The sequence below is a fragment of the Phoenix dactylifera genome, chromosome 8 (genome assembly GCF_051530095.1).
Source record: "Phoenix dactylifera cultivar Ajwa chromosome 8, Ajwa_hap1_PhDact_Kaust_v1.1, whole genome shotgun sequence".
Taxonomy (NCBI): Eukaryota; Viridiplantae; Streptophyta; class Magnoliopsida; order Arecales; family Arecaceae; genus Phoenix; species Phoenix dactylifera.
Window position 1 is genome coordinate 8708687 of NC_143197.1, and position 72089 is coordinate 8780775.

Here is a 72089-nt window from a genome sequence, read left to right on the forward strand (position 1 = left end):
AGGTGCCATGCAGGGGATGCTTGTATAGCAGTGACATGGTCATCGGTCAATATGAGTATAGCTTTTACTTTGAAGCTCAATGCAATCGGGTGTTTCAATGTGGTAGATATGTTGTAGAATCAAAATAATGAGACATGCATAATGCCAATAATTTGCATTCTATGGACATGTAGGGAAAAAATGGGCAAAACTGTTAGAACTATTTATAGATTTGATAGTCTAAACCTGACCCCTTCAAGTTTACAGAAGTGGTTGGGGTTTTACATTTTTTTAACCATTATTGACCCACTAAGTTTGCTGAGTCGCTTCTCTGGTTGATACCCAACTTAGATGAGTAATCCTTGAATACTCATTCCTTGGACTAGGGATGCTATTATATGTTGACACCTAGCCATATCACATAGATGTGAGGTGTTATTGGCCCTTGGTACTTTTGTCATCTAACTTGGCTGAGCAGTGTGTTTAGGTCATGGCACTTGATTAACTTGCTTAATAAAATTACAGATCATTCTCATCTGCCTGTGCTGTGTCTATTTCTTTTTGCTGTTGAGTTAATGATTTTTGGATTCGTTTTCTAAGGGAGGGGTTGCCAAGGACTGTCATGGTTGAAGGATCGAATATTACATATCTTGACCATGTCGAGTAGGGGCTGGTACAATACATGTATGGAACCTCTGTGCCAATGGCACATTGGGTTGTTCTAGGTAAACCTGTTCTTCTGGAAACTAGTTTTCTTTTAATTAGTTTATTGTGGGAAGTAGACATGTCTTGTTTCAAATGTTTGCATACATTTTAGCTAACATAAACTAGCATATTATGTGATTAAGGATCCAGAATAAAGAGAAGGCCGTCAAATGCCAAAGTACTATTTACATATTTCACCTATTTTATGTAAATGATTAACAAGTTGAGGAGCCCTAGTATAACGAAGTCTTTGAATCTGTGTTGAACGGTCTAGATCATGGTCGGCAGAACCGTCCCGAACCGTCCGATTTGGGGCATCTCGAGCCGTACCGGCGGCGGACTGATAGTTCTGTCATCGAAACCGAGACCCTATCACCAAAGGGCGAGAAGGAGAAGAAAAAGAGGAAAAGAGAGAGCGGGGAAGGGAGGGAGAGGGAGAGGAAGGAAGTGAGAGACTGGCCAGTGGAGGCTAGAGAGCCTCCATGCAGAGGAGGTGGAGCGTCGCCTCTGCGTCTCCCCGGCCTCCGCCTCCTCCATGCGGAGTTCAAAATAGGAGACCGAAAGCGAAGCCCCGCCTCCACGTCTCCCCTGCCTCCACCTCCTCCACGCGGAGGCTCGCCGGCCGGCCTCTCTCTTCTTTCCTCTTCCTCTCCCTCCCTCCCCCCTCCCTCTCTTTTTTCCTCTCTCCCATTCTCCCTCTTCTCTGCCTCTACTGTGTTGGTATTGGGCCGGCACGACACGGCACGGGATCGTGCCGACCCGTGCTGCTGGGCAACTGGTACGGAGCCCGGTGCCGGCACAACAGACATTGGTCTAGGTGAATAGAGGAAGACCTAAGTTAACATGTGAGGATATATGAAACGAATCCCAAGTAACTAGGACAAGGCTTCATATTATTGTTATGATTGCCATTTTTAAAAAATTTAAAACAAATTTTTGTAGTTGCTATTATATGTGGATTTGAACATGTATGATTCATCAATATAAGTCTAAATGGACTATATTGGTGTGTTTAGTAGATCAATATTCAGCAACATGGTGGTACTTGATGCCTATGTACCATGTCAGTATTTGGTATTTGGCAATCTTGTGGCACAATATATCTCTCGTGGCATGGCACAGTATGGATTGGCCCTAAGTTTTTGCATAAAATTTTGTGTCATGCTTAGATTTCTGTCACTAATAAATATCAAACCATATACGAAAGAAATTTAGTTTCATAATGATTTGAGGCACTAGCAGAAATATTAATGAGGAAACGCATGAGATTTATATTGTTTGGCTTTTAAGCATGTATTGTAGAACTGTTACCTTGGGAAGAGTAGAATGGAAGAGTGTGTGTGTGTGTATTTTCTTTGGTTGCAAGCTAGTTTGCATCTTATTCTTCCATCTAGGGCATTTCCAAGGTCGCCCATAAAGTTGATTTGATGAGGATTCTTGGATCCGTAGGACTTGTTGAAGAAGAGCTAGAAGGGTGCCAAACAAGTAGGTAGTCCTTCAAATGCTAAGAGGCAGGTCCAAAGTTTAAAAAAAGCGTGAGGATGGGATGATCAATTATTTTAGTCAGATAATCTTCACATATCAAATCATGTTCATGGTAGTGATGAAAAATAAATCAAGAGATCAAAACAAAAAATAACAAATCAATTATTATTTTTGATAATGAGCAATGAATGTAATCATTATTTTTCAAGTGTTTCTACATAGAAGTAGGGCAGGAAAGTTTTAATCCAAAATAAAATACTTAGAGAGGTTCCTATACTGAATATAAAATTTCCTTACCGGGTCCTCTGCTATCATGTTGTGCAAGTTATTCATTTTGTTCCAGATTTGTATTGGTCATCATAGAAAAGGGGGTTTCATGCCTCATTTTTTATCATATTTTTTAATACTTTTGGACTGCTGCAGACTCCATTGTTAGATACTTCTTCAGGTGTAATTATTATTCCTTGGACCTTGGTTGCTTCCGCTCTTTGCAAGTAATGCATTCTTCTAGACTTATAAAAAGCGGTTTCATTGTCGTGTAAGAAAATATTATTTCAGTAAATCGTTGTGGATTCGTTGGTTGTATACTTTCAAGTGATTTTCTCAATTGGGTTCCTTTGTTTGTTTCAATGTTTTGCTATTAATTTTTTTTATGAAAAAAATTTGGATCGGTCTCCGTGCATGCGGAGCCAGCAACAGCACAAGAATAATGGCTTTGCCAACTTGCCTTTGGTTTGCTGTTGCCCATAAAATGGCCATGAAAATAACAAGCCTAATCCTAAAACAAATAAAGCCATACCTTTGTTTGAGGATGCTGGAATTTGACACGGCATTGAATTACTGCAAAAACGTCACAATTCTCTTGTGTATGCCATGAGTTTGTTCCATTTCCTTTCTTAACCATCCAAACATTTATCATAACATCACTGGAGAACGTACAACCTATTTGTCAAGAGTTACCAGAAGCATTAGCACCCGTAGATCGAAGTATATATATTAGCATTAATATGAATATCCATCCTCCAGTTATATTAAAGTATGTCTGAAAGCTAGCATCAATATATATATCCATCTTGCACTTACTTGAGATCCTTTTGCTAGGATTGGTTGTTGATATCCATAATGCAGTTGTGTGCAGGGAAACAGACCATCCTCTCCACACCTCAAACCTCAATGAAGGGCAGGGGCCCTTAAAGGTTGAGACTTTCAGAGAGGTTAGTTTTTTCAGAATTTAGATTGGGGTTAGGTTCAAGAAGTTAACAGATAACCTCAAAAACTTGACTTCCAAAAGAGAGAGGATTGTTAAAAAAATTTAAACGAGTTCCTAGTAAAGTGGAACTGGAATTTACTTTTTGTGACTCCCCTGTTTAAAAACTTTACTTCCCTCACCCCATGAATTTTGTTTTCTCAACAACCAAACACCTTTCCCTAAAAAATTTCCATCTTAAAACTTTAGAAGCTTTTAAAATCAGAGGAAGCTCAAAGTCCACCAAGTAGTTTGTGCTTCGTGGCTTTCTCATCCAAAAGATCTCTCAGAATTCCTAGCAAAAAAAACAAAATATCTCTCAGAATCCAAACAACTGACAACTCCACCGGCTTTAAACTGCCTCCATTGTTAGCCCAATACAAAAGAGTCCTAGCACCTTGAGACTCTCTTTGTTTTCTTTCTCCCTCCCATTTCAAAAGGCAACGGGAGATGTTCGACTCCCTCTTAGGCTCTCCACCTCTTACTACATCGCGGGTCTCAACGTCCCGCGTAGGAGAGGACGCCTCCCCAACCTCCAATGCTCCTCTCTATGCCTTCCCCAAGCCCACATTTAAGTTTTTCAGATCGCCAAGCCATGGAACCAAAGATGGCAATGCAAAGAAGGTAGTGGTCTCACCGAACTGGCCATTCTTCAGAGTAGTCAAATTCCAAAGGATCGGAGACCTGCTCTCCCTCGCCAAGCCAAGATAGTTTGAGCAGCAGCGGCGTCAACCATGAAGGAGATGGCGTGGAATCATTTGCAAGCCAGAAGAGCTCTCCTGAGAAGTCCTCGCCGGCGTCGTCCATCTCGCCGTCGTCGGTGCTCGGCAAGCATCTGTTCATCGAAAAAGAGGCTGGCATGATGGAGAAGAGTAATGAAAATGGTGGCGAGAACTCTCTCGAATCTTTTATGAGTTCCAATGAAGGTGAGAAGGAGATGAAATGGGACATTCTCGAATCGTTTGCAAGATACGATCACAAGTTGTCGAGGTCTACTCCTTGCGGTGTTCTCAAGGAAGGAGGAGGAGCCGACGCAGCGAAAGATATGATCGACGAAGATGGTGACGAGTTGTTCGAATCGGGGATCGCCAAGTCTGAGTCTTCTTCTGCTTGCGGTGATCCATCGACGAGCTTGAGAAGATCCATTGGCAGCGACATCCTCAAGGCAGAGGCGAGCAATGCAATGGACAATAGCAGTGAAATCAGCGAAGAGGAGATCCAGGGGGGTGGCGGAGACGCAGGAAAGGCGTCGGAGGTTGCACCAAGCTTGCCGGACAGCGAGAAGGCGATAACATGCAGAGGGGATGATGCTTGCTTTGTTCTCAGGTTATTTGAGAGATTCTCAGCGTCTAGACCCTTGGTTCTTTTCATGGGAAAAATGTTAGGTGCCATCGGCTTCTCGCAAGGCTCGCATTCGACGATGCTGGGGATGGATTCGAAGAAAAGAATTGTGCTCTTGGCTGCGTCAGAGATGCGGAGGGCAGGGAAGATTATGAAGCACATGCAGAAGAGTAGGTGGAGGTGAAGTCGAGCTGTGGAAGAAGAATATCCCAATGGGGAAGCGGTGTCGGGTGCTGGAACTTGAAGACTCTTCTTATGAGAACGGGGGAAGGCAGCTGAGAGCAGCGGCAGCAAAGGATGCAGCAGAAGTTCATATCAATTCCGAAGGAGAGAAGGCGATGGCTGAGGGGTTATTCTCTCCGTGAATTCATGGAAGCAGCGGCCGAAGCTCCAGTATTCAGTTGGACTTCAAAAGAAGCAAGGTCATTTTGGTAGTGTTTATCTGCAAGAATATTTGTTGATTGTGTTGGTTCTCTAATCTTATTTTTCGTAGCTGGTTGGTCCCAGAATTCATTCTGGTCTTCGAATAAGTAACTGCTTGTTGCTTAATTGACTGGTAATTTGGTTGTTGATGCTTTATTTTGGTTGTGATTTGAGTTTGGAATTTTGCGTTTGTGATATATATTTCGAGTCCAAGTGGATGTTGGTCATAGTATATTTACTTTTGGAGCTTCATTTGGGGCCTATGGAGCAGCCGTTGGGACCTCCAAATGGAGTGGCCAACAATAGGCAAACCCCGGTGCTCCATAACTTTGTTAGGGTTTAAATTACCAGAGTAGATTTCTCAAAAAATTACAAAAAATTAGTGCTAGACCTAGATCCATTGAAGAGGGCTACGAATGGGACAGATTTAGGTTGGATTTATATTGTATCCACATTCAAACTCGATAAAAAAAATCATGTTCTAATTCGGTTCGAATCCATAAAATGAGTATACTCCATAACTCCCATCTAAATTCAACATTTGAATTAGGGTTTGAGTTTTTTTTTCGGGTACAATTCAACGCATAATTTTAATAGGCTAACTAGCTACGTGTTAATAATTTTCAAAACTGAAGAAAAGAAAAGATTCCTACCACAATAATCCTCTATATGTGGCAAATTGCACTGGAAAAGAAGCATGGCATAGGAAATGCATGATTATTTTGGACAAAATCAAATCACTTTGGAAACATTTTTAAGTTTATTATTATTTTAAATTTTTAATTAAAATAGAATAGAAATATAAGTGTCAGTTGGAAATTTGGAATGGAAATAACAGTAGGGGAGAATTAAGGAGAATGCATTAAGAAAAAAAAAATTAAAATTTAACTATAAATAAAACAAATTAACCCAAATCGTAGCTTATATCTACATATTTACTATATACTCGGTATATAGTATTCGGATTATCGAATTTTAGCTCAATCCAAGTCCAATCAAATATTAGATCCTGCATATAGAATCCAAGACTGATCTGATACTATTATCAAAAATTTAACTGGATTATTATTATTATAAAATAATCAGCTTGAGTTATGGTTTGGAGTATCATTTACACCCCTAACCAAGCGGCCAAGCACCCTTAAACCTAGCTTAATCGACACTTTGTGCATGTTCTCAAAGGTGAACCTAGATTTTTAACCAATGTGATCAACAATAATCGCCTTGGCAACTTTGTCTCTGTTTATTGATGCACGTCTTTGGATGGAATCTGCTGTTCATAAGCTATTTTCTTGCCTTTTTTTTTGAAGCAATAAAGCTCATGGAGAAGACCATGACAATACTAGCAAAAAAATTCATCTAGTTGAACCACCTCCGAGGCATCCATTAATATCCACTCTGCCGGTAATCATTCACCCTGTCTATTTTAAAACTCGACTAAATTTCTCTTTCCAGGAGTCTTCGCAAGGCCACTTTTTCAGCATTTAGTTAAACCTTTCCTCTGATTTTAGGTGGAACAAATGGACGAATTCTGAAGCACAGATTAAGATAGTCTTCAGATTATCTATTACCATAAAGCTCTTGAAAATCCCCATCCAATCGACCAGAGCAGGTATAAAAAAGGGCGACTGACGATGATGCATGTCATTCTTCAATGGTTTCCAATCCATCAATGGAGACGTCAAAACGCAACCATGACAGACATTTGTAAAATGAGCCGAGATGAGAACCACAGGAAAATCAAACCAGATTTCATTACATCAAAGCAGCATACAATTCCTCTTTTTTTTCTTCTTCTCGCTATATTTTTAATCTAAAGAGGAGGAAACCATCGTGCAGTTGTGCTGTTAAAACACTCGAGTCATTCTCCACAAGATTGTACGCAATGCTAATTTGCTCACAGCTTCAGGGGTGCCAGTCCAAGCGAGGCACGAAGTCTGTTAGCCTCTGCAATCTCTGGATCTGGGTGATCAGTTCCATCACTCTTTTTCTCTTTCTTTTCCTTCTTCCTCCTGGGCTCCTCCCGAGCACCACCATCCTCCTCAGGCCGCCTCCGAGGGCTTACACTGCCACGAGCACGCCTCTTACGGTAATCACCATCTTCACGGTCTCGTTCACGGCGATCTCTACTCCTGCTCCTTGAACGACTCCTACGCCGTCCACGGTCTCGGTCTCTTCTCTCCCGCTCTCTACCATCCCTATCCCTTTCTCGTTCCCTCTCTCGACCATAATCTTTCTCATCTCTAGCACGATGGCGGTCTCTATCTCTGTCCCTATCTCTTTCTCTATCTCTATCTCTATCACGTTCTCTATCCCGATCTCGATCTCTTTCGCGTCCTCTTCCATAGTCTCGATCATAGTCTCTGTCCCTGTCAAAGAAAAGCCGAAGGTTAACTTCTCTTCTTTTCCCCCAAAAAAAAATCCTGTAACTTACAGTGGTCACCATAGTCAGGAAAACTACCATTGAGAGTTTTGGCACCTTAGAAAGAACAATATGCTATTAAGAGAAGTATAGTCACATTTAAGAAGTACAATGCTTCAACTACTAATACAATCCTTTATAGAAGCCAAGCCAAATTCTTCACAAAGTAGTTTGCAGACAGCTTGCACTTGATCAAGTTGCAAGAGAATTAACAAGAACCAGTAAAGTGTCATTCTGAAGTAATGCAATACCACTTACGAAATTTTCGCCATCTCCTATACATAAACTTGAAAAACACGAGCATAAACATATGCAATACATAGAAGTCTTATTACCTTTGGACTTGCAATGGTAATATCTCCATCTAACTTATGAATATAATCCTCTATAATGAACCTAAAGTTAGTTACAGCTATCCTAACACTACATAATAACGGCTATATTTCCCAACTTTTCAATTCCATAATAACCCTAATGGATTCCAAAAGAAGTTAGGCTATCCTAACACTACATAAAACAGCCCTAATAGATTTCTCCCTTAACAATTCAAACTATGCTAAACTTATGTAAAAGAGGAGATTCTAACACTGCAGGACACTGATGAGTCCAAGTGTGAAATTCTCCTCAGGTTGGGATTTCCATGATTCTATGAATCAAACATCCACCAATGTCCAAATTTATAGTGATTTGTTGGTCATACCAAAACCTAAGTATCTAGATTAAGAATGTAACTTAAACCGCAATTTCATGAAGAGGCATATTATCATCTAATCCATGCTCAAATCTTTTAAAAGTTATCCTATACCTAAAATCTTTAGCAGCCACATGCTAGTCCAGCTAAAAATTTGAACAGAATGAATGCCACTTTCCCATTTCTTGATTCCACTACCGTCCTCCCATACTAGCAATAGACTAGGAAGATGAATGGATTTGTGCATGTGCTTATGCATGCTTTATGTCTGTAAAGAGTATTATTGCTCAGGACAAATGCATCCTGTGTATTGATCAATGCATTTGCAAGCAACTTTTCATGAAGACTGAGTAGCAATAAATAGTTGACTCCAACTAGATTTCCCTATACACAGAAACAATAACAAAATATGTGAACTTGGACAGCATGACAATCATAACAGGACATAGTCAAGACCGACTAATAGTACAGATTTGAGTTGAGCTTCAATTGTGATTTTGTTACACTTCAAAGAATATTAACAAAATGTATACACTTGGATAGATAATTTTTCTGAAGCCATGCACTTTTCAAGCATAATCAGCAATGAGAAACTATTAAAGTCATGGCTTTTAAAATTTACAATTCTCAGAGTGGGATTGAACATAACAAGCTAAATGAAAAGCTTTTTCCACATTATTTAGAAGATAAAAATGGAAGAGATGACATTTCACTGTGAGTTAGGGATTAGATAATGGAAATTGTTAAGGTGATTCAACATTATGGCAAGGTAACCAGCTCAAGAAGAGGGACACTGTGAAATACCTGCATCTTAATCATTAGAATGATCGCACTCATTGTACAACAGAGATCTCAATAAGAAATCTATCTACACATAAATCTGTAAGATTGAAAGCAAAGACCCCCTTGATTCCGGAAATGAGTTCCACATGCATTTAAGATAGAAACTAACAAGCATTTAGAGATTACTTCAGAATCCAATCCTAAGAAAAATGAAAGTCAGGGAAAAAATTCAAGAGAAAAAAGATTTGGAAGTTATGTTACTGCTTAAGAAGCTAAATCTAACAGGAGAAAAAACATCATAAGTTTTCTCCTAATGAAACTTAATGCATACTCTTATGTTACTTGTTCAACCCATCATACTTCTCACTGCACACTATCAGTGCAGAGAAACCTGGCAGAGTTGTCATGAATCACCGTAGGAAGCAGTTCAATCTACCAATGGCCCTTCAAGTATGACAGTAATTAGTTTTGTATTACAAATTAAGTGTTACAACAAATGCTTCCAGTATGTTTAATGAAACAAACTAGGGAAACAAAATTCTGGTAATTTTTCCTAATAAAAATATGCGACCTTAGGCAGCAAGAAATATCATAACAGAATTTAGTCAAGACTGACTATCAATATAGTTGAGTTAAGCATCAGGTGAGATTTCAGTACAATTAGAGATAATAACAAAATACCTGCGCTTAAATGAACGGCCTTTCTGAAGCCATGCACTTTTCAAGCATGATCAGCAATGACAAACTACTAAGGGTCGCGACTTCTAAACTTTACAATTCTTTGAGTGAGGATAGAATATAAAAAGATAAATGAAAAGCTTTATTCACATTGTTTAGAAGATAAAAATGGAAGGGAAGACATTTCACTGCCAGTTAAGGATTAGATATTGGAAATTGTTAAGTTGATTCAACATTATGGCAAGGTAGCCAACTCAAAAAGGGGCAGTTTGAAGTACCTGCATCTTGATCACTCAAATGATTACACTCATTGTACAACACAGATCTCAATAAGATAGCTACTTACACATAAATCTAAAACATTAAAGGCAGAAACCCCCTTGTATCTGGAAATGAATTTCAGACATGCTTGTGATAGAAAACAAGAAGCATTTAGAGATTACTCGAGAATCCAATACTAATAAAACTGAAAGTCGGGGAAAATTTCAAGAAAAAAGGATTCGGAAATTCTGCTGCTGCTTATGATGCTCGATCTAACAGAAGGAAATCCTTTCTGTAAGGTCAGACTTTTAAGAACCTGCTTGGACATTTCTACAGGATTAGGCTAAAAATCCCATAGGAATCGGGCCTATTGGCCCATCATCTTGCATTTTCTAGGAGCCCGTCCAAACCTAGCCCAGATCCTAGCCTTTGGACTGTAGGAAGAAACTATGGGGTCTTTTTTTTCTTCCCACATGATTTGGGCTAGGTGGCATTTGATTGATATTGGGCAATACTTAAATGGACAGCCCAATCCACAAATCCTACAGGATTTTCAGCCCAATCCTATAGGAATACCCAAGCCCTAAGTCATCTACAAAGAGAACTTGATGCATACTCTTATGTTACTTGTTCAACCCATCATACTTCTCACTGCACACTATCAGTGCAGAGAAACCTGGCAGAGTTGTCATGAATCATTGTAGGAAGCAGTTCAATCTACCAATGGCTCTTGAAGATGAAATGCCATGGCAGTAATTAGTACTGTATTATAAATAAAGTGTTACAATAAATGCTTCCAGTATGTTTATGGAACAAATTACAGAAACAAAACTATTAAGAGCTGACTGGTAAATTTTTCCTAATAACAAATAAAAGATTTCAATAAGCTGCTGACTGAAATATCAGTATGCTTGTCAATTGTCAGCATAAAATTGAAAACAGAAACTCAGGCACAAGTCTAGTTAGATTATCAGATGTAAAAGAAATGCAGATGCACAGAATACACCTTTCAAGTTTCTTATGGTCAGACCTACAGGTTTTGAATTCAAAAGCTTACTCCTCTCGTCTACAATGCCAATATGCTTGTCTTACTATGGCCAGAAATCAAAAGCCTTTTTTTTTTTGCAATTAAAATTTCACAAGATGGACACACATTAGGACATTGTGTACATGTTTATAACCAGAACAATTTTAAGGAACTGAGAATTAGAGTCACATGCAGTCGCACAGGCGTGCTTGTAACATCCAATTTCTGGTAAGAAGACATGTTTTGATAGAACAATGCAGTGAATTACGTCAAGGTAATATGCTAGGAAAAGAAGACAAAATAAAGAAGCCATAGCTCACGGCAAAGGAACACGACCACCAGCAACAGACAAAAATATAATAAAGGACAAGTCTCTAATGCACGTACATTGTATACTGACTTCCACACGCATATCATCATTACAGAGGCTCGGATACCAACAGCAAATACACCAACATCCTCTGAGTGACCTTGCATTCTTTCTAATCATACACTTCCATTAATAGACTATTCTTTTATCACAACCATAATCATCTAGCCTTTTTCCAAATATTTGGGGATGGCTACTAGGGTATTGTTTCCCACTTTTAAAAATTATCACAAGATAACAGAGTGACATTGCCAATATAAGTATTATACAAACCCAAGATTTCACTGCTAGGTTTTTTTTTATAAGCGAACGAGAAATCACAGATTTTCGGGATGTCCAAAAGGAAAAAAAAATCAATTACCCTTAACATAATGCATCTGTAATTCAACCATGCATAGCTACAAAACTATTGCTCAGAACTAATGCATCTCTAATACTTATGCACTTCCATTCACTTTGGTAAAAAGAAGGGTATCCACAATGCACTTCATTTAAGTCTTTATGTGTAATCCATGCATCGTAGTCTCTGGGATTATGGGTTCAAGTGATATTTACTTGAGACATCAGCCTAGTTTAACCCGGGTTGAGGTTTTCTAAATCAATAACAACTAAAGTCTCACAAACCACAGTCCAAAAACACAAAAAGACAGCTGAGATGGTAGCACTTGAGTTAAATCTACACAACTTGTACAACTTGCTCTAACATTTAGCAATCGATTTTCCAAAAGGATAATAAATGTGCAGCTAAATAAAACCAGTTACTACTAGTTAAGTGCTAAATGCAGACAACCACAACTGGTAATGCTCTCATCTTGCAGACTTAAAGAATATTATGAGGATATTGACCAGGTAAAAGATCATGACACTGCATAGTGAAAACTGGAAAATGACAAAATGAGAATGACTATGCACAAACTTTGGAATTTCATAAATGATGGCATTTGCAAAAACAAAGTAATACATCTCTAACAATCTTCTAGGCTAGGAAGTAAAGCATATATATTCTAAAAAAAAGAATGGACAACGAATGGAGATGATGCACTGAAAGTAAACAGATTCAGTTGGTATAAATACCTGTGATATCGATAGCTGTCCCGCTTTCTGTTCCTATCTCTTTCCCTAGTGGGACTTCGTCCATGATAATAATCCTAGAAGAAGAGATCACATGTAATTTTAAATAATGGATTGTCCTCAAAACAAAATAGACCGCTTAATGAAAAAGACTGAAATGTTAACCTTTTCATGAGTGTCAGCTTCATAGGCATCCATAGCTTGCTCATCCTCTTCTTTTTCTTCTTCCTCTTCAAAATCTTCTTCTAAAGCACTTCTTCTGGGTTCTAATATCCCAGAAGCTTCAAGAGTCCACCTGTATATATAAAATTAGAATATAAAGTTCATATTCTACACTGCAGGCGACTGAAGAGCAACACCACATAACTAAAAATACCCATCCAAGATAATGCATCATTTCTTATAATCAATGTTGTTTTTTAATAATGAAAACATAGAATCCATCTATCAAGGCTGAATGGTCAATATTCAGCCAGCTGATTTGATGGTGAGCAATATATGGGAACAGAAAGCAGCTCATACCTCAGCACTTGACACCAGTCGTCAAGGTAAATTAAGAAAAAAAAAGAAATGAACACAGAAAATCCTGGATAAATTCATGAGGACGATCACATTCTCTGATAAGTTTTGAGACCACTGCATTAATTCTCAAATATAATGGGAACAGTCTTCTGCAATTATCTTATGAATGAGAGAACATTCATGTCCATCATATACACAGATAAAAAGTAAATCAGCCAAGTTCCTCAAGTAATATACCATAATGGAATTTATGTACACAAGTTATCAGCAACTTGGATAGCATATTAACAATTAAATTCAACATGAAACTGGAGAAATATTCCATCATATATATACCACCAAATTCGCTATGTAAGACAGTCTCACATGTTGGACAACACAAGCCCAAAAGAGAACCTCAGTTTGCTACGAAGGATGCAGTGGGCTAGATAATACAGGTCCAAGGGGTACAAATTGCATGTTAACCTAATTAACTCATGATTTAAGTCCAGGGCATCTTCATGGAAAGAGTAATTAGACATATTCATGCTCGCTTCCATCAAATGGCACATACCTTAATAACTTGTAATAAAATCGTAAACAATAAGCAAGAGATGAAAAGCAATATAAATCTCATAAATCCAGGTCAGAAAATGGTTACCTCTTCTGAACCCGTGGAAGAGCAACATCACAGGAGTAATCTCTTGTGAGGAGCTCGTCAATGAGTTCATCCACATGAATCAAGCAAAACTCTGAAAACCAAAATCCAATCGATATGTCAAAATATACAAGAAAAAAACGTTAAAAAGGAAACAGACTCGTAACTTTCGCATGCCATTCTTCGCCATATCTCCTATTTTTTTCTAAATTTAAACCAAAACAATTTTAGTTTGCGTCTTACTTCCATCAGGTAGCTTCCGGCGAAGCTTGCGGTAATCGTTGTAGAGCGGCTCCAGATACTGATACACATCGGTGACCGACCCGGTGAGACGCATGTAAAAAGCCCCGAGAACTCGAACATACCTGCAATGAATCGATTAAAAATCGAATGTTTCGGAAGTTTTCGAAGGAGAAAAGCCGAAAAGAAAACGAAAAAGTAGAGGAAACGCGGTACTTGTAGTCTTCGTTCTTGATGAACTCGACGACGATGTCTTTCTCGGGCTGGATCTGAAGCATCTTCATGACGAGGCACATGAAGGGGGTGGGCTTGCGGTTGCCGCCGTAGGTGCCGCCAAGATGGTCGAGCTCCATGGCCTTGTCCACCAGCGTCTCCGCGGTGAGACCGAAGCACTGCTCCTTCCAATAGGTGTTCTGGTAAATCTTCGACCGCAGGATCTTCTCCACCAGGTTCTGCGGGTTCGTCCCGTGGATGCTCTTCGCCGCCGGATCCGTCCGGTTCGCCATCTCCTCCTCCTCCTCCTTCGACGTCGATCCGAAGCTAGGGTTCCGGAGAGGGCGGGTGGGGCGTTTAGGGTTTTCCTTGATAAGGGAAGAAGAGTAAAGGGGGGAAAAGGCCGAAGCGCCGCTCGAAGGAAGTGATATTGGCCCAAATTATATAATTTTTAAAATATTTTATATAATGTTTTGATATCAATTAAAAGGGCGACATCTCTAACCCGAGGGCAAGGGCTCGAATCTAAGTCAGCTCGAGGTTGAGTCGGGTTTGAGTTCAAGTCCAAGGCCAACTTGGTTTGTTTTTTTTTTATTATTATTTTCTTTTTCGTTTCTTTTGAGAGAAAGACGTTTTAAGTTTTAGATGGCTCTTGGCTAAGTTGGGCCTGAAGCTTGAATTAAGTTTAAGCCCAAGACGACCTTGGCCCAAAGAATTCACTTATCTTTTGAAAGAAAAGGAGAGAAGCCGGCATCGCACTGTACTCTAATTACCTGTCCCAAAATTCAGAAAAATACCATCTTGAAGCTAGAAAACTGGTTGTTGGATATAGGAGCATGGTAAAAAAACCCAAATTAAATTAAAGTCAAAATGGGCCGATGGGCCAGGTCGCCGATGTTAAGCAATAGGAACAGATAAAACCACACTCAATCTTAACCAAAAGACCGAAAAGGTATTCTTAGGCCCTCTGTCCCACACCCACTTTATGCTAGCTTGTGTCCCCCCACCTTTGTTGTGTTCCGATGTGGGACTAAATTATAGTATAACTTAACATGCATGATGGCTCTCCCTGCAATAAAATTTATTGATGGTGACTAAACCTAAATTTTTTTGTGTTTTGTAGTTGTCCTGTTCTTGCTCATGTACCCCTGAGGCAGGATGGTTGGTTGCAGGATAATTTTGGGTTGGCTGCCCATATATCGAATGGGATTTAGTTGGAAGGATTGCAACAAAATTTCCTTTCAAGGGGCTCAGACTCCTGTGCCTCAAACTATGTCCAGGGCTCCACCAATGGCCAATGGCTCAGTCCTTCCACCAGCAACATAAAAGCATAAATGGCCTTCACTCAGAACCACCAGTATATCCTTCTGCTAGATGCAACGCCGATAAATTAGCAGGTATTCGAGTGGTTGCTAGGAGTCGAAGTAATGCACTTATCCTTGTGAAGGTGAAGGCTACCTTGATCCTCTTCCCTATCCATGTAGAAGCTTTGGCCATTCACAGGATCCTTGTGCCGGCTCAGTCCTTGGGGCATTTCTCATGTCATTTTAAGTGATTGTGTGACCCTACTTCACATATTACAATGAAAACAAGCTGCTCCAATGGCATTTGAAAACTCCTGTGGTTGACAGTTTCCATCTGGTGAAGGAGAGTCCTAGCAAGTGTGGTTCCTAAAACGTCCTTAGGGAAGCCAATTACCCAACACTGCGGCTGATGCTGCTACTCCCATGCGACGGAGACTTGAAGGCTACTATTAGAGAATGGCTTCTCTTAATGCATCGTGACCATCAATATACCGAAAAAAAGAAAACAAAAGGTCATATTCGCATTCTCTCTGACTTCCATGTTGTGCACTCGATGTAATATCTAATGTACAAGACCTAGTAAAACAGAAGAAAAAAAAAGAGAGGAAAAAACTGTCGCAAGATGCCATTTTGACAGTTTGGAAGACCTGTAATCTGCTACAGACATTATTTGTGTACAGATGGGGTTATAATGTAGACTATGTAGTTGCTAATTCATTTTTATGATGATCATGCAACAAGAACTGTCTTTATTTTTCATTATAAAACTCAACCTACCCATTTTGTAAAACATTTGGAACAGGCTTAGCCAATCTGCTAAGATGACTTCACAAACTTAACCCCATGCTAATGTGATTGATAACCAAAGTTAATTCATTAATTTCACATGTAATTAACTTATAGCTCTGCAGTAGATTTATAAGTATATCAGCATATAATCATATTCATATTGCGTTAGCTGATTTTATAATAAATCACTTTCAGATTCAGATCTAACCATGTGGATCCAGTCTGATATTATATAGTTAAAATCAAGTCAAACCTCTAAACTAAACCTGACCAGTTTGAAATTAGTCATGTTAATCCTTTCATAATTCACACCCAATTTTGTTCAACCCGAATCAACATACTTAATTAGCTTTGTATAGATTTCATAGGCCATGACTCCTAACCTTAGGGATGATGAGTCGGAAACCTATACAGTGTGTACTTTACACCACGTAGGACTGTACAATCCTAAATAGCCACTAATTCTTCCATCTTAGAGAGAGATGGCTACCGTTATCTCGAAATGCACTTTGCAATCAAGTACAATTCTGTTTAGATTCCAAAGGTCCATAAAGTTGTACAGTCCTCTGCGATGCAAAACATACACAGCAGAGGACCTGAACTCTAGAGGTGGCTTAGATGCAAGTAATTTTTTTTAGATGGATAATTAATGAAATATAATTTTATAAAACAAGTTTTATAAAAAGGAAGATATTTTTTATAATATTTACTTTTCAAGCTTTCTGGCTCCTCAATTTTGACAAAACGAGTTCTATGAAACAAAGATGCCTGGATGATTTAGAAACATCAAAGGACCTCAAGTAAGGAAACAACAGTATCTTGATCCTGGATCCCAACGTAAGCCAAGACTATTTACCACATTATTTCATGATATTGCCCAGTGACTGTCATTTGGGCAGATCATGCAGTAGGAGTATTATAGATGGCAAACAAAACCAGTCCGTTTCTATTAAAGCTGGATTAGGCCAATAACAACCAGCACTGCCAAGTGGCAAGCATGGAGCGAAAATTTTGCCCCCACCTATGCTCAACAACCACAATTTAGATGAGGTATTAACCCTAGCACTAGAATCACAATGACACGGAGAAAATAATGCAGCATCGTAATTAAAACAGTTCTCACAAAAGGTTTCCCTCATAAGCCATCACAAGGAACCATACTCGAGGCAAGAAACATAGGGAAATTCTTCTATATTCCTCCCTGAACGAACTAGTTTGTAGGTTGCCAAAAACTTTTCACACGTATGAAAAGAGAGATGATTGCTGAAAATTCATAGGAAGGCAGAAAAATATTGCCAAAAGAGACCAACAGCCAGCCAAAGTTTATCATTAGCACACTTTCTGAATTTGGCTTCTCCACAACATTGATGAGAATGAAATTTGGAAATTGGAACTTTTTGATGGCATATATATGTGGTTCGTCACTAGCATAGTCATTTTAGCTTGATCAGGAAGAACCTGATACCTCGAGTGATCTCCGATGACTCATGAAATGGTACAAGAAAAGAAAACTGGCTGCAAAAATTTCAAGAAGCCATGATCTCGAAAAGATATATTTCGACAAGGATGTAAATATCCGATCAGAATTCACCACTTATAACATGCACAAGCTTACATTGTTCTTATTATTTTTTTTATGCTCACCTTTGAAGAGGCACATATAATGGTATAGAAAGTTATCTTGAGATAAATAAAGTCAAGCCTACAAATCGATACGACATAAATACAGATAGGTCAATATCAGATTAGAACATTTACAAACATGGAGCCATTATTGTCACCTTTGGAGCTGGTCTGCAGCTGGATTGCTTGTAGCTGATGATGCTGGTGTCCTACCGTTGGGTACGCCATTTTCAACAGGTACTGGTGCTCCCCACTTACCCTCGGACTCCAAGGGCTCTATCACTTTAACTGCTCCATCTGTCAACCCAACTGCCAATTGATTCGGCTCTTGCGGGTGTGCAGCAATAACAAGAGGATACACTGGCAGGTTGCTGCAGAAATAGAAAGTAAGATGCCTGGTTAATGGAAGTTGAGTTCAATTAAAAAATTGAACTGTTCTAGGAGAGGCATTAGTAGCTTGAAAATGGAGCGCCATAAAAAAAATATAGAACGTAGAACAATAACTAATAAATAACTGCTACAGGGGAGAACATGTAAGTGTAATAGTTACTTGTAAAATCCCCTTTTCTTAAAGACATGAGAACATTGACAATTTTGAAAATGAAAGGAAAACAATTAATTCTTAAAATAGTAACAAATGCCATGGAATTGGGTTCGAAGATAAAGCCACATAATTATTTTACATAGCATTCACAAGGAATGAAGAAATTGATGAAATGATGGAAGACTTAACAAAGAATGTAGTCGAATTGAGAACAAGAAAACGGTTTTGGCCAATGTCGCAAGGAAGCAAAATGTGACAATATGAGTGGCACTGCCGAACTTTAAAATGCAACCTAATATTATACTAGATAAAGTTTTAAAAGATCATAGGTGTTCCTGCAGAAAGGTTGAATAAAACTTGACAGAAAACACGACTACCTGTTTGCAGTTGCCGGAGACATGTATGCCGATGGGGCAATTCGACATCTTAATCTCAAGTTATCAGCATCAAAAACACCGATGTTACCATCGCAAAAAGTAGCATAGACCAGCTGGCTGTTGCATGCATAGGATGCATATGATATTGGGGCAGAAAGACTTTCCTGGGGAACCCACTGAAATGGAGATATATTTCATGAGATTCAGAACTCATCATGGAGCCATCGGTCTCAAAGACAATATGTTACCTGATGAACACGCTCAATTTTGGATGCGTCATATATTGCTAGATGTGTTTCATGGACTACCAATAGTCGACTCTGGTCAGAATTGAACTGGACACGTGTATCACCAGCGGGTGCCTTCCCAGCAGGAAGTTGGATGGCCACAGATTTCTTTTTCTCCCATGTCTCAGTGTTCCACACAAAAAGCTGCATAGGTAAATTGTATTTGCAATGGCAAAACCAAAACATCCAAATGCAAAGTCAGTTTCATTGACTATCCCAAACAGCTACTTTAACTCAAACAAAAACCAAGAGAAAAAAAGAAAGAAAGAAGAAAAGATTAAATTGCTCAAACAGTTATAAAATGAAGGAAATGAAAATTGTACTCAAAACCAAAATTGATTCCAACAAAGTAAAAGAGAGTATCAAAATGCCAGAGCAAGCATCTTGCTGCTACCAGGCTAGGTCATAATGTAGTCTGCTGGGAATGATGGAAAGGCAGTGGTAGCAGCTAAATGGAGACATGGTTGAAGGGTTCAAGCCATCATTAAAGCATGCATGAGATGCACGTAATAAATGCTTGAAATCCCTAAGCAAGCACAGAGTCCTGAGTCTAGCACCAGAGATATGGACATAATGATAGAACAAATTAGCAATAAACATAACTGTGGCACAAAGGAAATTGAAATCAAAAGGTTGAAACTCTGCTACCAAGATTACTTAACCCCGAAGTGACCTGTCTCAACTTTAAAAAAGACTGGCGATCTAGCATAAAAATAAGAAGAAAATAACAATATGGAACTGCAATTAATTAATCATCTTATAAAAGCCAATTAAAGGATATGACTGAAATATAATAATCATTTGATAAGATAGGGCTAACCAACCATAAAGGGTAATGCATCTGGAATTAAGACTAGTAAGTCGTATGGATGATAAAGCAAACAGAAATGTAATAAATTATTTAGATATCTAAAACTCATACATTGGATAAATAATTAAGAGTGCACAAAGGCAATCAGAACTAGAGGAGCAAGTGTTAGAGCAAGTAAGACGGATGTTTTATACCACCAGGTGGCAGCAATAGTCCAATCTGCATGCTTATAACCATAATCATAACCATTAAGCCTTGTCCAACTATTTGGGGTCAGATTTGAATCTTAACATGTCATGCTTTCCTATTTGGTGCTACCTCTGACTTTATCTTAAGCTTTTCCTTGTCCTTACAGCTACCATCTATGTTACTTGATGTACTTACTCTTCCTGTGTCCTTCAACAAAGATATGAAGACCCCTCCTTACCAGAGCCAAAATTTCCTACATCCATTCTATACATTTGTAATCAACTAAATGTCTTACTGAAAACGCCTATATATTAACATAGGAGGCTATGGTGAAAATACATGCAATATACTTTACACATATTAATATGTCTTAGGATCCCACAAAATAAGAATATGGTGAGATATGGGATGATGTTGGAGCAAGAAAACATCACAGTTCAGTCTCTCAAAAGATAAAGAAATCTGGAAAGCTTTAAAAGCCAGTATTAAGATTAGAAATACTGAAGCACACCAGTGTACAACATATTATAATGTAAATGCTATTAAATCATGAACCCATAGCCAAGTGTTATGCAAGAGGGCATAATTAGCACTTTAAAGCCCTTTACCACAATAGCAGGAGAAGCAAGAATACCATAGAAAGACAGTGCAAATGAAAATTAAGTTTCATTTGCTCCCCACCACTCAGCTTTTCCCTTGTCCCCAGACCTCATTTTAATAGACCATATAAAGGATCACTTCCTGTAGTGATCCATCCTTACTAGACACAACCTCGGTGTAGGATGTACATCCTTAAATGCAGGCTAGATGTGTAGCCCCCCCAAAACAAAAAAAGAAAACGAAAAAAAGGAAATTTCACAAAGTTAGATTCTCTCACTGCTAAATCCACAGCATAGTCTAGTTCATGAATTTATAAACAAGAGGTTTTATCGTTCCTTCATACCACAATTTAAGTTAAGATATTGTTGCATGAATATATACATAGTACGTACACATCTGTCTGTGCATGTCTGTGTTTTTGATGCATTGCTGTACATAGAACATGAAATTTGTCCAGATTTTCAGAAATTTAAGGCCATGTTTCAAGATAGACAAAATGCAAGAAACCATTATTGTCACTCACCTGTGCATCAGCACCTGATGATACGAGTACATTAAGATTGTTGGAGAATGCTAAACCAGTTATGCATTTCTGATGACCTTTCAGCTTTGTTTTAACCTGACAGAAGTAGGGGGAAAAAAAATTACCAGCCGATAGTAATAGGAACAACAGCAACATTGTCACTGGTCAAAGAAAATTACCTCATCCACTCTCACATTGTATATATGGATGGTTGAATCTTCCATTCCAATTGCTATAATGTTATTGTCCTGTGGATGGAATGCTAAATATGTTGATGCTGGTGGGGGTGGCATGAATGTTGTCATTACCTGCAAGAGTATAAATACACTGCCTAGTCACAACATGCTTAGCCTTAACTATGTTTGCACATAATCCACAACATAGACGTTGCCAGTTTACCTTAAATGTCATCATGTTAAATAACGAAACCTTCCCACCGCATGCAGACATTACATATGAATCATTCTTTGAGAGTGCAATACAAGGTACTGCTTCTTCAGGGTTTGTATCTGACACATCATTAGTCATAAGAAGACCACTGCTTGGTTGCCAATGCTGTGGCACAACACTGGCCGTGGCCTATAGCCCACAATAAACTTAGTACCCTTCTTTATATAAATATTCAACATACATATAAAGAACAGAGAAAAATGCTAGCCAATTACCTTGCCACTTGGATTCTGTTCACTACGGCTCCACTTCCACAATCTCTGAACAGCGTTGGACCCTAATGCTAACAAGCCACCCCCAGAGTTTGTGTAAAGTAGTCTTGCAACCTATGCATGAGAAAGTGAGATTGTTAAACCAATAGAAACTCAAGATTTAAAATTCTGTGAGCATTAGATATAAATCAACATTGATTAGCTAGCACCTTGCTGGCAGAATCTGTGCTCTCTGGCATGGTAACAACTCGACATTGTTTTGGATTCAGAATTTCAGCCAATTCCCAGGGCTTAGTCTTATCAGGCAATTCTTCCGAAATTCTTGGCTTATCTATACTCCTAGATGATGGATCACCTCCATTCTACAAAAAATCATGAAACCATAAGTAAGACATTCCATATCATTACCCTTCCCCCCTCTCCCGAAAGGGGGAAAGCATATATTAGGCCAATGGAAAGCATCCCCTTGATGGATTTAATAAAATTTGATTGCAATACTTATGAAACAGATATTGCACATGAATCTGCATGTTCCCATAAATGGTTGCAGTAGCATAGGCCAGCGTTTTCCCTACCAAGGAGGCTTACTATGGAGAACACAGGGTCCTGGACATGAAGGTATTTTCCCATTCAGAGTGTTGTGCCAGGCAGAAATTGAAGGAGATGTACAGAATGCAGCTCCTTGAATTTGTTTGTGTGTTCATTTTAGAGAATTTTTATATATGTACATACATGTCTATAAGGACCAGAATTATAAACAAATACATATAAAATAGGCAAAACCTTAGATGTAATCTAAAAGCCTTTTATATGAGAGATCCACATCATACCAATGTTGCATCTTGCATGTGATGTGTATTATTTAAAGCTGGGTGTCATCAACAAGGGAAAGGATCCAGTCCAACATGTAGAGACTTAAGTGACAAAAAAACACACCACTAGGATCCCAAACAAACTAAGCTTAGGGTTGTTTGGCATTGGCTTTGCTATGTAAAGAATGTTTTTCAGCTGAACTAGGGTTTCAAATGAACCTAAGCCTATATGTTCAAGCTCTGGTTTAACAAGCCTGAGCATATATGTATTTTTGCAAATCAGAATGTACTTAGAACCAGCTTGTATAAAACTGTGCCCCAAAGTGCAGCTTGAGTTTCACACACTGTTTGAATGAATGAGCTTGACAGGCTGATTAATAAGCGAGCCTAAGATGTTCATACGCAGCTAACTGTACAAACTGTAGCCCCACAGATCATTACAATTCAGTGCACAACGTATAATGGGCAAGGAATAGAAACATTTGAGTTAAAAAATAAAGGAAATGTAAATGAGTGCGTGAAAAGTGAAATGACAACATATGCAAATAAGAGGATCCTTTATGCTTGTCATGTGAAAGATATGCCTGGCCAAGAAAGCAAGAGGAATAATCTCAGAAGGCCTTAAATTTCACTCTCTTATTAAACATACAAGGATAGGAGATGGCCTTGCAGGAGAGTTTCTGTCTACGCGATCGACTCTGCTGATGTTCGGAGAGATGCTCGCAACCACAGGGGTGCCTGAAACCTGATTAAGAAATTTTGAAGGTCAGGAAGTCATTGTAGATCTCATATTATAAGTTTAGTTGTAAGTTGTAACCTTGATAGAAGTTGCTTCATATTGAGCTCTAAATGATTCAAAAGGTCGGCTTCCAAAAGCTCGCAGGGATTTAAGGCCATCCGCATTAGCAAGTATCTTAAAACCATTATCAGCTGTATTAACAGCAAGAAGATTTCCTTCCTTGTTGAATCTCAGACGTGGAACACTCTGAAGTAATTGATGCACCAATGTTAAAAGGATTGATTAAAACAAAATTCAACTCTACTATGGAAATATATATATACATATGTATATATATATGTACATGTATATGTATATAGATATATGTATATGTTATACATATATGTATTTGTTATACATATATGTATTTGTTATACATATATGTATATGTATATATCTGTAAATATATACATATATCTGTACGTATGTGTGTATGTATACTGACCGGGAGTCCACCCTCAGCATCTGTGCTTGTAAGCATGTTAACATTGTCCACATCCCAAAATTTTATCTGGTTATCTTCACCAGCAGCCAAAAAGTGATTCTGGGAAGTATCAAACTGCACAACACCTGTTGATTTTTTCTGGAACCCAGAATATGTCCTCTTTATTGCCCCTTCACTTTCATTCCACTCAACCAGGTAAGAATCCCCATCTTTACTAGTTCCACATGAGAATAATCTATACAGTGAAGAGAAACAGATGGGAAATGTATTAATTATTGAATTAAAACAACAATCATATTTACAAGGAATGGACACATCACCAAATTTGAATACAGATCTCTAAATATTGCTTCTCTTACCTACTCCCATCAGCACTATAGAGCATTGTAGTACACCAGCGCCCAGGAGCATCATAATCAACTCTAGAGCCCATGTTATCATATAGCCATGCCTTTATTTTCCCATCTAAGGAAGTTGAGAAGATGAACTACAAAGTCAAACAGAACAGGTTGTCAGAAAGGCATGTATCCAGATTGAAAAAAGAGACCTATTGTATATGATGGCATGCCAGGAGAAAGCTTCCAAGTACACTGATAAATCTAAAGAAAGAACTCAGAAATGTTCAGTTCAGACATAATTCTAACCTAGTCATGCATCCAGAAATCAATCTTTAATTTAACCAAGGATACCTGCTGAGGTTTAACTGCTAGTCCAATATGACCTAACATATCTAATTAATTTTGATTATTCGCCGATGCAATCAAAATGAATAAAAAAATGCAGAATTCACTTACCAAATAAGCAAAAGATGCATTTTAGAAAGCCAAAAAAGGGGGAAAAATAACTGCAAAAAAAGATCATCTGAACATCATACTTCCATGTCTATACTTCATATATCTCATGAAATGTAACTGGATAAGTAAGAAGATTCTCGTGATGTTTATTTGTTGTGGTATTTACAATAGATCCAGATGAGTTAAATCATCAGACTTGCTACTCTAGATGCAGCAGGACCTAGCTATTATCACAAGACCACTTCTGTGCTTGTCTTATTTCTACTATTTGTTTCAATTAAATTGAGTTCTCTTCCCTTCTCTGTTGGTATGGTTTTACTTGATTGGCAAAAAGATACTTCTATGAGCTAAATATAGAGATGTAGGAACTGAAGCAAGCTCGAGAAGCTCAAATTGGAAAGGATGAAAAAACAAATCAGAAATCAAAGGTCACCACTATGAAAGCCTTTCTTTCCAGGTAAAATTCACCATCACAATAGCCCCTCTTGAATAATTATACATGATCTGAAGTTCCTAGGATATTGTAATTTGCAGAGACAAAGTACACAGACACACACAAAGTGAGAGAGAGAGAGAGAGAGAAAGAGAGAGAGAGAGAGAGAGAGAGAGAGAGAGAGAGGGTTAGGCTTTCATGACAAACAGTTGCCAAGAGGTGTTGGAAATAGAGAAGGTTTTGCCAAAAAAAGGAAACAGCTCATAATTCAAGAGCTAGTGTTCCATAAATTTTGACAGTAATACCATATTAAACATTTAAATTTCCAGCTAAATATTCTAGCCAATGCATATATTTCATCATCTTTATTAATTACATTAAAATTTTTTAGATGAAAAATGCAGCTTTTATGTAAAATGAAGATTAAGTGCCATCATCATTTATTCAAATCATAATTTCTAACATTCTACTTGAAAATTCAGGTAGATGTTGTTAAGAACAAGATACCTGAATGTTCTCCTTGTGGTGGGGGCATACAGAATATACAGGTGCCTCATGCCCCTCAAAGACATAAAGCCTTTGTCCATTCAGATCCCAGACCTATAATGCATAAAATCTCAATTGGAGAAGGTAAGATAAGCATTAAAACCAACAGAAACAAAGAGAGGTTCTGCCAGCTCGAACCTTTATCAGCTTATCATCTCCACAAGTCACCACACATAGTTGTTTGCTTGGATGAGAAAATGCAATGTCATTGACTCCACCAACATGCGCATCAAGCTGCTAACAAAAGGGACTGTAAATACCACTTCCATCCTATACCTAGGCAGACAACGAGAACTTGCAACTGACCTCTAAAACTTGGTGTAGATCATTAGGTGCTTGATATGCATGGAGGTGAACCAAGTGTTTTGAAAACGCAACCCCTGAAGCCACAAAATCAAGATTAAAGCAAATGATAATACTAAAATAACTTGATGCTCACCAAGGGAGACTTGCCTATCAAACTTCCATCTGGACTCCAAGCAACTCGATTAATGGATATAGAAGACTCTTTCACAATAGCATTCTGTTCAAAAATAAATGAGAAAAGACAAGGATCGAGCAAAAGATTAACATCAGCTAGCTGAACTATATCAACAGAAAAACATAAATATTCATAGAAGTTTCCACTTCATTTACTAGCACAAACTACAAAAGAAGCTCAACGATTTACTATCTCATATAAAGTTTGAATTAATCCAGCATATGGAAGTGCCTTGTGCACCCGTATGAACAGCTGAAAGAGGCATTCTTTAGATAATAAAAGCAGAAAATAGATGATAATTAATTTTATCTTGTTAACCACATGGATGGTAAGCAAGATAACAACCTTAGAGATAACATGATGCAATGTACTTCATCTGATCATTTCATTACTGGACAAAATCAGCAGGTTAACAAGTACACATAGAATGCTTGAAATTACGATAGGATTTGTTTGGTGGTCATAGTAGACCAGTCAAACTCCAGCCTAGATCATTTTAAAATCTCTAGAAACTTCATTATTGTTCTATTAAGGTTTTTTTTTTTTTTGGTACACTGGTTCCTCACACCAAATGTAGATGAGTACAACCAAGAAAATCAGAAAGCAAGAGTTGGCTAAGCGAGTAGGGCATGCCCGCCTGGTTTCGCCAAAAAAAGTCCTTTGAGTATTGCGCCGCGTAGGAGGCCACCCAGTCAGCAACTGTGTTGGCCTCCCAAGACACATGCGTGGCCCTGAAGGAGCCACCGTCCCGTGCCATCCTCCGTATGTCATGCAGCAAGAATTGTCCATCTAACTCAGAGAGTCGCCCGCAGATCCCCTTGATCACTGTAGCCGAGTCACCCTCCAAGTGGATGTACTCCGCACCCAGCGTGCGCCTCGCGAAGGAGAACCCCTCCCACACCGCCCGCAGCTCCGCTTCAGTGATAAAGGTGTCGAAGATCCGTCGACCGCCAGCCGCCACAAACCTGGAATGATGATCTCTAATGATAAAGCCCATACCCCCCCTCTCGCCTCGCTTATCAGCACTGCCATCAAAATTCACTTTGAGAAAGCAAGGAAGTGGGGGCTCCCAGAAAACATAGACAAATCTGGTCACTGACTCAGCTGGATGAAAGACCTAGATGTCCCTATAGGTGCCAGTTTTAATGTATGAAAACCCCATTCTTTTTATTATATTTACATTCTATTATTTTCTATATAATAGTTACTTGTTACCACCACTATTATACATGTTGTAGAGCTATTGCCCATTTAGTTGCATAATGCAATTTGTGCTCTCTCCCAAATAAGGACTGCCGAACTGGGCCGAATCGACCCGGTGTGAAACCGGATTGGCTCGCCTATTACTTTCGATTCCAGCCCTATACCGGCCAGAACCCATACAGAACCGACCAAAACTGGTCCCTTACCGACCGGAACTGGCCAGTAAGTGCCCGAACCGGTCGGTTCGGTGCAAACTTGGTGCGAACTGACCGATTCGCACCAAGTCAACCCAGTTCCAAATCGAGTTGACACTGTAGACTGCACTTGATGCTTTTAAAAGCATCAGGTTCTCAACAGCATTTTGAAAGCTATTTTGCTCTCTCGGTTGCTTCCTCTTTCCAAATACTCCAAAAATAACACCGATTCAGGCTATCAGAAGAAAGAACCAAGGCTAAATAAGGTGTGCTTTTTAAGCAGCTAGCCATTCAGATCCTCTTTCAGATGGTCTCCTCCAGTGGCTGTGAGCGCATCTGGTCCACTTTCACCCTCATCCACAGCTAGTAGAGAAACCGTTTGACACAAAAGCGCCTCAATAACCTTGTATATATTTACTACAATTTAAGGCTGAGATTGAAATGGATTCAAGAGGAAGTGAAGCTCAAGCATATAGATCCGATCCATAGTAATTCATTAATGATGAGGATGATCCTATGATCGGATGGCTTGTGGGCCAACAGCAGGAGCCGGAGTTTGATGAGCGAGAATTGCCTCTACGACTAGCCAGTTTCATAGCCAGTGAGGCTGGGGTTGATGCAGGCCAATAGGCCGAGCATAATATTCCATGCGTTCTTCCAACGGATTAGCCACAACCACAGAGGAGCCAGCCACCACATGACTCCTTGTCCGAGACATCCTCTCAGAGATCTGATCAAGAGATGCTTAGCTAAGGCCACTACACTATCCGGTTGACTCGGTCAGGAGGGTGACATACATCCTCCCAGCATAGCCAAGCAGAGAGGGGCATGAAGGGTAAGAAAGTAGCTGTCCAGCACACCCAAAAAAAAAGGCACCTGCAGCCCCAATGAAGAGTATTGAGGAGGAGTCAGTACACTCAGATTTAGAGATCAGAAGTAGCAGCGATGACAGTTCTGGTGGTCATGGATCTGTCGACCAAAGAGAGAGTAGAGGATAGAATACCACTATTTATGAGACAATCGTAGGGTGGTCTTCGATTTACCGGTGAATCTCAATTTATGCATACTATACAGAATTGGGACCACGGTGCATGATCTGGTAGAGCCCGCGCGGATACGATTGTATATAGAAGACGGACTCCTCGAGGTCATTCAGAAAATTACGATGCAACTGCAGATGACCTCGCACGTGGAGTAGGATCCATAAACGTATCTAGTTTCGAATCGTATACTGGATCCTATTATCCGCAACCACAGGCAGCCTATAACTTATACGAATACGGATATAGATATGGTGCGTCTAAGGCATTTTTCAGTAGCGACTATCCTACGCAGCCCGAAGCATCTTACGAGTCGGATTTTGCTGCCAGCATATTCAGATGGGCCCTTCTATAGTCGTATTATCAGCCAGAGGACACCTCTCAGAGCTATAGTTTTAGCGAAAGATCTGAAAATGTTTATAACCTGGCGCGCATTTCTTATGAGATAAACATACAAGACTACAACGTCGCTTAGTTAGAAGGGTGGGCTGATGTATCTCCTGACTATGCTGATGATTTAGATATCTATGAGAGGCATCGCCACTCGATCCGATTTTAGATATCGATATATATATTGAATTTTAAATGTATGTAATTGATTGTATTATTTTTTAATTTTTACATCACTACTTGATTTGAGGATATTTTATGTTGTTCATTTTATGATGTATATCATTTTAAAGTAATAAGATGCATCAACTAGGTTAAACCGAAATTATAGAAACATCAAAAAACATCAAAAAAACATCAGAAATTTTTCAAAAAAAAAATCAAATTAGGCTTAAATTCATTGAAAAATTCAAAAAGAGCAAGTACCAATTAAATATTCTTGAAAACTCCCAAAAAAATGGGTGTGCCGGTCCGTGAACTAGCACACCCTACCCGTTCCGGTTTGATACGGCATCGCCGACTGGTACGAGTCTTGATACTAGTTCGGCGGACCTTGCTCCCACTCTTACTCTACAAAGAACATGGCATTAGAGCATTATCACAATAGATCTTTCATGCTGATCCATTTGATTAAAGTGTTACATCATTCCTATGCATATATACCTCCACCAGAGGATCTCTAGAAATTGCAATTTAAACAGCACCAACACAAAGTTGTTTGGCTTATGGCCACCATGACTGAGCATTCTTTAAAAGCTTGCATGGTTTGAAGATTGCTCTATGACTTTTTTGAGCTTGTTATATGGGATATTTAACTATCATGGATTTTTGACCACCTATAATTGAGCTACCATGTGCTAATCTCATTCCCTTTGACCTAGGAAGCCTCCTCCCCAAATTACCTATGTCAAGTTTGCGCAAATAAATAAATAAACCTTCACCAGAAGTTTATGCTGCTAACAACTATTGTTGCTTCTAAATTGTCTTCCAGTACTGTCACTTCCACTGTTGTTAACAATTTCTTGGACATTATAATCAATTGGCTTGTTAATGAACGGCTCTGCTGCATAACCATGACACCTGAATCAATCTATGCTGTAATACATGCCTCTACCACAGATATTGCCTCATTCTCTACTTAGAGAATGCCAAATTTTGTTTCTTGGCGCTCTGGCCATACTTAGAATCTTGATCCAAGTACATCTCTTCACATGACATACAATATGTACTTATCAGCTCATCCTTTACTACTGTCAAGGTTACTAGAAAATGCCACTACAGAGGTATCCTTCTTTCTATTCATACCATAATATTCTATAGACCCCACTCCAAAAAAAGAACCTCTCACTTTCTTCATGTGCTTAAGCTTGCCACTAATACTTTGGTTATTAATCATTCATCAATTTATGAATTACACTTTCCCCGCATTCCCTGCGTGGGGACGCATTTCCCCGCGCGCGGGCGCACTGCCCCGCGAGCCCGCGTACCGGTGCGAATCGGTCCGGTTCGCACCACTACAATACAGTACCGAACTTGTACCGGTGCCAACTGGTCCAGTTCGCACCGGTATGCCTCTTTTCCGCTCGGTTCCGGCCGAAACCGTTTTCCACCGCTGTACCGGACCGGTCCAGTACGGGCTGAACCGCCCGATATGGGCCGATTCAGCATACCATGGGTACTGCTAGAGAGTCATTAAAGTGAGCTTTAAAACCCTAAAGGCATTGTCCTATTTGAAAAGGTTACCAACAGATAGAAAGCAAGACGCAAATTGTCTATATGAGGCGATATGCTGAAAAACTGACACTAAGGGGTGCTCAACAATGCTAATAGTGGCACAGCTATTTAATGTAATGGCATGATGGCCCATTTGACAGTTCAATATCCCAGATACAATCTTTGAAAATTTGCAACAGTCTCAAGAAAATGGCATTTGGACTTCAATACTTTAAAACTCGAGGAAGAAACATTGCAACTACGAAAATTTTCATTAGGAATGCGATTCAATTTATGAAATTAAAGATTCACACACCAATGAGCATGTCACTGCACAAAGGGATTGCATGCAATACAAACCTTACAGATAATCGAGGCACAAGCTCATAGAAAGAATAAATAATAAAACAATGGAGCACAAATTTAAAAACATACACGGTGGACTTGTATGCTGACTACCATAATAGAAGCAAATATTTATAGTTGAGCAGTGTTTGATGCATGCATATGCCTGCTGGATACTATTACCATGGCACTAGCATTTTTAAGAACAGTGGAGAGGGCGAGGGGGCTGACTAGCATTAGCGAATCAAAGTGTGTTGCCTACAGGAACTTGAGAGATTAAGATATTCTTATTGTAAAACATTGTGAGATATGAAACATTACAACTCATATCAATTGCTGAAGTTTTTAAATTTATACAACAATTAACATCACATTCTAAAGTGAAGTTCTCGCCATTAATCAAGAAGTGAAAAACCATAGAGCAAAAATGAAATGCAATTCACGAGGGCTTCTTAATTTTTTTTTTAAAAAAAAAGAGTAGTACTATTTTTTTATCCACAGTTCTTTGCAGAAGTATGATGAGGACCTGAAACTGCGGTGGAAAAGCTGCCAAATCACATATTTTGAATGGCTTTGACACCAATCTCTCTCGTAAACCAACTTCCCAAAGTGTAACCTCGCCATTTCCAGAACCCACTGTGTCAATATTACAAGAAAGAGCTAATTTACATGTGATATAAAAGTTATTTATTCATAGTAACTCAAGCAATCTCAAATCAGAAAGATCACCGTACCAAGAAGTAGAGTATGATGGGTAGGATGGAAGTCCATGCTAGTCACGTTGGATCCTTGTGTCAATGTACAAACTACGATTCTTGGCAGGTCATCCAGTGACCATGGAACTTGTGGATGAGGTACAGGATATGTAACCTGCATTGAAAAGAAGATATGAGTATTATGCATGCAAGAAATAAAGCTTTAGCGGATGACAAATTATGCTAACACAAAATGCCTAGGATGACAAGTTATGGTAACACAATATGACTAAATTTGGATGTATTAATATTACCTCATCCATAGGATGCGCACCAGGCCTCAAACGTTTCATTACCTGTTCAGATTCAGCATTCTGATAGTCTGTCATACTGAGTGCATTTGGAGGAGTTCGTGGGCGTTTCAAAATGGAAACTGCTGAAGAAAAGAGATCGCGGTATTATGATTTCTGAGTAATATTGTTATACATGGTAACAACCTACAGCTGCTGGGAGACAAACAACATATGAAAGGAAGACAAACACATTGGTATTTTCCAGATATATTGCCTAATATCAGGATCCTACTATAAAAGTTTTATAGTTTGAAAATTCATGTTTTGCATCTTTAATACTTACAAGTTCAATAGATATTTGAAGTTAAGTGATCAAGTTAAACGGAAGCAAGTTCTAAATAACTTACAACTTTGGATTTCTCAAAAGTAGGAAGCTCTTAGACACAATGTTTGAGGTACTAGGGTGCAACCAACCGCCTACTGGCATGGTGCATATTGCAGTACACCCTTGTCTCAACTCATGATTCATCAGTACACCTTTTTAAGCACATAGTGCATACCTTGGTACGCCTCATTATGGGGCATACCATAATGCATTACAGTTGGTTCTTTGAATCTTGCTTTTTTTATCAATCATGACTATCCTTATTGTAGTAATTATAGACTTGAAGAAACTATTAATAAGGTTCAAGGAATGTCACCATCCTTTTTCACTCCTAGTTCATTGACTTCCAACTAAAGGCGGATTTTGATGCCGTATGCCATATTTAGGTCAACATCTTCGCATGAAAGGTGAGATTTGACCAACTCTCAGGTGCATTCTATCTAAATACATAGATATGAATGCAGAGTCAACCTGATCCCTATGCTACAATCACTCATTTTCTGAAAGCTGTTAATAATGCAGTATGGAACATTTATGTGAAGGCAATCCCCAGGAAATTCCTATCAATTTCTGATGGATAACAATCCATTTTCTTGCTTTTGCTCTTTCTCTAAATCCATTGCGAGGGTCCAGGCATAAGACTGAAGTTTACATGTGCCACAAAAACATGCAGAACCTTGATCCCTAATCAGACCACTAAGGATAATCAAATCGATAGATGCAATTCCCAAGAGATTTAGAGGTTGTCTCGTGCGAATTCACATAGTATACGTGGCCAAAACAAAAAATCAAGTTGGAGGAGGATACAAACTAGCAGCTAGCACAATATGCCAGCAGATCATTAAAAACAATATTTTAAGTCCATAATAAGGCTCTCTTTTTAGGTTTTCATCGCCCAGCAGGAAGAAAATGATTTCCGACTATTTTACAAATGATCGAGCTATAATTTGAAAACGTTACAGCTGGTGCAAGAGCTTTATAGAATTGTTTACACTGCACTATTTTTCGACATGCTAAACATAAAACACCAAAGCATTATTGACTATTAGAATAGTTTCACAAACCTCATGAATATTGGAATTACATTTTATGGACATCAGAACATAATCAAATGCCATAGAAGATAAAGTAGTAAGCACTTTTCTGTATGTGACACTATAGTCAAGAATCACCACCCAATATAGCACAATAATGAAGAATGAAAAAACAACAAAATTCAAACCTTGGTTTGGTGGAACAGGTATTGATGATGCTGTTACAACAGCAGACTGAACAGATGATGAAGCAGCCGCATTAGCCATCCAACCAGCTAAAGCATTTGCATTTGCAGCTGCCGCAGGAGGTGGGAAAGGCTGCATGAATGAGAACATGAAAATAAAATCAATCTAAGCATTTTGTGACTTTACTCCTTTGTACCAATTGCAGTGTTAAAAAGCAACATACCGCATGAGCCCCAAGTGGTGTATATGTGGCAGCAGCTTTTGGAACAGCTGCAAGTGGAACAGAGACTGGTGAAGCACGAGCTCCATTTGGAGGAGCACAAGTATGATCAGTGAACAAGGTCTTGATGTCAGGATTGGGTCTTGGATTCTTGCAGAGCTGATGTTGCCAGTTCAAACTGCCAATATAACCAGTTAGCATATTTCAGCAATCAATTCAAGTATCTAAGTCCTATTAACATTGGTTAGTAACAAGAAGAAAGACGAATCTAGCAGGTATCTTATGCATTACATGCACATCAAAATGTGCAGTTCTTTTGAGAAAAGAATGCATATATTCTGTTAAAAGTAAGAAGATTAAGAGCACTATGATAGGTGTTTTCTTCTTTGTCCAACACTTCCCCTACCTTTGGTTAATTAGAGTTCGCAAACGCGAGGCTTTGAGAGTGGGGAAAAGTAGCTTCTCTCGAAAGAGAGGATTTGCTTCAATCAGTTTTTTGAGCTCAATCAGCATGATGCTTCTTGCGGATTTGGTGTCACCATATTTAGACAATTGTTCGTTTTCCCTGCAGTCATAATTGATTGTCAAATGAATTTATTGGTAAAACACATAATATATAGAAAAGATTTAAGGTGCAATTTAAACATTTATAAATGAGAAAAAAGAGGCTATAATATGGAAAATGAATTCATAATGAAAAGAATTCTGTACAAAAATGTATGAAGGATCCAAAACAAAGACATCTCACAGATTTGTAATAAGGACTCCAAATAGCCAGACCCAATTCAGCAAGAAGAACAGCAACCACATTCACTTGCATACAAACAATACAACATGACATTCTTGCAATAGATTATGCATGTAATTTAAAATGACGCTCTTACTTTATATTCTTTCTGAAGCAGCTGCTAACATTGTAGGCCATTATTAAAGAGTTTATATATTCAACTATTTTGATCTCTTTAACAACAAAAACCAACAACAGGAAGAGTCCAGCTAAAGTTTAAGGCTCCAAGCTCTAGAACTATAGGTCAATCAGTAGTTATCCATCCATCCCTCTAAAACATATTACCAATATACCCCATAAGAAAAATGACTAAAGCACCCCTACAGAGCAAGGAAGTGCAGTCAAGGCTTTAAATGACCCAAAACAGCTTGAAGAACCATCAGGTTAGGCCTATGCAAGGTCTGTAGTATCGGAACCGGCACTCATGCCGGTAGGCCGGCGGTATGGTACGATACGGTACCGTGCCATCCTATCCCAGCGCATTACCGAAAAAGAAAAACTAAAGGAGGAGAGGGAGGGGGAGAGACAGATGCTAGGAGAGGGAGAGAGGGGGCTCAGAAGCCCTCCTCTCCTCCTCCGGCCATCCGCAAGCCCCGCTGGGCGGAGCCTGTTTTGAATGAAACAAAGGCTCGAAGGAGAAGAGAGAGAGGGGGGGCGAGAGAGAGATCATGAGAGAGGGAGAGAGGGAGGGCCGATCGTCTGTAGGCTCCGTTGGGCGGAGCCTTGTTTCGCATGAAACAAGGGCTCGACCTATTTTTTTAACTTTTTTGCTTCTTTAAGTGAAATTAGCATATCTAACCCACTCTGTCTCCCTCTTCCGACATCTCTCTTACCCCCCCACCTCTCCCTCTCTTTATCCCTCCCTCCCTCTCTGTCTCTCTCTCTCTCTCTTTTCCTCTCTTTCCTTCTCCCTCTTCCCCTCTGTCGCCAGTTTCTCGTTTTGCTTGCCATAATCATCCCAGCTTGCCGCCTATGGCTCGGCACGCCCCAAACCGGACGGATCAAGTTAAGTTAGGTTTCCCGAAATGCCCATGTATATTAGATTTGAACTGCAAGCTTATTGTGCATGAAATATAAAATACGATGCCTACATACCTTTCTGGCATTAAATTAGATTCAAGTTGTCCAAGTGCAAGTGTAGAACTCGACAATACTTTCAAGTTTGGGCGAGACCAATCAGGACTTTCCTAGCTAATTCAAGATAGGCTCAAGTTAAGGGTGCACTAAAGTAGGATCATCACATTGACTCCTATCAGCCAAGCATGCATCAAGTGTCACATGCTAGCATTTAACATTCTCTACACACTAAAAAGGTTTCATAGCAAAGAATGGAAATTAAAATGAAACAAGAACATGAAACATGTGGTTTTTATGTGTTTTGGATATATGAATCTATGGACACATATACACTGAAATATTAATTAGATACTCCCATACTTTTGAGTGAATAGTATTTAATTTCACATAAGAAACCAACTAATTTTTTAACTAAAAGAAATAGATGGTAGCAGACAACGGCCCTTGGTCCAATGATGAGACTGCTCTACTGTGACCTGAGTGTCCCAAGTTCGAAACATAGAAACAGCTTCGACCTCTCCTTTCCATGCAAGAGTAAGGCTGCGTATGTTTAACACACCCCAGACACTGCAATCCGGGAGCCTTGCACCTGGACGCCCTTTTTCTTAAAAAATGGATAGTAGTATTATTTGATTAAAACATGAAGGATCTTAACATATGTTAGCTTGGTTGTACTCTTTCTAGGCCTTATTTCATCAGAAACAATTAATGTTATATTTCAAACCATTGTCCAGCCTTCAGAATGAATAAAAACAGTCTTGCTTCCAATAAAAATCTACCTTCAAGAGAGATTTCCAGGTAAAAATGGTAATTCATCATAAAACCAAAGAAGATTCCTATTTAGCTGGGCATTCATGGGCATACAAAACTATTTAGGGCCTAAATCAAATGCAACTATTTCTTTCTCATTCATTTGATTCTTTAAATGTTCTTTGATACTTCATTATATGCTAATTCTGTTATCCAAAGACATCCCGTACATAGTATTAATGCCAATGCTCAATAAATATTTGAAAATAATAGATAACAAAACGATGCAGGGATAAAACCAAATTCACCTAAAATTGTCGAGTGTGAGAAGCTGTGTAATTTCTTTATACAGCTCTTCATTGAACGTCGAGAAGACCCTAAGATCCTTCACCAGTATCTCAACTGCCTTTGCCCTATCATGCCTGAGGAAGGAACAAGTATTTTTTTTCCAAAAAAACGACCTTTTTGACATTAAAAAAAAAAACATAAAGACTAACGACGAGACAGAGGAATCAGGAATCAAGACAAAACCTGTCTAGAGCCTCCAGATATTTCTGTTTCCTGATCTCGAAAAAAATCTTCATAGAGTATCTATTATCATCCACCTTAGTGAATCCGGAGAGATACGTCTCCACCTCGTCCCACTCTCCAGCAAGCGCCTTCTCCTCGAAGTACTTCATATTAAAGAAGAAACCCGACTCCTGCTCGAGCCTGCCACCAGAACGCATCGAAATTCAAAACCACACAAATCAAAACCTCGAAACCAAAAAAGAAGAAAAAAACACAAATGTTTTCCAAAGAAAACCAAAAAACTCACTTGTGGACGGATTCCTTGAACTTCTCCTCATCCAGGAACTGGAGTATGAGGAACACCAGCTCCCGGCTCAACGACGACATTTCGCCTCGGATTCAACCAGGAAACAGACAGGGACCGCGTGAAATCGATATCTTGGGGGAAAGATAGGGGGAAAAGATCGAATTGGAGCAGGGGAAGGGAGGGAGAGCTGGAAGAGGACGGATTTGGAGTGGGAATTTGGGGATTTTAGGAGGGAAATTTCAGGATTCGGGGGGGTCGATGTGGGCTAGGGTTTGAAATCCCATCTCACGGAAGCGAGAGAGAGAGCAAGGGACGGAAGCTACGCGCGCGAGAGAGAGAGAGAGAAACGGGGGGAAAGGAAAAGCTGCTGAGAACAGGCTTAGACTTCGTCTCGCTTTCTTCGATGCGTTTTGCAGTCCTCTCCACGCCCTTTTCACTGACTTATCGGTAATAAGCCACTCAAGTTATTAGATAGGACCACTTGATTATATGATAAGTAGTTGTGGGGTGCGGTGTCCGTTTTCGCGGATTCGAAGCGATCGTCTCAAATCGGGTGGATATTCTTAATAACGTCCGCCCCACCTGCGCTGTCGGGAGATGACTTTCTCTGTAGGATTGCGAGTCGGAGCACGATAATTTCGTGATACTTTCGTTGAAGTGCGTGGCCGACGACTAGGTTGGTTTAGGTAGCTCTTGGATCAGCTGTTTAGGTTAGAACAGAAAACTCAATTTTTTTGGATTTTTTAAAAACTACACGCTGCAGATCTACCCAATGGATAGGGGCCGACCAGACTCCCGGAGATGTAAATCCAACTTAAAATCAAAGCCCTCTTGTTGAAGATTTTCTGATAGAAATTCTTTGATGGTTTACTTTGAGATAAGGCTAACAAATATTTACCACGAGCATTTCTAAGAAATATGAGGTCATATATTTTCTTTGCTATCGAACTAGAAATCTTGGTTTTTACTTTTTTTTTCTTTTAGAAAATGCTAAATATCATCAATTTATTGCTCAATCTAATGTAGAAATTGTGGATTAATCAAAATTATTCGGGAGCCAATATCGCCATCTATTTCCTATTGATTCTCGATCGCTATATAAGATTGTTGAACTAAATAGTAGCTAAATCCATTATTTGAAAGCACATCTATGATACAAAATGATTCATCAAATTTGTATAATCATAACTTGATAACTTATGATTTAATTGTTCCACATTTCATTTTTCACGCTAGCATGTAATCTAATTAGTTTTTAAATGCCACGAGGCGAATCCAAGCTACCAAAAGGAGGTTGTATCGTATAATCAAAAAAGTATATAATTAATAAGATTGGAGTAATGCATGACAAAATTGCGATTAAAAGTATACAAATCATTTAACATGTGAAAAATAAGTGTTTTGAATACTAAAATTGAGTTCTAAAATAATTTATTCTCAAAATTGTCAGGGAACAAATCATTATGAACTTTATTTTACAGTGCAGTGAAGTGGAACATAAAAACTATGCATGGGGGGGATGATCCAAAGGCTGTCTGCTGTTGTGATGAAGACACACTCCCAGGGCCATTCCGGCTAACCAATGCTACCGGACCTGTTTCATGGCTTGCATCAAGCGGCACGTGTGCCAAAATACCGAATATCTCCCCTCTCATTAAATTATCGCGAAAAAAATGAGAGTAATAAAAGAGTGAAGACAAGGACTGGTGTTGGTTGGAAGAAGCGACCTCTGACCGGAAGCTGAATCTCGGAAAAGGGTGGGACCCACAACGGGTGGATGGATATATTAAGAGCTTGGAATTGAATGGGAACACGCGTCTTCGGTTATTTGTACGGTTCCCTACAATGCCGTCATGGAGTAGAATTCGGCATTAATTGCTCCGATTTCTCCTACGATATTGAGAGAGGTAACTAGAGTTTGGGTCATGGTATCCGGTGAGATATGGTGGATTTATCGAGCATTTACAGTCACGAAGAAAGATGCCCATGCCACCAAGATGGCTACCCAGGTAGAGCCGAGCTTTGTTTCTACCGAGGTGATCCAAATTCGAAACACGCGGACGTTAATTAAATTTGAAGATCAAATATTCCATGTCGGAACATTTTCGGTGAAAGCGCTACTGATCTGTTGGTATCGAGGTAGCGCCGAGGTGACATACTCACACGTGGATAATGAACCCAGTAGAGAAAATTCACGAGTCGAAGAGGGTACGTGGAAACTTGCGACCTACATGGAATATTGAAAGGAAGGCTCAGTGGAGGCTGCTATACGGATGAGATTTTTTTCTTTCCTTTTTCTATTTTTTTCTCAAAAAAAAGAGAGAGAGAAAGATGCCTATCAACCGCCGCGGATCAGCTCACCTGCGGTGAGCGAGAAGAGCTACTGGTTGGTGACTTGCGCCTTCATGGGTCATGTTATCCACGTAAGGCTTAAATCGTATTTTTTGGCAGAAAAGAATGGTTGATTTTTTTTTTTTCACGGCACTAAGATTGTACAAAAATCTCTAAATATTTAAAAATTCTTCAATGAACATTACGTGATTCAACGGTGAATCTGTGTGAAAAAAGGTGAACACGTTTTTAATGCGTAAGATACAACCTTTGTCCATCCATGTATCATGTAGCAGCCATTGACAATTATGTAGGACAGACTCGCAGCATTGGATCTCTCAAGTTGAGGCTCAAAATTACAGAGGATTCTTACTTGAAAGAGTCCAGCTATTCTATTCTAAATTTTTTTTATACGGTCCAATGAAACTGATTCATCTCATTATCTCTTTAACTTTATCTTTTTAATATATATATATATCACCACCATATCCATCATGTCTCAAGATCCTTGACTTGCAATGTTGCAATGTCAGATTAGCATTTGGCACATGAGATTCGAGCAACAAAAACACAGGTTGTGGTTTTTTCAAGGAGGCCATGGATTCAGAATTTTCCTTGGATCCACTGGTGATCTAGTAGTATAATAGTAAGATGTTGCTCGAACTATCTTGAGATGTGTGCTATCGAACTAATTGTTGAATTAAATTAAATATTTTAAAATTTAAAAACTGCATGCCAAACAAAGAAAGCCGCGGCCAACTAAGTATTTGACTTGGTCAACGGCGAAGTAGCAAATATCCACGCGCAAGCAAAGAGGCAAACATGGAAAGATTCCCAAAAAAAGCAGACCAAGACAAGTGTCATGCATCCACGCGCGCGCAAAAGCAAGCATAGAAAGGCTCACGAAGAAGGAAGGAAGCATGGGCTGCCAAGATGCAACAAGCCACAGGATTAAATGAGCAAAAGAAAACACGTCATTAATCCGCGGGAGGAGAGTCTGCTTCTTTTGATGTGCTTGAGCCTATATAAAAGGGCTCCATGGATCATTTCATACACAATAAAAAATTTCTCATCTCCCTATTCCAAGACCCTATATAAAAATGGCTCTAGGGATCATTAGAGAGAAAAGAAATAAAGAAAATTTTTCTTCTCCTCATAATTTTAATTATTTTTCTGAATTTCTTTTCAGTTATTTGCAAGCGTGAACGTGCTCTTCTTTCTTCCTTGGAGGCGCACTGATGGGAAAGACGTAGTTCTGTACTGAATTATCGTATCTCTAGGAGATCCATGCCAGCGGACCCATACGTGGGGCATAAACTTTTCTGGGACAACGCGTCAGCGTGCTTCGATCCACAGGCCATCTTCTTTCATTTCTTCATTTTATTATTCTATTGTCAAGTTAATTATTTGCTAGTTTATTCTTCTTATTTACTATTTTTGAATATTAAAAATATTGAATTATTAATTTATCAATTATATTTGTGCATCTAGGCTAACACTAAAGATCCATGCTGATCATTCAACGTGCATCGTGCATCATCATATATCAAAATAACAAAGAGGACAGATGCAACCATTTGATGGCATGTCAACTTAAGAGCCCAAGTAGGAAAAGGTGGTGTGAGAAATAATAGATGGAGTGGTAGACTGGCCTTGGTTTCACCAAACTCCACTAATGTCTTACCATCTTTTGCTAGACCGGACTTGAGACATGCTGGCTGGAAACTTTACACAACAGCCAATCCACTCAATTTTAGTCCTGTCAGAATCTCCTTTACAATCCAGCACTTATGAATCATGGACAAATGAAGGGTGCTTGGAATACCACTCATTCGCATTTTGAAAGCTCACATCTTGTTCTCTAGCACCGTAGGGTGGACAACCGCGCTGCCAAGAGAATTATTCCCAACATTTGTAGGCACCAAGTGGCAGTGCATTCTATTATTGAACCTCATTCACCAAATATTGTGATTGATGTATGTGGGAGAGGTGCAGGAATAATCTCTCCTCAAAGCTTGCTCATACTGGGCATAATTGAGTGACATGATTGAGTTTGGACATGATTGGAACCATCGTGTAAATCCACTCACTGATGAGTTGAGTTTTAGAGCTTGATGTGTCCAATCATAGATAATGACTAAGCCAATTGGTACGATTTGATCTCAAATCGATGTGACCCAAACAAAGCCATTTACCTTGAAGGCCAAATGCTGCATTTGGGATGGACAAGTTTTACTTAAAAAAAACGCAACAGAAAATGCCAAAAAAAACAGCTTTGGACTTCTCTTTTTTTTCCTTGACTAGAAGAAGCTAATACCAGTCTTATACTCATCCCATCCTTGATGGGCCTTGGACCTTTCATAGGAGAAAATAAATTGTGAGCACTAGTAGTCACAAGAGGGGAGGAGGGGCTGTGCATCTCCCTCTTGATGTTTGAAAAAGTTAGTAGGTCGTGAGATCATAGAAAAATTTTGTGAAAAGCAAATCTTCTTGGACCCTTCATAAACATCTTTCCCATGAATCAAACTTTGTAATCATGTATTTAATTTTTGTCAATAATAATTATAAGTTCAAATTCATATATAATATATATTTAGTGAACAAAAACAAGCCAGAGCATCGAAGCTGTGAGGAAGCATCCTACTTCACTTCTATTCTCTTTATCACCTTATCTTCGGGTTCAAAAGAAGTCTTCGAGCTTAATTTGTTTGCCTCGTTCTGCTAGCTAATTACGGACTAATCATGTTGAGTTGGGGCTAATAGCATGATATAGCAAATTCGTATCATATTGATATGTAGTTAACTGATAGCTATTAACTCAACTGTGGCACCCTTTTCTAAAAGCCTTCCCTTGTGGGGAAGTCTAACATTCAAACGCTAATTAATGGTGGCACATCACTACTATATTGATCAAATAAAATAATGTGCAATACTTATGAAAATTAATATCAACAAGTCGATCATGTTGAGTGTAATATAATCCAAATGACCCTTTCTTTTACCATATTGCTCTTTTTTTTTTCAATTACATCATGTTACTTGCATCACATTCTTATTTAATAAGGGAATTAGAATATGTACTTAAGATTTTAACTTGTTTACGATGAGTTGAATTTTGAAGCTTGTGAAGTTAGATGAGACATTAAGACATGCAAAAAAAGTGATGGATATGGTTCAAGTAGCTCTTGTTATGATCTCTCACTTTTTTCTTCCACTATATATTCTATGTTTCTCCAAGTAAATTATATATGCTTGTAAAAATTATAAGTAGGTTGAAACTCTCTATCCGACTAGAATGACAAAATTAACAAAGGTTTACGGGAATTTTAAAAAGACATGCTATGGATCTAGGAAAGAATGTGAGGCAGGAGAAAAAAGCTGAAAAAATATAGATCACGGGTTATTAGAAAAGTTTACTTGGAAAGCCACCCAATCCATCTCTTGGGAAAGCCTCTATGTTTAACGAGATTAATAAGATATTCAATGTTTAGCTTATTAAAAGCCATTGAACGATCAAACTTACATAGGATATCCTCAGAATTATTCTTCTTGGAATGATGAAGGATCTCATTTGCATATAAAAATACTGTCAAAGATAGAATGCCCTCGATGTAAGCAGTTTGCGCTTCATCCACTAGAGAGTTCAAGAAGGGCCTAAGTTGATTGGCCAAGACTTTGGATATAATTTTTATGCAGTTATGAATTCCAGACTTTGGATACAACTTCGCCGAGAGATGGACAACTTTTATTAAACGTGAAAGGAGATTTTTGACACATCTTTTTTTGAAAAGAAAGAAGGATTGGAGTGTGATAAAAAAAAGAATTAGCCATGGTGGTTTGAACCGATTGAGAGCATAAGAAGTCTATCAAGTTCAGCCAAAACAGAGCATTCTCTATGATTGTACCAAGTTATTCTTGCCCCTTAAGGGGAGACATCTATCAGCTGTAAGGATTTAATCAGATCAAAGAAACCACAATGAGGTTGGGCAGTAGTACTAGAATTGAATACAGTACTAGAATATTAGATAATAAAATTCAATATAAAAAATTCAATATAGTATTAGAATATTAGATATATAATTTGCACTATAAAATGTATACGTAGCCATGCACACACCTCCACGTATCTTAACACCCCGTATTCGTTGGAAACGTTATGTGGGCTCGCTTTCTTGGCTTTTCTCATTATTCACGGCAGCCGCATGTTTATCCAAATCCTCCAACAGCTCGGTCCACCAACCCCATTTACTCGCGATAACTCCAAAAAAAACGCTTCTCCAACATTCTCCTTGGACTCATTCTACCTGTTCGATAATATCACTAAAAGAAACGCCACGCTAATATCATCGAAATAACGTCAAATCACAAAACATGAGGCTCGGGTATTTCTCGTGATCCGTGTCCTGCCCACCATCCTTTGATAGATGAAAACGTGGCAAGTTGGTAGCCGTACCAAAATGACACCTTGATAGGCATAGGGCCATGGGTTTTAGATAGGTTCTGATGGAGATGGAAGGGCATAAAGCTTTGGACCACACCCTTTCTAAAGGCCAGAGAGCTTTTGTGTACGCTTTGATTTTTCTCCTCTTGCTTCTCTGGCCCCAACTTTTTCCTATAAGATAGGATGAGATTATAAATGCGAAAACGATGATCGTTCTGAAAATTTCTATAAGTAATAATCTGGAGTTTTAGTAATTGAAAGTGATATTGCTCGAGCAAGCGATGGACCTCCTCGATTATGTCATTTAATGTTCTAATGGAGATAATAGTTTTAACTAGTTTCTTTTGAAGAAAAACCATGACCTTTGAAATGAATTTTTTTTTTTTTTGTACAACGACATCTCACACATAACGAGTATAGATGCGGCCAACAACAAAGTTAGAAAACAAAAGGCTACAAAAAGGCCCTGGCAACTCACTGTCCAACCAGACAAACCCACCAAAGTAATGAGCTGCAAAGAAGGCAACCGGTTAGCAGCCCAGTTGCCTTCCTGTAGACATATGAGCCCTGGTAAGAGTGGCACTCTCCCAACAATCTGCGAATCTCATAGATCAGTGACCGATCCTCAGCTGTGCATCTTTAACTCCGGATGCACTCAACCACCATGACAGAATCCCACTCAAGAAAGATACAGTCCGCACCGAGCACCCGCCTCGGATAGCAGATACCCTCTCAGGCTACTCTAAGCTCGGTACATGGTACTGACGAGTCAAAAATCCGCCGACACCCCACCGCAACTAGTCTGACGTCGTGGTATCGGATGGTGAAACCTATGCTGCTGCATCTTCCGTCATCAGCCACACTGTCATCGAAGTTCATCTTGAAAAAATTAGAAGGTGGGGGCTCTCAAAAGACAAAGATTGTCATGTACGCTACAAAAGCAGAATGGGCCCCCATATTTTCCTAGTCAGCCTCTTTTAAGATGGACTTTGTCGGAAGTAATCGAAGAATTTATCTAGTGATAGGAAAAATTAACAATTTTATTTGCCTAAGTTACAAAATAAAGTACATATTTGTAATTAGGCATGAATATTTGAATCTTACTTATTCTTACATCTATTATCTCAATCCAAATAGTGAAAATGTTAATTAAAATCCATTGCCCGCATAATATAATGGCTGCTATAACAAGACAATAATTAGTATTGAGAAACGTTAAATCCTTGCTACCATGTTCTCAAAGTTTGCATGGATGTTGGCTTCAATTTCCAGGATATTGTGCACTGTAGAGATCTGTCCAGTAGAGAACTATGCTGCGCATGCCCTAAGAAAAATTTCGATTAGCATGGAGAAAAATAAGGATAATATGACAATTGAGGTCAAGAATTACAAAAATGTGCAATATCTGGAATAAGAATCTAACCTTTGCTTATAATTTTGACTAGCTATTTTTGTACTTAAGCTACAAAATATTTACCTTGTCATGCGTCTATAAAAAATTATGTAATCCTAAATCACATTTCTCATGCTTCTGCAAGTTATGTGTAGAAAGTAGGCTGCCGTTGAACTAATTGTCTTTTTTTTCTGCATGACATGTTCCTAATTGACTTATCTCATCACCACTCCATATAATTGAGGAAAATTTGGCTTCCAATAAATTTGGCCCCACTGATTGACATATATGCTGGATGTAGGTTTTGAGCAGTCATCAGTCATCAGTCATCACTTCATAATATAAAGCTTTTGACAATAGGATTACTACGTGCTGATAAGACTTTTCAGACTCTCAAATTGATAACATGGCCCTCAACCATGCAAAAATCTTAAATCATACTCAGAAGACCCACATATTATCAACTAAAAGTGAAGCATAAATGAAGGATCTTCAGCGCCACATTTTTTTTTAGATGCTATAGTTTATCAGTTTAGATCAATCTTAAGGAAATGGCTTTGACTAGCAGATGGTCAGACAATGACCAATTGGACCTCAACATATTTCCACAACTGTATCTGTTTCCATTTCATGGCTCTAGTTGTTCCTTTTCCATTTTATCTGCTATTCTTATCATCCAGATGTCATTTTCCACATAACAGCACGGCTCTGTAAGGTATGATCACCACCATTTTAACTTCAGCAGCAAGAAGAAAACTACTTAGTCTTTCTTGGGTCATATTTATGACCTTAGATTGGTGGGTGGAAGAACTTTTAAATTGTTTTTGCGTGAAATTTATTTGGCTGCGGTGAGAGTTTTATAGTATGACACCTGATAGTAGAACAGGCGAGAATTTTCCTTCATTATTATTTTAGAATCTTCAGTCTCAGCAGTCAATTACGACTATTATCAGAATTAGCTCAAAAAAAAAAAAATCTTCAGAGATTTCACTTTGGAGATGAGTTAGACCTAAAAAAACTCTTAAGAAACACCTAAATACACCCAAAGAGATGAGTTAGACCAAGAAAACAATTCATCATTTAACCATTTATGCAAAGAATGATAATGTAAGAGGACAGGTTTCAAGTACAAAATATTGCTCGAAAGATGAGTAATAAAACATAGAGAATAAGCAAAGGTGCATCTAAAATTCAGAAGCTGAAACCGAAATTCTTTGTTCTCATTGATTGATTTTCTGTTCTTATCTCATAAACGGGGGACTCACATCGACCTCCTCTTTCCCAGTACTTTCGAGCATTATTAGTGTGGTAGTACCTGCGGGCCGTAGGTTCTTCGAACACCTGTGTCCGATAATGTGGGTAGCCAGGGGAATACAGCACCTGCTCACATGGATTGAAGATTGGAAACTCTCTTCTGTGAGCTTTGTTTGCTCTTAAACAATTTTCTATCACGCCGCACTCTTCTCTGAATCTGTTTTGAACTTCTCTCAGTGTGTGCATCATCCTATCTGATTTGGCATGTTGTTCTGCGGGATAAAAGGCTCTATGTTTGTGGAAATTGCAGTGGTTCCCCGAAGGCATAAACTGGGACTTCTTGTAGCATTCCTTGCAGAAGTTCTTCCACCTCTCAGAGTTAAAGGATTTCCTTTTGGTTTTGTCAGAGAGACATGCATGTGCCTGCAAATCATTTTTTTTTTTTTGTTTTCATTAGATCACAATGACAAACTGATTTGGAAATTGAAAGCCGCTCACTAGTTTAGTCCTCGACTCTTATGAACTCAAAGGACTTCAGAAGCATGAAACCAATATATCCTTCCAATAATTGGTAACTTATTGCTGCAAAACACCATTATGATGGTTATATGTTTCAGATGGCGAGACTGCCATGTTTCAAGACTCATGGCTTTTTAACATCTTTTCCCTTGGAAAATGAGTTCTAAGGCCATTAAGGTCAGAATGTTAAGAACTGATTGATGTAAACTTAAAAATATTTACGAAAGGTGCCTGCACAAAAAGCTAGAAGCCCCCTCATCCTTTAACCCCAAACATCCGACAGAATACTCAACCAACAGTTTGTTATCAGATAAAGCTTTCACAACTGCATCAAGACGGCGGGAACCCACATTGCTGTGAGAATCCCAATCACTGCAGCCGCAACTTGACAGTAAATCGAATCAAGGTTAGGGACTTTGGAGAATTCATTTTGAAAAACCCAAATACATAGGGATGACCTGCCCCCGAATCTTAGGGATATTCTACACTCGAGAAAGAAAGGAATTGAGTTTGATAGAGATGTTATTAAAAATAATAATCATGACATGCTACGGGGGATCAACCAGCTTAGACATCCAGTCTTCCAAAACTTTTGAGTTCGTTTCAATCCAAATTTTTCTCGACCCGGAGGTCTGATAAAGATGGAAAATTCCCATCATTATAGACTTCGGCGGCAATTATCCTCATCTTCCTGTAGTAGTCCATCGGTTCAAAAGGACCATGTCAGCTTGCACCCTATCAATAACACAAACATTCTATGATCAATTGGCATTCATCTGAATCTGCTAGAGTAATTCAATGACAGTGCCTCTCAAACATTTTGAGTCCGACCAAGCTTGCATTGAAAGTTCAGCGACTTCCGCAAGGCTACCAACGGTCACCGCTCGAACCAGTTGGCAATTCAGCACTGGATCACAAGCCCGGTTTGGAGTCTCAAAAATATCCATAGCACAAATAAAATAGATCAGGGTCTTCTAACAACTAGGTATATGAAGCACAGATCGCAGACATAATTGGTAAGCAAAAGAAGGCATTAGTGAATGCAATCAAGGGTTCACCTCTTTCATGGAACTTTTACAGTTTTATGTGCCAATCCAACCAAAATCATCAACATCTCAATCAACTTCCCAATGACTAATACCCCAGGAATACAGAAAAGGATCAACATTCATATATACTTCCATAAAACGATAACAAAAAGAAGATATTTACCTCCGAGACAAGTTTGAATGCAACATCAGCCCTGGGGTGCTTATTCTTGTCCGGATGAAGCTGCAATGCTGCAACAGATCTCAAAGTCCATGAACCCAAAACAATAAAACCCACCTACTAGCATCTGAAAATAAAAGCAACCCCATATGTTTTGGTTGCAGAATTGTCAATTTAGATTAGATTAGTTTTTGTTGTACCCAGTTGACGGTATCGCCTCCGGATGACATCTATCCCCACATCTTCATCAATCTACACCAAAATCCATCGAGTAATTTATAGGGTCTCAATCTAAAACGATCAAAGTGAAAAGAAAAAGAAAGATCAAATGAATAAAAGATAGAACATACTCTAAGAACGAGGTACCAATCAATGAAGACCGGCTTACGAGAGGAGCGTCGACGGTGAGAGCATGAAGCAAAGATGGATGAGATGGAGCAGATCTCCCTGACTAGCTGTGATTTGTTCTCCAATTGCTCTTCCATTTGCCTTTCCATGGTGCTAACAATTAGATCCACTAAGATTTTTCTTTTGAATTGGACTAATAGTTTTTTTTTTTTTTCTCTCTTCTCTATTTGGCTTTAGGATTGCTGTTATAGTGTAGTGACGACGGTTGTGTTGGGGTTTTAAAGGGGAAGAGAGCGGGGTTTGCGGGAGAGATTTTGAAAGATGGGCGAATTTGGTGGGAAAATAGGGGGAGGTAGAGACGTTACCGTTGGTCTGGACACGTGGCGCCCCTTCTGAGCCGGTTTCGGTGCTTCGGTTTTTCTTTTTCTTTTTCTTTTTTTTTTTGGGTAGTTGCTGGTTTAAGCACGCGTTGGTTCCTTTAATCTTGATATTTTCACACTTTTTTTTTCCTCTGATGAGCTTTGACTTCTAAGATGATGATAGATTAATGAATCCAACAAAGGTTGTGAAGTATTAAATGGGAAATATTAATATGGGTCCTTTTCCATTTTTTAAATTTTGAAAGATGAAGCTAATACTGGTGATGGGCTGGGCTCTGGCTTAAACTACAGATACTTTTAGTTAGGTTTTAGGCCAATTTTTTTTAAAAAAATTGATTTTTTTTTTATGTGCAAGTCCAACCTATGATCAGCTCTAGATGGAGTTCCCAAGTATGCATGCCTTTAACAGATATTGTTCCTTTATGATGAACTGTGAGTGGTGTGAGTAAGGTGGGTTGAAAAGGGATGTAGCATATCAATTTCATGCAAAAATTGCAAAGTTATCTTTTATATTGTATCTGTAAATGTATGTATGGGTAAAAATACTTTTATTTTACTATATTTGGGCCCTCCAAAAATCGTTTCAAGAAAATCGGCTTTCCCATCTCTAACATTATACTAAAAAGCCATGATACAGAGGAAAAAATTATGTTAGGAAGCCATTAGAAATATCACAATGTACTGGACTCTTCTTAATTAATTTTGAGAAATTTTTTTTGAAGCTATCCATATAGAGTCTCCACTCAGAGAGAAAAAATAATTTAGGAAGTAATTAGAAATATCACCACATTGTAAACTCTTCTTAATTATTTTAAGAAAAAAATATTTTAGGAAGCCATTATGCACAGAAAAAATTATTTCAGAAAATTATTAGAAATATCACCATTCACTGTATTCTTCTTAATTATTTTATAAAAAAAATGAAAAAAATTATTTTAGGAATCCGTGTTAAATTTATTTAAATATGTTAGAAATATCACCATATAGAGGAACAAGATTCATCATGCTTAGGAGACTCTTCTTAATTATTTTAGGAAACACATGCTACGTAGGAAATATCACCATGCAACTTCTTAATTATTTTAGGGAATATTTTCCTCCATGTAGACGCTCTTCTTAATTATTTTAGGAAATACAAAAACTCTTACTAATTATTTTAGGAAATGCAAAAGCTCTACTTCATTATTTTTGTAGATGTGAAAACATCCTAAAAAAATTATGTGCAAGTCAGTGTCACAATGATCGAAACGTTTGAAAGGATCATTATTGCATTATTTCCATGATTCATGAGAGTTTTATTAGATCAATGGCTTAAGTAAATAGTTTTTTTATTTTTCCTTCAATTTTTAATTTGTTTTTATAATGGGAATGGTTGAAGTGTTGTGAGTATAAATTGGAAGCATTTAAAGCCTGAAACTTGATTGCTACAATTGGGAGCGGGGCTTGATGTTTTTGTAAACTTAAGATAAGCTGATGTTTTGCCATAAGTACTATGTGACATACAAATAAAAATATATTATTGTTTGTTTTAAATTTATAGTTGTCATGCCATTGATGTTATGATTTGTGCAAGTTAAATTTTTAATTATTTAGCATGTGAAATAATATAGATATTTCATCTATTTTATTTAATTTTTGTAGTGGTAAATGACTTCAAATTGCCAGTAATTGTTGACAAATAAGTAGCACATTATCCAAGTAGGAACAAAAAAAGAGGAAACCTCATATACAATATAGAGATTTGAAACTATTGAAATGAGAAATTTAATCTTGTAAAGCAATAGTTATTAAGTAGATTGCACAACTAAGCTAAACCCAAAAACTAATGCCAATTTATGTGTGACACGATGCTTGAAATGTTAAAGTAAAACAAATTAGGGCAGGCTATTGGATGAATGTTATATGATATTTGATTCAACCCATTTATTGTTGCTTTGGCCTTTGGACGTCAAGCAGAAGAAAAAAGGATTTCTACATCACCCAAATATATGCAAACAAAATTTTCAAAGGTAGATAGCAAAATTAATGCAACATAGACCCATGAATGAGGGAAGGATGTTGGTTGGATATTATCCAATATTCGATTTAACAAACTTATGGTTACTATGGTCTTTGAATCGATAACCCAAAAAATGGTTCTAGATCATGACTATGGCTTTACAATTGTAGGACAATATTAGGCACGACATTTAAACTTCTCGGTGAATAAAACCTACAAACTCTACTGCTATGAGCTAAATCAATGTTGGTTAGATCATGGTTAAATTTTATGTGTCCTTGACTCAACTCATTAAGCCTGACAATGGACCAGATTGGTCCAACTAGCCTAAGAGCCTAACACTCTACATGAGTCAAATCTATAAATTGACACCATGTTCAAGATCTATGTCTAGGTGTTACTTAGCTCTATGACAAGCATATAAGTTGCTAGCTGTTTATGTAGCAAATATCTTACATTTATTTATGTTAAACAATTATCTTTTCTATGAGTGCCGATATTTTTATTAATAAAATGTTGTAACCAAACTGATTAATAATTACTGCATACGTTCCACTTATAATTTATTTTGCTTTCCTTTTTTCAAAAAAAAATATTACATAAATTTATATTTAATTTTTCATTATCTCCCCACACATTGTGTGAGTATCATTCTTATTTGATATTAATAAATATAATAATATTATATATAATTCTAAAATAATATAATTATATAATTATAACATGAAGATATAAAAATATAATAATAATTATTATAGAAATATGATAGTAATTAATATAATATAGTTATCATCAATATTAGTAATTATCAAAAGGAATAACGTTGCAATTGTATGAATTGATGTTATATTAAAATATTAATTGTATTTAAAATACAATACAAATATACTATAATAGTACATTATAATATATTAAGTTATTGCATATAACTATATTATATTGTTATATTATATCATATCATATAATATTACATTAATATAATATTATTCTGTTACATCACTATACTATATTATATTGTATTATGTTATATCATATCATATCATATTATTTTATATGATTATGTAATATCATGGGAGATAGACTTGCAAGTGAATCTCCACTCTGATCAAGCCAGGTCTAGATTGGATGTTAGGGGTCCTTGTTCATGATTCAAAATATTGGATGTTATCTACTACATCTAAATTGCTTACACATCAAGAATCATGTGATTTGGAGATCCCTAGCCTACGTGTCAGGTGGTCAAAAAAATATTTTTTTTTGTATTTGTTTACACCACATCCTAGCCCGTAGTAGAAGCCCAAAGATTGGTTGGATGATGGCCATATAGTAATGCTAGAAACTAAGTAATAGGGAGAGACTTGCTTTGATAATAAAAAATAGGATGGGCTTAATGACAAGCATGGAAACCACTAATTGGAGTTAAATGATGGATAAGACCATGTGTATTATGCCGCCATCAAGAACTTGAAGATTGGCCAAGATGGTGGCACATGCCCAAATTCGGGGTTAAATGATAGTAGTAGGTTGATTGATTCATGCAATACAGATTGAGCCATATCTAGAGGAATTTGGTCGAACTAGGCCAAGTGATTACTCGAGATGTAGGCCAAGTCTCACAGAGGTGAGAGACATAAGCTGATTATGCTTATGACCTATTTGCAAGAGTGCATGTAAAGGCCGATTAGGTTATGCGGCTTGCACGGCTCAAGCCATCTGCCTAGTTTACAGTGAAGATTTGGAAATAGAATGTGGGATGGTTATTGAAAGAACAAGAGGTGGAAGTGGGATGAACGATTAGAACCGACTTCAACAATTTTTAGGAGAATATGGAAGGAAGGATAGTAACCGGAAAAAACAAGTGTCTGCTAAGGATGGATAAGTATTTGATAGTTAGTGAAGAGCTATATAAATATAAATTGTGACTTGAAGAAGAGGCCCATTGCCGATCGAATACCAAAAGTTCTATTTTGTCCTTTCATTTATCATTTGCTATCTTTATTTATCTTTAGTCTTTAGCTTTATATATGTAGTTTTGTAGTTAGTGCTCTCTTGCTTGAGAAGGCAACTCCCCAATAGTGAAAGTCTTAGAAGGTCAAGGTAATAGAACTCACTTCTATCTATTCTTTTCGGGTCAGATACTAGGGACATGCCTGCGCATCGATTCCAACTTGTTCTCCTTTCTACCCCATCCTAGGAGGAAAAAAGGAGCAACAATGTTATTTAAACTATCTAATTCTCTTGATTGCTTGATAAATGGGCTAGATCTCAACACTGAATGTTGTCAGCCCGATTTGCCAATGGGTAGGCCAAATATTGAAGAGGTGGAACTCTATGTGAAAAATTGTCTCATTTGCTAGCAAGATAAGGTGGGGGTCACTCAAGCTTGAGTTGGGTGCTGGAATCACTTGCTGCTCCCAAGCGATTGTGGAAAAGCATCAGCATGGACTTCATCGTTGCCCTACCTAAATTTGAAGGGTATGGATCGATTATCGTAGTGGTCGCTGATCGGTTCTCCAAATATGCTATATTCATCTCTACCCCTCAGGATAGTCCAGTGAAGGAGATGGCCCGATTGTTCTTGCAGCATGTGGTGAAGTGCTTGGGGTTGCCACAGTTGATCATCAATGATCGTGACTCGTGGTTCATCGAGCATTTCTGGATGGAGCTATTTAAATTGATGGGCTCGACACTATACTGCTCCACTAGTTTCCACATTCAAACTGATGGGCGAACCGAAAGGGTTAATTCTCTATTAGATCTATACTTGAGGTACTTCGTGACTGCAAATCAAAAGGATTGGACTAAGTTGCTTGGCTCAATTCTCCTACAACCTACACTAGAGCGAGATGACAAATTGGAGCCCATTTGACGTAGCTACTAGATAATAACTACCCACATCCCACACCCCAGTGGATAGCTTCACACAACTTTTAAAGTGGCAAAATCTTGGCACAAGCAAGTAGATGTGACATGCTGCTATCTCAATAAGGCTACTAGGAGGATGAAGTAGGCGGATATGAAAAGTAAGCTGCTAGAATTGAAAGTGAGGGACTTAGCTACTAGATAATAACTACCCACATCCCACACCCCAGTGGATAGCTTCACACAACTTTTAAAGTGGCAAAATCTTGGCACAAGCAAGTAGATGTGACATGCTGCTATCTCAATAAGGCTACTAGGAGGATGAAGTAGGCGGATATGAAAAGTAAGCTGCTAGAATTGAAAGTGAGGGACTTAGTGATGGTGAAAATATTGCCTTCATAACACAAGGCGACTTGCAAGTTACACAATAGCTTTATTCATCGTTATAAAGGACCATCCCCCATTCTAAGGAAGGTGGGCAAGGTGGCCTATAAGTGATAGTCAACTTTAAAGACCACGCAATAGCACATATCTAATAAGATAGTGATTACGGGTATCGATCCACAGAGATTGGGATATAGTTGTTTTCTTAAAAATAAAAATATTTAAAAGGATGAATTTGTGAAGACTATTAAACTAAGCAATCTAATAAAAGAAAATGCAATTAAAAGGATATCAGTTTGGGAGAACCTAGGGCAAGGAATTCACCACTAACATCGGAACAAGGGTTATTTATATTTTATTTCGTTCTTGGATTAACATGCAAATTGGCTACAAGCCTAATAAGCATTTAAATAAAAATTCACAAAAGTAATTTGGGCATAATCCATCTTCAGTAGGCATGAAATGTCTACCCTAATCTAAGGTGGCAGCACATTGCATCTTCCCTAAGCATGGACTATCTTATATTTACTTAGTGATCATGAAGAGCAGTTGTACGAACATCATACTTAAAATCACAGAAATTAAATATGATTCAAAAGAAGATATCCATTAAAAACAATAAGTTCATACAACCCCAAGAATATAAAATAAAATATAAAACCCGTGTCTCTTTGTTAGGGCTGCATCCAGCCCTAGAGAGGAGATCAGCCTTCCATGAAGTCGTGGGCGATAGCAGCAGCGATGTAGATGGTCTTCATCATGACTGGGTTCTCCCTCTTTTCGCCCGTCGGCTTCATCTTCCTCTTGATCATTTTCTTATTTTTTTTTCTTTTGGGAAGTCATTCCCAAAAAGACCCAAAGTATTCTCTCCCTCCTCTGTTTCCTGTGGGACTTCCACCCGAGAAAAGATGATCCGAAGAAGAGAAGACTCCTCCTTTTATAGCTTTCACCAGCCCCCTCTCCTCTCTCCTTCTTTCTTCTGTGGCTGATCCGAATAGAGGATAAGCTCGTGGAGACCTTATCTCTTCCGTGGATAAGGGAGACTGTTCCGTGATCCCTCGCTCAGTTGGATGCTCTCGGAGATGAAGATAAGGTGCTGTTCCGCGAATACTGGGAAGCTTATCCGTGGACTGATGGGAAGACTCCACCTCTGTTCCGCTGAAGCAGGGGAGTTTGGATTCGGTTGGGATGAAGGCTGGCTTGCGGACGTTGGAAATCTCGTGTGGTTGCTGGTTCTTATCCGGAAGATGGCTGGGAGATGATCCTTGGGATTCGGCAGCTCGGGCGTCTGATAAAAATCAGGAGATAGGATAAGGATGAGGTCACAACGGGATGAAGCTTGGAGTTGGTTCTGTGATGAAGAAATGATGGGAAGATGACACGGACGGGAGAAGATATGGCTTTCGGCTGGGAACATGTCCATTTGGCTGATAGTTGATCCGTGGGATAAGGAGGATATGGCTCACGGGTGAGGATGAATCACAGCGGGATGAAGGGTGGATTCTCTTGGATGCAGGGGATAATCTGGATGCCATGAAGCTCGGGATGAACTCGGATCAAGCTTGGGAGCGGATTACGCTGATGGTTGGTTCCGAAACAGGGGAAGAGCACGTGAAGCTTGGGAGGATGAAGTCGGAATGGTTGAATGCTGTTGTGTTCTGTTTCCGTGAAGTTTGGGAAGAAGAATCGGAAGCATGGGAGATGAAGATGAGTTGGTTGTTGAGATGCTTGGACGTGGGCGTTTGAGAGATGCTGAATGGATGCTTGGAACTTGGGATTTGGTGGGAGGTGGAAGATGATATGCGATTAGCCAGGACAAGCCTGAACTGAGAGGATCTCGGCTGGGAAATAATCCAGATGAAGACGTGGCTTTGGTTGTTTCATGGGGTTCGGATAAGGAAATCATCCTTGGGTCTCGGCTCTGTTCCGGTTGTGGAGAATGTGATCTGGAACGCTGGGATGTTTGGTAGATTAAGCCGGAAGATAAGATGGAGGAGTTGGATTCAGAAGTTGGGAGGAAAGGCTGATCTGTGGGATATTAGAAGGATAGATTCATCCGTGGATGGAGTCAATTCTAAACGGGAGAGGGAGAAACGAGGAGTGCTATGTTAGCTGGACATAGGGGATGAGGATGAAGTTTCGGATGGAGAAGGATGCGGACGCGAGATGAACTCGGGACGTTGGGAAAACTGGACTCTATTTTGAAGCTTAAAACAGGGGAGGAAAGGGATGACGTGGAAGCTTGTTCTCTAAGCACTTAAAGGGTGACGTGGACATGGATTCAGCTGCAAACGTGACCTGCACACATTAGTTCAGACATCATCCCAATTAGTTCGACTCGATCTGCACACATTAATTTTGACCAGTAAATAAATAAGTAAAACACTAATTATCTTTAATTTATTAAAATGCAATGATGAAGGTAACACATTTTTTTTTAGTTAAATATTCAAAATATGTAAATTAAAATAATGATAAGTGCTATGAATAAGATATTAATATATGCATTATTTAGCACTTATCACACCCCCCAACCTACATTTTGCTAGTCCTCGAGCAAAATACAAAAAACTAACTCACTTTCGCAGGAATCGCGATTGCATTTACCGTATGCAATAAGGCTTTAAACCCCTAGGTGGCCCTAGTGGACGAGTTTTGTCTCGTGAGGGTTTCCAGCTCAGATACCCACAAACTGTTGTCTAAAGAATTTATTTTATTTTTGATGACCCAAAGATTGATTTAAAGATTGATTTTGATGATCACAAAACCTTGAAGTATAAATACTAACGTTTGTGTTGCAAGGAGAAAGATAGTTATTTTGCAAGGAATATAGCAAGTTGGAAGAACACAAGAAGGCCTCCAAAGCTCTCAAGAAAAGTTGGAAGAAAGCTACAATTTATTGACTCAAGTTTCAAGTTCAAAGGACTCAAGTTGGAAGAGCAAATTCAAAGGAAAATCCAAAAGAATAGTCCTCGAGTCGACTCCTGGATAGTACGAGTCGACTCCAGGGAGTAACAAGGCAGAAACACAGAGAAGCTATTTTGGACCCTGAGAGCCGAGTCGACTCCTGAGGAACTCGAGTCGACTCCAATGGTTGGCAGGTCGACTCCAAAGGAAGCGAGAGTCGACTCTCAGAGAAATACAAGGCAAAAAGTCAGAGAGCCAATTTCAGACACTGAGAGCCGAGTCGACTCCCGCAAAGTCCGAGTCGACTCCAAGACAGCGCAACCCCAAAGACAGAAGACGGTATTTTTGTCTCTGAGAGGCGAGTCGACTCCAAGACAGTTCGAGTCGACTCCAAGGCAGCGCGACCCCAAAATACAGAGGATCAGTTTTCGGGCTCTGAGAGTCGAGTCGACTCCAAGAGAATCCGAGTCGACTCGAGGAAGAAAATCAGAAAATATGTCCTCTGGATTCCTGAGAATGAGCCGACCCCTAAGTGCCCGAGTCGTCTCCAGCTATTGGCGAGTCGACTCCAGTTTGGTCCGAGTCGACTCTAGGACAAAGCGAGCACATTAATTCAAATTTGGAACAGTGGCCGAGTCGTCTCCAGTCAAGCACGAGTCGACTCCTGCGACAGGCGAGTCGACTCCAGATCGCGCGAGTCGACTCCGATTCCAACGGAAATATTATCAGGAGGTACAGACTGTGTCCAACGGCTCTATTTTTGTCTCTAACGGCTAGATTCTTGTTTCCACGCCATCTAAAGCTATAAAATCAAGAGGAGAGCTAGGGAAGAAGGTATGGAAGTGGGAGAGAACATTTAGAGAAAAGATTTCAAAGAGATTACACGGAAAATCTCCCATAAGCACAAAAGGGCCATTCAAAGTAAAATAGAGAGAAGAAGAGCATCCAAGTGAATCCCAAAGCTTCCTCTCCATCCGTGTGCTGCCTCAATCATCCTCTACCTCGTGCCAAATCAGAAGAGGGTCAAGTAAAGAAGAAGCCGAGTTCCTTCATCTTCAAAATTCGTTTGAGAGCTTCTCTTTACTCCATTTGTTTATATTGGATATATTTGCTTAGTTAAAAAGCTTGTACTTGCTTTAAATTCTTAGTCTAATATCTTGTAACTTGATTCAATCAAGGGATTGAATCAAGAGGTTAAGGTTTGTTGGTGAGCCAAAGGAAAACCAACGGTGTTAAGGTTTGTTGGTGAGCCAAAGGGAAAACCAACGTTGTAAGGTTGTGGTTGGTGAGCCTTTGGGAAAAACCAACTGGGTTGATTGTGAACCCGGAAAACAATCGTTGTAAGGTTGTGGTTGGTGAGCCTTTGGAAAAACCAACTGGGTTGGATTGTGAGCCCGTGAAAACAATCGGTAGGTTCTAGTCGGTGAGCCTGTGAAAACCGACCGAGTTCGTTGTAATCTCGCAAAACAACAAGTTGGGTTGTGAGCTTGTAAAACAACCGGCTGTAATCTGGAGGATTATAGTGAAATTCCCAAGAGGTCTTGGGGAGTGGATGTAGGTGCTGGGGTGCACCGAACCACTATATGTTTGTTGTGTTTGTGATGCTTTTTGTCATTGTCTAACTTGCTCACTTACTTACTTAGATAAATTGCTTACTTAACTCTTATCTGCGCATCCTTTAGTTGCAAGCATATTTAATTTACTTAATCAAGTCTCATTCAATAAATCAAACTGTTGCTAAGTTTAAATTCCACTGTGCATCTATACAACTTAGCATAATTAATTGAAAAGTTTTAGAAGTAGTATAAAAGTTTTAAAAGACCCAATTCACCCCCCCTCTTGGGTTGTATCTACTGGGCAACAATTTTTTTATAAAATCTAATTTCAAATGCATTAATGCCAAGAATTTCAAAAGCACACAAAGTTTTAATTACTAAGTCAGCCCAAATCCTAGGTCAGTATGCAACTTAAGTTGAAGTCATTAAGTTTCCGTTAGAGAGTTGTAAGGCTAATTTATACTTGGGTGCTCGGTGATGTCTGGACCATACACAAGCTAAGGCTTTAGATTCTCCAAAATACTGCTAAAACTAGTAGTTTCTAAGAATTAGTCAGATAAGACCTAATCACTAATTCAAAATCATCCTACCTTGCAGGATTTCGAGAGTTGTGGATGTTTACTTTAATACCTCATGGGCTTTATCTGTAATATTCCAGTTTACTCGAATTTTTACAACGACGGCTTTCACACTATCGTCTTTTTCAAGGTCAATATTATTTTCTCTTTTTCTCTTTTTTTATTTTTTTTATTATTTATTTTTTTTTGAAATTTACAAATTACGTACTTTTACTCTTGTAATGATTTCTCTGTGTAGCGAGCACTCAGTCAACACTCCCACACCAGATGGCGTAAGGTGTTGGGCATCAAGACTCCCCTACGGACCTATGCTCGGGTTCCTCATTACAAGCCCGCTGACCTTTGACGATAGGTAGCCCTTTTCGATGTACCTGACTAAATTCACTTTTTTTTTTTAACAATAAATACGGGATAATAGTGAATTAGATAGGAATGATTCATCAGGACTCAAGGTTGCTACTAGACTTAGTAACATAATGTTGAACCTAATCCTTAGAAGTGCAGGCCATGTGTGTTGTGAAATTCCAAAGTAAAAATTATCTAACAACTCACTAAAAGAATTTTTAATAAAAAGAACTCAAATTGACTTACTCCTGACTAGTTATTGGGCTTTTTTAGATTTTATATACTTTGTTTGTTTATCATTTCAGCACTAAAGCATAGAAATTAGTTTTTTTTTTTGGTTGAAATTCACTTTTTTTTTTGAAATTCACTTAAAAATGTGAAAATTTGAAATTCACTTTTTTTTTTTGAAATTCACTTAAAAATGTGAAAATGCGAAAAATTCCTTCAAAAATTTGAATCTTATACCCCCCAACCTAGATCAGACATTGTTCTCAATGTTTTTTTTTGAATATTATTATATTATTATTTTTATTGTTTTATATATTTTTTTATTTTGGACGAAAATATGATGCAAATGGAGGATAGAAGCATTTTACCGTAGTTGCATCAGTAATATAAGGAATCCTGTTAAGAAAATAAAGAAAATGCGACAAGAAAATATGCAAAAATAACCTACGAGAATTGGGTTGCCTCCCAACAAGCGCTAAGTTTAACGTCTTCAGCCAGACGCAGTGCATCCTTATCAAATCATACCGGGTTCATGCGGGGTTCTCCAAGGAAGAAAATTTATGGAAGACTGATTGTTGGGCAGGAAGTTAACTGCTTCTATGGCCTTGTCTATATCAAAGTCAAAATGGGCCAAGTATGTTTTCAAAGGATTATCTGCCAAAATATAGGGAAGGATTTCTTCTACAAGATCATCCATTTTGTCTATTAGGAAGCACTTAACTCCCTTTGCAGGTTGATCAGAGGTACGAAATATATTTAACTTGACCTTCATATTCCCAAAGGATATATTCATCACCCCAGTTCTACAATTTATACTCGCATTGGCTGTAGCTAAAAAGGGGCGTCCAAGGATCACGGGGATTTGTTTCTTAGGATTAGGCTCATGTTCCATATCAAGGACGATAAAATCTACTGAAAAATAGAATTTGTCTACCTTGACAAGAACATCTTCAATTATTCCTCGTGGTATTTTTACAGATCGATCAGCCAACTGAAGGAATACCGAGGTTGGTTTTAACTCACCTAACCCAAGTTTCTCATAAACTGAGTAAGGTAAAAGATTGACACTTGCCCCTAGATCTAAGAGTGCTCGATCAATGAAATTATTTTCTAAGACACAGAAGATGGTGGGAGCACCAGGATCTTTGAATTTCGGTGGGGTATTGTGTTCGAGAATAGAACTCACTTGCTTAGTTAGGAAGACCTTTTTAGGTACATGTGTCCTAGATTTTCGCTTTTGGGTACAAAGGTCTTTGAGAAATTTGGCATAGGAGGGAACTTGTCTAATAGCATCAAGAAGCGGGAGGTTGATTTTGACTTATTTGAAAACCTCCATCATCTCCTCTGGTGAAGTTCCCTTTTTGCTAAAGGGAGAGGGTGAATTAAGAGCTTCAGGAAATGGGGCCTTTGGGATATGAGTTTTGGCAGAAGGTGGACTAGAAGAAGAAGAAGAAGAAGGCTTTAGATTTTCATTTGACACATTTCTATCCTCTTCTTTACCTTCCTTATTGTTATCCTCCCCAATCTTATTGTCTACTACACGTCCACTCCTTAGGATAGTCAAAGTATTGGCTTGTTCATGATGAATTGTATTTAGTTGATTTTCTTGAGCCATGTATTGTCCCCTAGGATTACTCACTGGTTGGCTTGGAAGCTTTCCTTCCTCTCGCTTGTTCAGTGCATTAACTAGTTGCCCCATTTGAGATTCTAGCTTGGCGATAGATTGCGTGTGAGAGTGCACCAATTGTGTAATGGTTTCCAAACCTTGAAGGGAGGTCAACACTTTCTCCTCAAAGGCTGTATTTCTATGGGGTGGAGGAGGAGTGTGTTGAAATTGAGTCGAAGGACGGTAGGGATTAATATTCTGGAATGGTTGAAAGTTTTGGGCATAAGGCTGGGAGGTATTGGAAGTCTGCTGCTTCCAAGAGAAATTTGGATGGTTGCGCCACCCCGGGTTATAAGTGTTAGAATACGGATCATTACCCGGTCGGGACTGTGCTTGGGCAGCAATTACTTGTTCTTGCACAAATTCGGGGAATTGTGCTGCCGAAGGACACTCAAAGACAGTGTGAGATGGACTAGAACAAAGAGTACATACTTGTGCTTGGTGAAAGTTTGGAAGCTGTTCTCTAGACATTAGCTGGTCCAATTTGCGGGACAGTGCATCTACTTTCTCGGATAGACCTATGGATTGGCTAACTTCATATATGGTTCCTTTTCTTTGAGAACTCGGGGGTGCTTGATGAGCGGAGGAGGCATGGTGGAGGGAATTTTCATTAAGGTTTTCAAACATCTGCCATGCCTCATGCTCACTCTTAAGCATGAAAGTTCCCCCACAAGAAGCATCAACCATCTGGCGGTTTCGTTCAGATAACCCGTCATAAAAGCATTGCACTAATTGCCATTTGGGTATTTGATGATGCGGGCATTTTCGGAGTAAGTCTCTAAATTTTTCTCAAGTTTCATGAAATTCTTCTCCGTCAGATTGGGAGAAGCTCGTGATAGCACGCCTAAATTGGTTTGTTCTTCCTATGGGAAAATATTTCTTTAGAAATTCATGTTGCATTTGAGCCCAAGAGAGAATTGAATTGGATTCTAATGAATGGAGCCATTGTTTAGCTCTATCCTTAAGGGAAAAAGGAAACAGCCTAAGTTTCAGAGCATCATCAGTGAAGTTCTGAATTTTGACAGTAGTGCAGATCTCAAGGAACTCATCCAAATGTTTATATGGGTCTTCATTGTTAAGTCCATAAAAAGAGGGAAGCATTTGGATGACACTAGACTTAATTTCAAAATGTGCAGCAGCGGTGGTATCAGGTAGTCGAATACAAGATGGAGAGGTATAAATGGAAGGAGTGAAGTACTCCTTTAGGAGTTTGGGTTGTTCTTCAACCATCTCGACAAGTGGTGTAGATCCTATGGTTCTATAGGTCCGGATTTCGGCTCGAAGGGTCCTAATAGAACGCTCTATTTCAGGGTCAAAAGGTACTAATTCGGGAGATTTGGAACGACACCCTAGCATACACTAAGACTCCTCTGATCAGTACAGTCAAGCATGCACTAAAAATAAAAACACAATTCCTTATGTTCATCCTAAAATCACTAGACAGCTCCTAACTGGTTTGAAGAGGGCACTTAAGCCTCCAATCCGGTCTAATGACTGAGCTGACCAGGTAAGCTCCCAGGTAAGTGGGGGGGTCACGATGCGTTGCAAAGGTCCCACTTAAAAACCACTTGCCTCGAACAGATGAACTGTCTCCCTTAAAGGGACAAAGCTTGCCTAGACATCAACTAAGCCATAGAGCGAAATTGGTGCAACTTTCGGTGATCTTCATCCTATTGAGCTCGAATGTCCTTAGGGGCCAACGTCTAATTGATTTTAATTAAGGTGAAAACTATGTGATAATTGATTCACCTAATTTGGGCAAGAATCTGGTGATGAAATCCAGTTTTTATCTTGTTGGGGTGATTGCCCTTACTATGTGCAGATTAATTGGTGCATGTGTATCAAGCATGCATTCACACTTTTGTAAAAAAAAATCGAAATCAAACAATCACCGCAACTTGCAGGCTAGATGGGAATCAATTTGAAATAAGAAAGGTTCAGATGTTACCAGAATTTCCAGCAATTTTTTTTAAAAAGCAAACCTCTACAGTATTCCTTTTTCAGTCGTTCCATTTCTGATTGTCCCAAACTTCCTCTTTGGTTCCTGATCAAATGATACCAAGAAAAATCAAAAATTAGTAAGAGAGGAGAAGGAGATAAGGAAAGTAAAAATAGAAACTATTTTTATTTTTTTTTATTTTTTGAAAATTTTTTTTTGAAAATTTTTTTTAATAAAAAGAAAAACAACTATGCTACCAATCCCCGGCAACGGCGCCAAAAATTGACAGTCAACTTTAAAGACCACGCAATAGCACGTATCTAATAGGATAGTGATTACGGGTATCGATCCACAGGGATTGGGGTATAGTTGTTTTCTTAAAAATAAAAATATTTAAAAGGATGAATTTGTGAAGACTATTAAACTAAGCAATCTAATAAAAGAAAATGCAATTAAAAAAATATCAGTTTGGGAGAACCTAGGGCAAGAAATTCACCACTAACATCGGAACAAGGGTTATTTATATTTTATTTCGTTCTTGGATTAATATGCAAATTGGCTACAAGCCTAATAAGCATTTAAATAAAAATTCACAAAAGTAATTTGGGCATAATCCATCTTCAGTAGGCTAATCTAAGGTGGCAGCACATCGCATCTTCCCTAAGCATGGACTATCTGATATTTACTTAGTGATCATGAAGAGTAGTTGTACGAACATCATACTTAAAATCACAGAAATTAAATATGATTCAAAAGAAGATATCCATTAAAAACAATAAGTTCATACAACCCCAAGAATATAAAATAAAATATAAAACCCGTGTCTCTTTGTTAGGGCTGCATCCAGCCCTAGAGAGGAGATCAGCCTTCCATGGAGTCGTGGGCGATAGCAGCAGCGATGTAGATGGTCTTCATCACGACTGGGTTCTCCCACTTTTCGCCCGTCGGCTTCATCTTCCTCTTGATCATTTTCTTTTTTTTTTTTTCTTTTGGGAAGTCATTCCCAAAAAGACCCAAAGTATTCTCTCCCTCCTCTGTTTCCTGTGGGACTTCCACCCGAGAAAAGATGATCCGAAGAAGAGAAGACTCCTCCTTTTATAGCTTTCACCAGCCCCCTCTCCTCTCTCCTTCTTTCTTCTGTGGCTGATCCGAATAGAGGATAAGCTCGTGGAGACCTTATCTCTTCCGTGGATAAGGGAGACTGTTCCGTGATCCCTCGCTCAGTTGGATGCTCTCGGAGATGAAGATAAGGTGCTGTTCCGCGAATACTGGGAAGCTTATCCGTGGACTGATGGGAAGACTCCACCTCTGTTCCACTGAAGCAGAGGAGTTTGGATTTGGTTGGGATGAAGGCTGGCTTGCGGACGTTGGAAATCTCGTGTGGTTGCTGGTTCTTATCCGGAAGATGGCTGGGAGATGATCCTTGGGATTCGGCAGCTCGGGCGTCTGATAAAAATCAGGAGATAGGATAAGGATGAGGTCACAACGGGATGAAGCTTGGAGTTGGTTCTGTGATGAAGAAATGATGGGAAGATGACACAGACGGGAGAAGATATGGCTTTCGGCTGGGAACATGTCCATTTGGCTGATGGTTGATCCGTGGGATAAGGAGGATATGGCTCACGGGTGAGGATGAATCACAGCGGGATGAAGGGTGGATTCTCTTGGATGCAGGGGATAATCTGGATGCCGTGAAGCTCGGGATGAACTCGGATCAAGCTTGGGAGCGGATTACGCTGATGGTTGGTTCCGAAACAGGGGAAGAGCACGTGAAGCTTGGGAGGATGAAGTCGGAATGGTTGAATGCTGTTGTGTTCTGTTTCCGTGAAGTTTGGGAAGAAGAATCGGAAGCATGGGAGATGAAGATGAGTTGGTTGTTGAGATGCTTGGACGTGGGCGTTTGAGAGATGCTGAATGGATGCTTGGAACTTGGGATTTGGTGGGAGGTGGAAGATGATATGCGATTAGCCAGGACAAGCGTGAACTGAGAGGATCTCGGCTGGGAAATAATCCAGATGAAGACGTGGCTTTGGTTGTTTCATGGGGTCCGGATAAGGAAATCATCCTTGGGTCTCGGCTCTGTTCCGGTTGTGGAGAATGTGATCTGGAACGCTGGGATGTTTGGTAGATTAAGCCGGAAGATAAGATGGAGGAGTTGGATTCGGAAGTTGGGAGGAAAGGCTGATCTGTGGGATATTAGAAGGATAGATTCAGCTGGGAATCTTGGTTTGGGATGTCCGGGATGCATGGGATTCGGAGAGGTGAACTCATCCGTGGATGGAGTCAATTCTAAACGGGAGAGGGAGAAACGAGGACTGCTCTGTTAGCTGGACATAGGGGATGAGGATGAAGTTTCGGATGGAGAAGGATGCGGACGCGAGATGAACTCGGGACGTCGGGAAAACTGGACTCTATTTTGAAGCTTAAAACAGGGGAGGAAAGGGATGACGTGGAAGCTTGTTCTCCAAGCGCTTAAAGGGTGACGTGGACATGGGTTCAGCTGCAAACGTGACCTGCACATATTAGTTCAGACATCATCCCAATTAGTTCGACTCGACCTGCACACATTAATTTTGACCAGTAAATAAATAAGTAAAACACTAATTACCTTTAATTTATTAAAATGCAATGATGAAGGTAACACAATTTTTTTTTAGTTAAATATTCAAAATATGTGAATTAAAATAATGATATGTGCTATGAATAAGATATTAATATATGCATTATTTAGCACTTATCAATAAGGTGAAGTTACCATCTAAGCTTAAGATTCACCCCATCTTTTATGTTAGTATGGTAAAGCCCTATTATGGAATTCCACAAGATCCTAATTGAGGTGAATCTAAAGGAGCTCCTTTGAGCATCCTGACATCCTACAACGAGCGAGATGCATATTGGTGGAACGTATGGTGCAACGGAGAGGTATATCTCCTAGTCGAGAATATTTGGTTAAATGGGGAGGACTGCTCGATAGTGAAATAAGTTAGGAACCCGCTGAAGCAATGTGGCTTTTTCTCCGATTTTCTATTTAAAGGAGACCAACGAGATAGAAGTTTGCAGAATTTTTAGAAGCCTTTTTTTTTCTTTTTTTGCTTTGGAAAGCCTATTAATTTACAGGAAGGTAAGATATTTTTCTAGGATTTTATAGAATGAGTTTATGGAATCCTTATCCTAACCATTTATTGTAGCTGGGCTCTTATGGAAGGAGCTAGGGGGACCTGTATCTAACCATTTGTTATAGCCGAGCTCTTATAGAAAGAGCTAATGGGATCCTTATAAAAAATAAAAAATTACTTTTTCATCCCTCTAAAGACACCACAGGTCCCTGTTGACCCAAAAAAAAACTTTCGGTCCACCACTAAATGGTTCTCTAATTTCCGGTCCCTGAGTTACTGTTTTCTTTAAAATATAGTACCCAAAGTGCCCCCAGGTTACGGTAAATACCCCTATGTTACCGGAAGCGGGAAAAAAAATTTTCCGCATTCTGTTTTCTATCCAAAACACACTCTGTTTTTCTCTACCGAAGATGCTCCCAAGTAAGCTTCCCACTTCCAGCCCTTAAGCGAAGATGCCCCGGTGATCCCACGGAAGATGTTTACCGAAGATGGCTTTGGGGGAAGATTTTGAAACGGAAAAATAGGGGAAAAAAATAGCCCGCAACAGGGTACACGTCTTGTCTCTGTTCTTCTCTGTTTTATCTTTGTCATTGGAGATTGTTTGGTCAAGAAAAAGACAGGCACCCATTAGGATGGATACTAGACGGATAGGGAGAGAGCATGTTGAGCCTTTGTGTTGACCTATAAATATTGAGAGTCCCTCTTACTCTTTACCTGTTTCCTGTTTGAGAGAACACTGATAGTCCCTCTTTCTCTATGTGGTGAGACTCTGCTCCACTATATTCCTAACTCTGTTTGCAATTCGGAATCATCTGTTCATTGCCTCCTCTTTTTTCCATTGTCATGGCTTCAGAGGACACTGCTAGCTCTGTTTTTATGGCCATTTGTTGTTATGTTAGCGAAGCTGTCATTATTTCCATCTCAAAGGACACAATTCTTGATCAAACTTTTAAGAAAATAGTTGAAAGGTGGAGACATTTATCTTCTATAATGATATAAGTTAAGTTTTATATTCCAAACAAATCTAGAATGCATGTTATGCTCATGAGCTATAAGGATGTTCGTAACATGCATCAAATACATGTCAACTTAAATGCCAAGGTGATCGAGATGGTTGTTACTCATTCTCCAACCTTGATCGAAGGTGCTGGTGTAGTAATTGAGAGGTATTCCATATTTGAAATTTTAGTTTGTGCAATTTAAGCGCAAAAGACTTTAATAAGTGTGCTAAAATAATGTTTATCCTATTGTATGGACAGCGGCTCATCCCATTGTGCTGAAATTAGTTCGAGAGGGAAATTTTTTTTCAAAGGGTAGCTTAAGTAATTTTGGTCAAGTTGTTGAAGAAACAAGAGCCACAATTGAAAAGGAAGCAAGTCAAAAAAATTCGTTGGATGCTTGGAAAAATAGTATCGAGGGCGTTGGTCAGGCGTTCATGAATGCGGAAACTCTACGTGATACCATTCGCAACTATTGCATTGCAAATTGCAGAGATTTTATGTTCGTGAAGAACGATCTGATAGTATACGTGCAGAGGGCTAAGTATGAATTTCAGAAAATTTTATGCGGAAAGAATGGGTTAAACATTTTAACCTAAAACATGCTTGATATTTTAGATATTTTTGACTCTGGTACTAGTCGAATACAGTCTTCAACTGCACATCACATGTGGCGCGGGCTCAGTCCCAATACATAGGGTGACACTCGCGCGTGCCTATCAAAGCACTCATCATATGAGCCCCCGGGTGGAGCGCCACGCTTCGTCACACGATCACGCGTGAGAGTTTCCGGAAATTGGATAGTCTCCACTAACCCTTTGCTTTGACATCAAATATCACAAAGCCCTCAGATCCCGAGGATTATGTGATTCAAATAAATATGCATAAATCACAACTTCTTGTGATTTGAAGATTGAGATCATATCTCAACCGTAAAAGAGATCATGTCTCTTACCTTTAAAAGAGGGTTCCTTCAAGGATGCTTCGCAGCCGCACAAGTGTCCGGCCTTGATGACTCGTCCACGCGAAGCTCCTGAATGATCAGTTTCCCGGGGAGTGCTAGCTCGCAGGGAGGCAGAAGGTTGGCTAAAAGGAAGAGGGAAGAAGATGGACCTTTACAGCTCAAGAACTCCTTCTTGGGCTTTCACCTTCAGAGCTACTCTCTCCTTTTACTCTCTTTCTCTGGTGCTCTTTTTTTGTGTAGAGAAGAAGGAAGAGGGGTGGCTTATTTATAGGTCAAGAAGAGGGTGAGGTGTCCCTATGAGGTGCCTGCCAGGACACATGTCACACATGCAAGAAAAAGAGGTGTCCTGCTCCGCCACGTGTCACGCATGCAAAGGGGTGAGGTGGCCTGGAGGGCGATGTCATGGATGACCTCATGAGGCAGATGAGGTCATGGATGAAATCAGGAGCAGTGTGAGGTGTCCAGGCCCGCCACATGTCACACATGCAAGCAAAAGAGGTGTCCTGCTCCGCCACGTGTCACGCATGCAAGCAAAAGAGGTGTCCTGCTCTGCCACGTGTCACTCATGCAAAATGATGACATGGCCTGGAGGGCGATCGGAATGTGGATCCCACATACAGTATGTGGGTCCCACCTAAGCAGGACGTGGGTCCCACATACAGTATGTGGGTCCCACCTAGGCAGGACGTGGGTCCCACATATGCAGGACGTGGGTCCCATATATAGTATGTGGGTCCCACATAGGCAGGACGTGGGTCCCACATACAGTATGTGGGTCCCACATGGGCAAAGAAGTCCTAGTCCAATTTGACTCAAGCCAAATCTAATTTGGTTGGGGGCAAATTGAGTCTAATCAGTGATCCAATCACCAATTAACTTTTCCAAGCAACAATTGCCTAGGGCAATCAGTCAATCACATTGACTATTTTACCTCTAGACGATTCTCAATTGTCAATCAGCCATTTGATCAATCCAGAAACTTCTAAGCGTGTGACCTCACAGGTTCGAGCCTAAGCCGGTAGTACAAGAACACTTCCTGCACTAATCGAAGTAACCATCTAGCAATGGAACCCGACGACCGGATAGGCCGAATAGATGCAAAGCAACATTCTAGAACCTATGGACTATGGTTACCGCATAATTCATCCTCTTGACCAGAAAATGCCCAGGGTGGGTTCAGAGTCTGTCTACCCTGAAACGATCCATCCGAAAATATGTTTCAATTCAATAAGTCAAGTGATAGAGATTTGACTTTCCCTGGCCAGGGTACTATTTAATTGAAAACACAAGGCATTCACCCTTATTCCTAAGGGAGGTCAATCCCATCTTGATTTGCAACTGACTACCACAAGTACTTGACTGGACCCAGAAACCTTTCGTTGCTGGATTAGAAATTCAGGTAGTTCGGCACCAAAGTACAGTGAGTTGCTTGCAAGCCACCGGTTGCAATCTCAGGTCTAAAGGATACATATACCCATATCCACTCGGAACAACTCTTGACAAGAGAGAGTCCGTCAATTGGTCACGTTCAGTGAACGTACACTACCATTCACCTATATACCATACTAGTATCTCTATACTCTTTAGTTTGGAAGACAACCAACAGTTATGATACACAATGACCTATGCCCAGTAATACTATCGTTCTATTAATAGTATATCATACGGTCATGAACATGTAAGGACCTGTGTGACAAAATCATATTTCATTACACAAAGTAGTCCTAAGGACTTCATCACATCGGAGTTTGTGAAGATGTTCTGGTGATGAATAAATACCATGTTATTTATAATTGATCCAAATACATTTACAATCACTAATTGATTGGATTTAGGACACAATTTCCAACAACTCCCACTTGACCTAAAGCCAATCAGTACAGTATCGTATACCCATCTTCAAGTAATGATGGTCAAACTCCTTTACACCGAGGGCCTTAGTGAAGGGGTCGGCTAAGTTATCCTTCCCGTCAATCTTTTGAAGATCAACGTCACCTCGTTCTACTATCTCACGAACAAGGTGATACCAGCGCAGAATATGCTTGGTGCGCTGGTGTGCCTTTGGTTCCTTAGCTTAAGCGATGGATCACAGTATAGTGGGACTGGTCCATCAGCGGAGGGTGTAACTCCTAGCTCAGCAATGAACTTTTGTAACCAGACAGCTTCTTTGGCGGCATCAGATGCAGCAATGTATTCAGCCTCGCATACAGAGTCTGCCACGGTATGCTGCTTGGAACTTTTCCAGCACACAGCCCCACCTAACATGGTAAATACTTAACCAGACACAGACTTGCTATCATCACGGTCTGCTTGAAAACTTGAATCGGTATAACCGACAAATCTCAACTCAGTATCTCCATAAACAAGCCACTTATCCTTAGTATTTCTCAAATACTTGAAGATAGTCTTTACAACTTTCCAGTGGCTCTCTCTTGGGTCAGATTGGTACCTACTCACTATTCCTAGTGAATACGCCACATCTGGTCTAGTACATGTCATAGCATACATAATAGATCCCACAGCAGAGGCATATGGAATTCTACTCGTACGTTCTCTTTCTTGGGGAGTTGTTGGGCAATCTCCTTTAGAAAGAGTGATTACATGACCTATTGGAAGATAGCCTTTTTTGGAATTTTTCATGCTGAATCGTTTCAGCACAGTATTTATGTACGTGGACTGGGATAACCCAAGCAACCTTTTAGACCTATCCTTATAGATCTTCATCCCTAGGATGTAAGATGCATCTCCCAGATCTTTCATGGAGAACTGTGATGACAGCCAGATCTTTATTCCCTGTAGTGCAGGAATGTCATTCCCTATTAAAAGAATATCATCCACATACAGTACAAGAAACATCACTACTGAACTATTTACCCACTTATATATGCAAGGTTCCTTTACGTTCCTAACGAAGCCATACGTCTTGATCACCGTATCAAAGCGTATGTTCCAATTCCGAGAAGCCTGCTTCAGTCCGTATAAGGACTTCTGAAGCTTGCATACCTTAGATTCATCTGCAGAAATAAAACCTTCAGGCTGTATCATATACACCTGCTCCTCTAAATCTCCATTCAGAAAAGCGGTTTTAACATCCATCTGCCAAATCTCTAAGTCCAGATGTGCAACTATCGCAAGCATGATCCGAATGGACTTCAGCATTGCCACAGGAGAAAACATCTCGTCATAGTCTATGCCATAACGTTGGCGAAATCCTTTGGCAACCCGACGGGATTTGTAGGTTTCCACATTTCCGTCTGTGCCTCTCTTCCTCTTGAAGATCCATTTACACCCAATGGGTTTGATTCCTTCAGGTGGGTCAACCAATGTCCATATATCATTGACCTCAATGGACTCCATTTCGGATTTCATAGCATTAAACCATTTCTCAGAATCAGACCTTTGCATAGCATCCATGTAGATGACGGGATCCTCTGTGTTCTAATCGAGACCA

At 39.1% G+C, this 72089-nt stretch overlaps 3 protein-coding genes across 10 annotated transcripts; all 3 read right to left on the reverse strand.

Annotated features, from left to right (window-relative positions):
- Positions 1 to 6904: 6904 nt before the first annotated feature.
- On the reverse strand, positions 6905 to 14526 carry LOC103711442 (PRP38 family protein). The gene is made up of 6 exons (XM_008797581.6): positions 14098 to 14526; positions 13885 to 14006; positions 13645 to 13735; positions 12648 to 12777; positions 12486 to 12559; positions 6905 to 7548 (listed from the first exon to the last, which is right to left on the reverse strand). The coding sequence occupies exons 1-6, from the start codon at positions 14385 to 14387 to the stop codon at positions 7077 to 7079; spliced, it is 1179 nt and encodes a 392-aa protein (XP_008795803.3). The 5' UTR covers positions 14388 to 14526; the 3' UTR covers positions 6905 to 7076.
- A 3185-nt stretch (positions 14527 to 17711) lies between these two features.
- On the reverse strand, positions 17712 to 37687 carry LOC120105697 (protein TPR1-like). 8 transcript variants are annotated; one of them, XM_039118375.3, is made up of 25 exons: positions 37222 to 37687; positions 36936 to 37115; positions 36713 to 36826; positions 34197 to 34355; positions 33794 to 33968; positions 33573 to 33702; positions 31987 to 32108; positions 31712 to 31847; positions 31504 to 31613; positions 26065 to 26134; positions 25918 to 25991; positions 25750 to 25845; positions 25573 to 25665; positions 24198 to 24325; positions 23839 to 24073; positions 23433 to 23600; positions 23265 to 23360; positions 22013 to 22165; positions 21807 to 21917; positions 21541 to 21720; positions 21321 to 21449; positions 21142 to 21237; positions 18980 to 19162; positions 18732 to 18907; positions 17712 to 18181 (listed from the first exon to the last, which is right to left on the reverse strand). In XM_039118375.3, the coding sequence occupies exons 1-25, from the start codon at positions 37299 to 37301 to the stop codon at positions 17965 to 17967; spliced, it is 3411 nt and encodes a 1136-aa protein (XP_038974303.3). In that variant the 5' UTR covers positions 37302 to 37687; the 3' UTR covers positions 17712 to 17964. The 8 variants fall into 8 exon arrangements, with proteins under 8 accessions (XP_038974303.3, XP_088558816.2, XP_038974305.3 ...); XM_088702690.2 differs by having other exon boundaries at positions 32029 to 32105; positions 37222 to 37680; XM_039118377.3 differs by having other exon boundaries at positions 31987 to 32105; positions 37222 to 37642.
- Positions 37688 to 46002: 8315 nt separating this feature from the next.
- On the reverse strand, positions 46003 to 49312 carry LOC108511462 (uncharacterized). The gene is made up of 4 exons (XM_017843875.3): positions 48719 to 49312; positions 48569 to 48620; positions 48372 to 48439; positions 46003 to 47063 (listed from the first exon to the last, which is right to left on the reverse strand). Exons 1-4 carry the CDS (start codon positions 48863 to 48865, stop codon positions 46578 to 46580), a joined length of 753 nt encoding a protein of 250 aa, XP_017699364.2. The 5' UTR covers positions 48866 to 49312; the 3' UTR covers positions 46003 to 46577.
- Positions 49313 to 72089: the final 22777 nt, after the last annotated feature.

Excerpts from the sequence above, each read along its gene's own strand:
- LOC103711442 (XM_008797581.6), bottom strand. The coding sequence starts at position 14,387 with ATGGCGAACCGGACGGATCCGGCGGCGAAGAGCATCCACGGGACGAAC. Across the intron at positions 12,560-12,647 it reads AAGCTGACACTCATGAAAAG|GATTATTATCATGGACGAAG; the intron begins GTTAACATTTCA and ends CTCTTCTTCTAG. Across the intron at positions 7,549-12,485 it reads GACAGCTATCGATATCACAG|GGACAGAGACTATGATCGAG; the intron begins GTATTTATACCA and ends TTTCTTTGACAG.
- LOC120105697 (XM_039118374.3), bottom strand. The coding sequence starts at position 37,301 with ATGTCGTCGTTGAGCCGGGAGCTGGTGTTCCTCATACTCCAGTTCCTG. Across the intron at positions 21,918-22,012 it reads GCACAGATTCTGCCAGCAAG|GTTGCAAGACTACTTTACAC; the intron begins GTGCTAGCTAAT and ends TCTCATGCATAG. Across the intron at positions 19,163-21,141 it reads CATCAGGTGCTGATGCACAG|CTTTTTGTGTGGAACACTGA; the intron begins GTGAGTGACAAT and ends TTACCTATGCAG.
- LOC108511462 (XM_017843875.3), bottom strand. The coding sequence starts at position 48,865 with ATGGAAAGGCAAATGGAAGAGCAATTGGAGAACAAATCACAGCTAGTC. Across the intron at positions 48,621-48,718 it reads ATTGGTACCTCGTTCTTAGA|ATTGATGAAGATGTGGGGAT; the intron begins GTATGTTCTATC and ends ATTTTGGTGTAG. Across the intron at positions 47,064-48,371 it reads CATTCAAACTTGTCTCGGAG|GCACATGCATGTCTCTCTGA; the intron begins GTAAATATCTTC and ends AATGATTTGCAG.